Source organism: Henckelia pumila, unplaced genomic scaffold, assembly GCF_033568475.1.
Source record: "Henckelia pumila isolate YLH828 unplaced genomic scaffold, ASM3356847v2 CTG_477:::fragment_2:::debris, whole genome shotgun sequence".
Lineage (NCBI taxonomy): Eukaryota > Viridiplantae > Streptophyta > Magnoliopsida > Lamiales > Gesneriaceae > Henckelia > Henckelia pumila.
The window spans coordinates 1-58,424 of NW_027331841.1; the positions used below are offsets into that span (position 1 = coordinate 1).

At 35.3% G+C, this 58,424-nt stretch overlaps 6 protein-coding genes across 10 annotated transcripts; 2 read left to right on the forward strand and 4 right to left on the reverse strand.

Annotated features, from left to right (window-relative positions):
* Positions 1 to 618: 618 nt before the first annotated feature.
* Positions 619 to 4,635, reverse strand: LOC140872814 (probable methyltransferase PMT20). Of its 4 annotated transcripts, none has more exons than XM_073275707.1 (8): positions 4,514 to 4,635; positions 3,099 to 3,390; positions 2,856 to 3,004; positions 2,460 to 2,655; positions 2,156 to 2,366; positions 1,390 to 2,065; positions 1,206 to 1,283; positions 619 to 1,120 (listed from the first exon to the last, which is right to left on the reverse strand). In XM_073275707.1, exons 2-8 carry the CDS (start codon positions 3,366 to 3,368, stop codon positions 901 to 903), a joined length of 1,800 nt encoding a protein of 599 aa, XP_073131808.1. In that variant the 5' UTR covers positions 3,369 to 3,390; positions 4,514 to 4,635; the 3' UTR covers positions 619 to 900. The 4 variants fall into 4 exon arrangements, with proteins under 4 accessions (XP_073131808.1, XP_073131807.1, XP_073131805.1 ...); XM_073275706.1 differs by lacking the exon at positions 4,514 to 4,635 and adding an exon at positions 4,302 to 4,507; XM_073275704.1 differs by lacking the exon at positions 4,514 to 4,635 and adding an exon at positions 4,297 to 4,507.
* A 10,498-nt stretch (positions 4,636 to 15,133) lies between these two features.
* LOC140872818 (protein GAMETE EXPRESSED 1) lies at positions 15,134 to 18,506 on the forward strand. Of its 2 annotated transcripts, none has more exons than XM_073275712.1 (7): positions 15,134 to 15,264; positions 16,016 to 16,526; positions 16,612 to 17,199; positions 17,392 to 17,518; positions 17,608 to 17,794; positions 17,870 to 18,017; positions 18,101 to 18,506. In XM_073275712.1, the coding sequence occupies exons 2-7, from the start codon at positions 16,036 to 16,038 to the stop codon at positions 18,360 to 18,362; spliced, it is 1,803 nt and encodes a 600-aa protein (XP_073131813.1). In that variant the 5' UTR covers positions 15,134 to 15,264; positions 16,016 to 16,035; the 3' UTR covers positions 18,363 to 18,506. The 2 variants fall into 2 exon arrangements, with proteins under 2 accessions (XP_073131813.1, XP_073131814.1); XM_073275713.1 differs by lacking the exon at positions 15,134 to 15,264 and adding an exon at positions 15,849 to 15,910.
* Positions 18,410 to 20,489, reverse strand: LOC140872817 (pentatricopeptide repeat-containing protein At3g14330). Its single transcript, XM_073275711.1, has one exon. The coding sequence runs from the start codon at positions 20,475 to 20,477 to the stop codon at positions 18,561 to 18,563; it is 1,917 nt and encodes a 638-aa protein (XP_073131812.1). The 5' UTR covers positions 20,478 to 20,489; the 3' UTR covers positions 18,410 to 18,560.
* A 739-nt stretch (positions 20,490 to 21,228) lies between these two features.
* LOC140872824 (NDR1/HIN1-like protein 12) lies at positions 21,229 to 21,853 on the reverse strand. The gene has a single exon (XM_073275721.1). It carries the CDS (start codon positions 21,841 to 21,843, stop codon positions 21,238 to 21,240), a length of 606 nt encoding a protein of 201 aa, XP_073131822.1. The 5' UTR covers positions 21,844 to 21,853; the 3' UTR covers positions 21,229 to 21,237.
* A 2,260-nt stretch (positions 21,854 to 24,113) lies between these two features.
* LOC140872821 (uncharacterized) lies at positions 24,114 to 28,471 on the reverse strand. The gene is made up of 7 exons (XM_073275718.1): positions 27,076 to 28,471; positions 26,747 to 26,990; positions 26,268 to 26,338; positions 26,046 to 26,213; positions 25,018 to 25,612; positions 24,561 to 24,633; positions 24,114 to 24,440 (listed from the first exon to the last, which is right to left on the reverse strand). Exons 1-7 carry the CDS (start codon positions 28,469 to 28,471, stop codon positions 24,114 to 24,116), a joined length of 2,874 nt encoding a protein of 957 aa, XP_073131819.1.
* A 21,464-nt stretch (positions 28,472 to 49,935) lies between these two features.
* On the forward strand, positions 49,936 to 56,545 carry LOC140872820 (long-chain-alcohol oxidase FAO4A). Its single transcript, XM_073275717.1, has 3 exons — positions 49,936 to 50,199; positions 51,090 to 51,359; positions 54,642 to 56,545. The coding sequence occupies exons 1-3, from the start codon at positions 50,026 to 50,028 to the stop codon at positions 56,466 to 56,468; spliced, it is 2,271 nt and encodes a 756-aa protein (XP_073131818.1). The 5' UTR covers positions 49,936 to 50,025; the 3' UTR covers positions 56,469 to 56,545.
* The last annotated feature ends 1,879 nt before the right edge of the window (positions 56,546 to 58,424 follow it).

The following is a 58,424-nucleotide window of genomic DNA, read 5'->3' on the forward strand; positions in this document are numbered from 1 at the left end:
AGTGATAATCACGATTCTTTAAGTTAAAAAATCACAGTACTTTAAATTTTTTTAATTAATTTTTTTAATAAAATTTTATTTTAATTGTTATATTTTTGTGTTAAATGAATCGTATTATAATTTAATAAATAATTACAAAAATAATATATATATATATATATATATATATATAAAATAAAGTTTGAAAGCATAAATGAAAGATAAAGTAATAAATTATCATGACAAATAACTTAGCAGTTAATAATTTTAGTTATTATGTTTGTTAATTATGAACACTAATTTCGTATATTATTTTATGTAAATACTAATTATTACAATTATGTAATATGTTTTGATCTCTCATTTTCTGGCCATTTAATATTTTGAGTTAATGTTTTAGAATATATTTTTTCATCACTTTATATTTTCATCTATATATCATTTTGTATCTAACGTGCTAAATATTTTTTATAGTGTCTTATTTTTTACTTGTGATATATTCAAAGTTTCTAAGTTATATGCAAAGACTTCTGAATCAATATTTTTTTCATTGAATTAGATAGTGAAGTAAATAGACATTAGTCTATATAAATATATTTTATTATTAGTATTATTTTTTAAATTCAATTATATAATTACTGGATCATAAAATAAGTTATTTTGCCGATAAACATTCATGAATAATCACTATAAATATCAATGTAACATACAACTCGATATGACAAGCTTAGAGCCTTCTAGGGAATACATTGTCAAAAAGAAAAACCAGCAAAAAAAGTGACCATGTTATTTGAAGTTGACACTGTTGTAGAACAAATAAATTCCGATATATGGCTTCTTGTGGTGTAAAGAATATATAAATAGATATGGATCTCTGTGTAAACAAACTTATACCCAGATTTTGTATCCTATTTCTCTGTATTATCTTGAACTTTTCTTTGAATACCAGAGTTTCTTCTGGCAAATCAGAATCTTTTCTGATTCGACAGCGTATTCGGTGTCTTCTTTCCGACAGCCCCATCTCATCCCTTTAGCTAATGCAGCCACCGCATCCACAAGGTAGCTCGATTCGCGAATTAAGGCGTAACCGTTTGGCCGGAGGATACGGTCCATTTCGAGCAAAACATACTTCATTTCACACCTGTCAAATAAAATAGTTCCTGTAAATTGCTTTACAGTTGAAAAAGTAGAAATTTTATCAAGAAATGTGGTATTTGATTGTTTACCTGTGACTTTCGGCGGTGAAAAGGCCGTCTAGATGAAGAAGATCGTATGTTCGAGGATACGTTGAGAAAGCCTCACACCTAACAAAACAGACTAATATGAGACATTGTTGAAAAAAGAGGAGGGTACTGTTTGGGTTGTGCGTTGATACGATGATCTATTTTCGAGTGAGAGGCCGTAAGTTACCAGTCGTGATATGTCCCGATGAGGCCTCTATCGTAGACTACGCCGAGTGTATTAGGAGCGTAAGAGGAAACAACATTCATGACCCATGAAGGGTACTCAACTAAACCAGCAGCGAAACCTCCATACATAGTGTTCATGTCCATGATGTTTCTTATCTTGTCTGTTCCGATAGCTGGGAGCAACTTCCTGTAGTGTTTTACTCGTGTCTTCCATTTACTATCGTCGTGCTTGAAACCACCGTCACTTCCACCACGAATATCAGACACACGTTCTGGGGCAGTATGCAGCCGTTCCGGCCATTTTGGTAGCGATTTTAATGCTAGTTTTTTGTACTTGAGATTAGGAGTAACGACACAACCTCGGATTGGAGTGTACCATGCTGAATCGGGTTCAAGACTGTCATCGCATTTTGGAGGATACACATCGGGAGCATCAAGTTTACTGTAACAGCTGCTATCTGATAATTTCTGCCAGACAGCAATGTCGTCTTTCTTCTTGTACAATTTGAAACACATTGAAGTAAGCAATTCTTGCAACTTTTCATAATCGGATTTCTGCTCTTCAATGGTCGTGTTCCATCCCCTCCAACGATTCTCATAGTTCACCGGAGGGCCCGAGAGAACCCAGAAACCACCAGGCCGAAGAACACGGTTTATCTCTAATAGGTAAATTCCACCTGAAAATTCACAATAATCAAGTAAAAACCAAAACCATGCTCGGAGCAAGGATTGTAACTTCGAATATTTCTAGTATTCCAGGGAACTACCGAATTCGGTCCATGGTATAAGGCATCTTGAGCAATGTGCCATGTCAAAAGAACTTGATGGAAAAGGGAGTCGCTGTGTTGAGATGACACCAAGAATGGCAGGAATTCCGCGTTCTAGAGCAAATTGAACTTGAGCCTCGTGATTATCTCTAGGGGCAAGCGAGACCGTCAAGATCCCACGGTCGAGTAAATCTCCTCCCCAGCTAGCAACCTATACAAATTAAGCACACAAGAACTTAAATACTTGATGCTAAAGTATACAGATGAACACAACTAATGAGAGAAACACACAAATCGGACTCACCCCACATCCGGTATCGATGGCAGTTCGGATTGTTCCATCTTTCATTTCCGGGATCAAATCTTGCATCAAATCAACATACAGACTGACACCATTGGGAAACATTGTGCCACCACCGGGGAAAAGGAACTTCTCCCCTTCTTTCTTAAGCCAATGTTGATTAGACTTTTGTTTGTTAATCCAATCATATGGAACATTCCTGTGCAGAACAGATCATTATAAATGTAAACTTTTAGCATAACTCGCAAATGGAAGCCTTCCTCGCTATATTAAAAACAATATAATTCAAATATTTTAAACTACACGGCAACTAAAATGCCAAGTTATAATCCTCAGATTGCTCCCTAACATGATTACAATAAACCGAAACCAGAACTTTTAGCAGGATAATGAAATTACCTGTACCAACATTCGTCCCTGCTCTTTGGCCATCTGATTGGTAATTTATAACCATCAGGTGGGGGAATTATGCATTCTTTCTTTTCAAACACAGGAGGGCAATGTCGTTCAAGAAACGAAAGGCGGTGAAGGCTGTACTTTTTCCATCTCTGCAAGAAAAAAACGAGAGCTTAATCTCATCTGCACAACATTTAGAACAAGAAATCAACTGAATTCAAGACCTCAGAATCGAATATTAGAAACCTTTGGATCTGTGCAGGGCGTGTAATCTTGAAATTCGAGGCCGCATTCGGGAAAAGTTACAGCTTTAATTTGAAGAGATCCTCCGATCGATTCCTCGGATGTTTCCACAGATTTACTGATATCTTTAGATACATATCTATCTTTTTCATTACAAAAAATTCCACCAAGATAGAACGAAAATCCACACAAGGCGATGAACATTATGGATATGGGAACTGCTCTAGAATTTTTACTAGGGTGTGTACTTGGTTTTCCATCTTTATCCTTCATGGTTTCTTGATTTCTCGACAATCTGCAAGTATATGAGACTAGGTGAATATTACTTCAACTTAAGCTTCAAAAAGAAGTCCAAATTTCTGAATACAATCCCGATCCTTACGAATCATGAATCAAACAGACAAAACATGATAAATTAGAGGAAAAAAGGCAAACAACGACATCAATATGTAGCAAAAATAGTGTCTGAAAAAGATTATAATTATAAACATATAAATAGCTTAATCTAACACATATGTAGCAGCAAACGCAAACAAAAATGAAGAGAAAAGGGACACAAAACTTTTAATGCCACTATTTGTGTGTGTTTCACGAGAGGTTGGAGCCAAAAATCTGTATGAATTTCAGCCTACTTCTCGAGGGCCCTCTTCATCTTTAAGCTGACAAAAGATGAAAGAAAAAGAAACCACCTAATAAAGGATTCTCACCTAACTAGCGTAGCCATGCAAAAGAAACCAAAAACACTCGATGCAAAAAAAGTTTAATCATGCCTTATAGATGTAGAAAAGTTCGCTCAAGAAACAGAGGAACCCAATCAACCCCTCTGAATAATAACATAATCCCAAAGTTCTAACAACAAGAAGAAGAAAACCAAAACAAGATTCCATAATGGAATTCGCAATAAAGATCCAATCTTTTAACCAAAATATCCATACAAAGCTCAAGAGCCTCGTCCAAACTCCAAATCAGATCCAATTACCAAAACAAAATCCAAAACAAAAAAAAAAACAGATCACGGAAATGGAGGCTTCCCATTTTGGCAGATTTCGACAAAACAACACAAGAAACAGAGAAAAGTGTCAATTTTTAACAAGAAAAAGGCGCAATGCAAAGAGAGGAGTCAAGATCTGCCCCCACAAATAACAAAAATATCCGATATCATAATCTGATGATGAGAAACATCAAAAGATCGAAAAAGTACCTTACACAATAGAATGCGTATATGTATATGAAGCTACACACTTCTTCTGACACGAAATCGAGGACCAATCAAACTCAAAGTACTTTCCGAAAACAAGACTGTAAACCTTAAGAACCAATGCCAACCCAAGAACGAAGAGAAATCCCACTTACTACTTATTTATTGATGAACGAGGGACAAAAGAATGTGACAGAAAATTGAAAGAGTGGTACCCAACCTTGTGAAGAGGGTGAGGGAGAGATGTGAATGTGTACTTTACTCTGAAACACCGAGGTTCATCCTCTCATGCATATAGAGACAGACATGTGTAATGTGTAGCTGTCTTTTAACTGGTTTTTTATTTTATTTTATTATCATATAGTAATAGAATAAATAATATATGATATATATTCTTATCTTTTTTGGATTTGGACTTTGAAAGGGTGCCTTCCTGCTTGTTTCTTCATGGTGTGTAGTATTATTTTTTTGTGGGGTTAATTCAAATTAACAAGTTCTTATGGTTAAAGTAGGAAAATGAGAGAATAATCTATCTACTTTATTACTGATGAAGTTTATGGGACACGAAATGGGGTGGGTGGAATTATTGTTATTAGTATTATTATTTGATTTATGGAAATGGCTCTTCCCATTCTTACCAGAAATAACTGCTACTGAAAAATATGGTCCACTGCAAATATGACACGTAGTCATGCATTTACGAATGGGTCATGGGCCGGGTTGTGTTTTTACTCGTGGAATATTTGTTCCAAGAAATATTGACTTGTTCAAAGTTAACTAATAGTATTCGGTTTAAAACACGAATATTTGCAAATTAAATCAAGTTAATCAAATCAAATAAGGAGTGTCGGTCCATAACCCCATTGCAATCCATCATTTTTCGTAATATTACCAATAATATTATCAACTAAACGTGTCTGTTTGATATGGTGAGTAAATCGATAAGTGGATTTAGCTTATTTTTTTATTCAATTTGTTCAGTCCATCTGCAATGAGGCGGGAGGGCTACTTATCTAGCGGGACGGTTGTTAGGGTGCTAATCCATTTTGACTGCTCTCATAACATGTTTGTCCAAGAAAATATTGATAGAAAATCGGATACATTCGGACATTAATCACTTGAGGTATAGGTATACATGCATGATACATATATACACAAATAATATATAGATATAACGAGGAAAGTAGTTAAAAGGGTAGAATTAGCTAGGGGCAATGACATAGGTACGCAGCGTCTTACGCGTTTTCCATTATTCAATGGGTTGCATCAATCCTTTGACGGTGCCCGCATATCAAGATTTAATTATTGATGATTACTGCGACTATAATTACAATATAATGACAATAATAATAGTATATATTATATAAAGATAAAATATGAAAGTGACTTTTACGTGAATAAAATAAGTGCCGTCATTTGTAGATATATGAATATAATAATATTATGAAATGAAAAAAAAAAAAAAAAATTGGATGGGCATGGCAAATTGGCAAATTGGCAATTGGCATGAACGGATCGGAGTGGACTTAACAAACTTCACATGTATTTTGACAAACTCATTAATTGGCCTACACTATTCAACGCCCATTCTCATTTTTGTTTTCTTAGTTTTCCCTAATCTGTCGGTTGCCCCAGCTCCTATTTATTTTTTTTTATTTTTTTTTGGAAAAGTATAAACAAATTAAAGATTAATACACATTCCGAAACTTGATGATTGTGTTTGAATTCTGGGATGAATCTAGGAATTAGAGTTAAGGTAGACTTGAACTTAAAGTAATAAATTATATTATTATAAAAAACATAATAAATTTTATTCATAACACATTTTGAAACTCGTATGAAAATTTCATGAATTTTGAGTAATACAATAATAAATAAGACTCAAAATTTTCATTTTTTCCGACCACTACAATTTATTTTGATGCAACAACGAATAATTTCATTATTCAAGTAATATATTTTGCTCTCAAATCATGAAAAAATATCACTTTTTAATACATTCATATCACACAACTATTATAATAATTTTAAAAACTAATCTGAAATAAAAAGATATTTTGTTTGTATCTGTATTTGAGATTTGAGAGGCCAAAGTCATAAACTGAATTTTATAGAAATTTTTTTTAAAAAAAATAACAAGCATACAAGATTTAAATTTTACTACACTATTAATTATTTTGAAAGATTTAAAATTTACTACACTATTAATTATTTTGAAATTATATATATATATATATATATATTTGTAGTTTAAAGAAGTAAAATCATAATTCGAATCCAACTCATACATAATATTATTTACATGTGAATTTAAGATTTGATTTATTATTTCATTATAACAATTATATTATACTATTATTATAAATAATGGAATCCAAGGATTTTAATTTTATCATTAAATACGAATAATAGGCTTAATTGTTATTTAAATGTAGATCAAACGAAAATTCCCAATAATTTTTATTGAATTCAAGAGCCAGTCATGAATTGATGAGCCAGCTAGCAGGAATTAATAATTGGCGGGGTTTCTTTTTCTAAACATGCATGCATGATGCATATATATATTGTGGTCCATGCATATACCATTTACGTGATAAAAATTTTAAAAAGTGTCACATGTACTTGAGAATTTTGATTGTTTGCCGGCATAGATGACAACATTGCATTATTAATTAATGAAAAACATCATGTTATGTGTCGTGCACAAAATTAAGTAAGTCTTCATGAAGACGATGTCCAAATTAATGAAATAGACGAGTGTTTGGCAAATGGTCAATAGTTTGATTCCAACTACCAACACGTTTTTGTACTAGTCTATCGCACAAGATCTGTTCAATACGATTCATCTGACTGGCTTGATTTGCAGACGATTATGTTGGGTCGATAGTGTGCTCAGTGCATACAAAAATGTTTGAGACTACGAATTCGCAAGTAATCACAAAAATGCAAAGCATGCATGATCTCATCATTAACAATTTAAAATATATATTGATGTCATGGGATATATCCCGAGATATAGTCTGTTGATATCTCGGGATATATTTATTTTTTCGCATGAATTTAGACCGAGATTTGTGATAACAGAGACAGGTTATTGGTGTCTTGTAATTATTATTGGATATGAGCCTCGCAAATATTCACTATATACACTCGGGTTTGAACTTGTCAATATTATCAGATCATTGGCCACATCTCATCAGATCATGAGTATTGCCCTCTTAGTCATGGACTGACATAAGGGGATACAAGTCTTCCACGATCTAAATCACGGAAAAATTTTATATACTGTTTCTGCCTCATTACACAAACAATGTGGGAAGGGAGTTTCTACAATTTCTTCCCCATGATGTTTTCCATGTTTTCCTCTATTTTTTTCTCACATGTTTTTCTGTCTGACTTAGGTATCGAAGGGTCACGCCAGGAGAAATCCTGACGTCCCCTAACCGATTTATTTATGATTTTCAGGCAAACACAGGTGGAGAATTCACAAATACACTGAAAGGAAATTTTGGGATCACATCATATGTATATATATTATTCCATTTATTTTTTCTAGATTTGAAGAAGATCATGTTCGTATTTGAACATTTTATTTAAAAAGAATGCAGTAATTAGACATTGTACCGTTGTACGTGCCTAGGCATATGCAATGAGTGAACTATTTAATTATTATATTATTTCTTTTCATAAAATTTATATTATAGGTGTGTGTGACGAGCACTCCGCAAGTTTGATCTATAATTTTCAACCAAATATTTTCTTCAATCACTGGATATTAAAAAAAAAATCCCACCACCGACGCCAAATATTATATTAGAAAATATATAGTATTTAATTGGTTGATGGTGTTCAGTAATTAAATTTAATATATATTCAATCAATTGATTAACACTGGTGTTGACCAGATAATTAATCAGCCAAACTTGGATCACATGCCTAGGTGAGGGATGGATACTCCCGCCATTTGCTGCATTCTGAACGTACTTAATTTAATATTGATTCGGAGAAAGCGACAATTGATTCTTTGCTCTTCTTTACGCGTTTGTTATAACTCAATTTCCGCGCATGGATTTGTTTTTTATTTGGTAGAAAAATTAATTGATGTGAATAAATTTATCACATAGTACTTACCAACAACTAGAAATATTAGTAATATTTTTTTCGGAGTAGCTTTTCTAAAATTGAATTGGCTCTGGAAGATTTTTCTTGCTCGAAACATATGCAAAATAACAATTATTTTTATTAATGTAAGGTTTCGAATATCAACTATAAATTCAAGTCCATACAAAACTTATATACGTATAGAACAATTTCAATAGAGTTTGTCGGCCAAACTATATATTATTAATTAATATATTACATAATGTAAAAATATAGTCAAAATACATGAGCAAAATTCACAATATGCATGATGTGCACGTCTGGAAAATAATACAGGGGCCGCAACAATTGATTATTCTAAAAATTAAGTGCATGTGCCACCCGATGTGACAATTCCTCGTTCACATTATATTTTCCTTTTTACAATATAAATGCCGATGGTGGGCATAGTGTATTTTTCATGATCTCTATTTAATTAATTATTAGTCATTTTAATAGATCTTACATGTATAAAATTAGAATGAGACTAATCAATTATTTGCTATATAATATACGAGGTGAAATCATAACTTTAATTTAGGCATAGGTTGAATGGGGTACTACATTCATTTTTTTCATTGGTTATGATGATAAACTAATCAATTGGCAATTAGAAAAGAAATTTAATATGATATAATATCATTAATTAATAAACTGAAATATTCGAGTTTAAATTAATTAATAATACAGTTCAAAAAAATTAATTAATAATAGAAAAACTTATCAATTCATCCAATCTTTTAATTAAAATCACTAGAAAGCTAAGAAATAATCTTCCGGAAATTGAATATCGTTCAGTAGCAGCCTCTGAAACAAATGGGCCGTCCAATGGACCATGGGCAACGGGTTTTTATCTTTGGGATTTGGGTTGTTTGATCCATATTAGATCATTATTATAACGGGCCGGACTCGGGTTGTTTGATCCATGTCTTGTAGCCTCGAATATTTTCTGCACGTGGCTCAGAATCTAGATAACTTCTTTATGATAGCATTCGATCAGCTATAATTCTTGTTTTCCGAGTCCAAATATTATTGAATTTAATTGGCTACATTCTTTTTTAAGATCTTGACCTAGAGGGTGCGATGAATACTCGATCTAAGCTTGAAAAGTTCTTCCAATCCGGTTTCGGATAAGCGATCGCGGCTTCGACGATCAACTATGTCATACCCATGAAGTTGTTATAATTGCCCCTTTCTTCTTCTTCTTAGGTTTAGGGTAAAATAAGCACCGTTACAAAAGGTTGATAAGAGCACTAATTTGAATTTTTTTTTTCATGAAATGAGAATTCGTAGTCGCTACCTTTTTAATGAACAACCAACATTTTGTATAGCTAGCTCCCAATATCCTCGATAATTAGCATGAGACTTCTCTAACTTATAAAATATTTTTGGGACTTTCCTATGGTTCTTCCTTTCGTTTGTTTTTGCATGTAGATGAAGGTTCGCTTGGATAAATATTTTTAATATATTTTTATTGTTTTATAAGTTATAAAAATTTAAAGCATGCGTGTGAACAAGATTTTCGTAAAAAAAAAAATTTGAAGTTTTTTTTTAAAAAAAATGTTATTGAAGTATCGTTTCTAAAAAAACAATTGAGATATGTATTCTTTGATGTTTTTAGAATTGAAGCATTGATGAAACACAAAATATATTAAATTTTAATTGTAAAAACATTGTTATAGAAAAGTTGTCCAAATAGTACATATTTACTCTCTAAATAACTTTTAAAGCATTTATAATTTTTTTGAAACAAACACTTCTATAAAAATGTTTTATAAAATTTTCAAAGAATAAAAACAAATACAAAAGATATAAATTAAATTTGCAGCAAGGCCATTAATGTTGAAATTGACAATACTTAAACTTATACATTCTTGAACATTATTGCATGCCGCTTGGGAAACGCAGCATACTAACACATATAAATGGTGTAGGGTATCATGAGAATTATTTTCGATATTTCTTACATCAATGGTCCTATTATATTGTTTCATATCTATTTTAATAATACTATAAAAGACCATCAGGGAAAAAAAAGAAAGGATTTCTTTCATTAGATCATATTCACAATCAACATCAACACATGCATGAACTGTGTTCACAAAATGAATCTATATCATTACAAAATTAACTACATATCAGGAAATTAAATTGTATCATCCTACTGATCTCCTTTGCTTGCATTTGGTTTTCGTTCAAACTTGATGTCATCACTTCGCTCCTGCAGCAGACTCAAGCCGTTTACTTTGCTTGTTTGATTCCCTGTTTCTTTCCTGGATCGCCAACTAGCTAGAAGTTTATGCTTCAGATAACGAGAAATGAATGAAATATCTTAAATTTGCATATTTCACTTGTGTTTATACATGTGTGATGAAATGAATACAATTATATTCTCCAATTCTTTCTCGTTCTTTAGTTTTTCTATCTTATATAAATGTTATGTATATAGATATAATTAAACAGCAAGTTAATTATACATTTGCAACAGAATGAACATTGGCCCAACTGGGCACACAAACTGCCGACTGAAAATGACTCTGGATCGAACAGATGCGACTCTATTTTGTTTTCTTTCCAAAAGTGCCTCATACGAATCTATCCCATTTCGATTGAAGAACAAAAACCAACAAGTAGACGGCTTAAAATTCAGAATAAGAACAGTGGATTGAAGAATATCCCATGAGCCAAATCAAAGGGAGGAACCAAAATTGATGCACGAAGAGTAGCTGATACACAAACGCATACAGAACACATGAATTGCACACACACATTAAAACAGAAAAAATAAAAAAAAAAGAGTAACTTCCCAAGAAACTCAACATTCATAATCTCACTAGACGTGAACCTAAATGCTACCTTGATTGATCTAGAAAAATGAATCATCGTTGCATCTCACCAAAAACATGAGAAGAAGAAAAACAGAATCAAGCATGTCAATCAACAAGAACAAGAAACTATTCCTCAGATCTGAAAAAAATATGAGCAGCGATTGAGGAACAATTAGAATTAATAAATAGTTTTACACCTGATTTGAATCGACGGAGAATTAATCAGCGCCATAGAAAAACACTGCCCTGTTTCGTTTCGTATTCACCGCTGCCTCCGATTCAGTTGATGCAAGGCGGGAACCTAATTCCGCCGGCGTCAAAGTATACACCCCGATATATGCTGATACATATACGAATAGGGAGAGTATGCTCAGCCAGCCAATTCAATAGTTCCCGACCTGCACCAAGCGAATCGGAGACCGCCGCAAGAAATGAAATCCGAGCAGAAATGGATCTGAGGGAGCTGGGAACAGAAACCACAGTACTCTGATCGATGATGTGTGAACTGAAAACACATGGAGGATTTTCCCCCAAGAACGCACGGGATTTTATAGCTGAGACGGACGCACGGGATTTCGCCACGTGTCATTTTTTTGGAGGGCATAATGGATACTGATATTGAAAAACATTTGGCTCTGGATTTGTTCTAAATTACGACGAGAACCACTCACTACACGTGGAAGTACCAGTGGTAGCACGTGCGCCTCGTACGAGGCCCATACCTGTTAGTGTATGTACATTTATTTTTATTTTTATTTTTTTTATCAATAGGTACATTTATTTTTATGTAAGATACGAAAAATCTACTGATTCTTTTTCATTTATCTTTTTGTTTAATATAATAAAATAAAATTAATTATTCTTAATTAAATTTATATTGTTTGTGTGTCTACGTGTACTTGCTAAAATGAGAATATGTGATTTCACCGGTTATTTTTGTAGTTTACACTTTTGGGGTAAATGGGCGGCTCATTGGGAATGGAATCTGATTTGTTCTTCTAACCTTTTTGTCAATTTCATTCGGTATTTATGGGTCGATGAAATTCAGTTTTAATGGGGTAATTTTGTGGTTATTAATGAAAAAATATTATTTTTTATGTAAAATTATTGTTATTATTTATTGTAAACATGAATAGGATGGATCCGTTTTGTTGATAAAGATTCGCGATCGTCTTAAATATTAAGAAGGTGTTTAGGAGAGATTATAAGCTCTTAAAAACAACTTACAAGTTGTTTCAGAACTTATAAGTTTTTTAAATTTGTTTGGCAACTTTTTGTCAAATAGCTTATAAACTGTCAAAATTTGGCAGCGTATAAGTTGTTTTTAAAAAATTAAGGTGACCCCTATTTTTTTAAAAAGATCTTATTTTATATTTTATTTTTTTCCATATTATCCTTGTATATTTTATTAAATTCTCACCACACCTCTGCCCATTTTTTGTACATGATTTATCAAATTTTTTTCTAAATTAAAATTAAAAATAGTTTTATTTTTTAATTATATGTTTAATATTTATGATAAATTTAAAACTATTTTTGTATGTATATTACTATTTAAATTATTTTCATAGTATTTTATCTTTTTTGGTAATTTCGACAATAAAAATATCTTATAATACCAAACATATCAACATCTTTAAGTTGTTTAAAATAAGTTCATTCAAACACCTTAACAACTTATTTTATAAAACCTGACAGCTTATAAGCTCTTAAAACAACTTATAAGATCCTAAAACTTATAAACTATTTTTAATAAGTTTAGTCAAACACTTTATTTATTATAGATTGCTTCGTAGATTATTAGTAATGACATTATTATGATGTTATTAGAAATTTGCAATATGATAGAGAGCCAGCTAGTGTTATATTTCCAAGGCAACTGCCAATTGCTTGCCCGATCTTGGCCAAACATAGAACCAACATCGATCACTTGTTTAAAACACATTCCACACGCAATAACTACTTTTTTCCTTGTACTTTTTACATTTCGTTTCGTACTCAAATTAATATACATATATATATATATAATTTAGGTTTAACTTTTGAAGAACAATAACACTCACTTTGATACGAAAACATGATCCATTACTAGAAGCAACCGCAACGATCGTGGATTAGCATTATACGATTATTTTATTTTATGTTTAATAATAAAGTCTGAAATTTAGGAAATTGGCATAATTAGTTTGCCCATATCGTTGAATCCCAAGTCAAAATACACAACACCTTTTCAATAGATTAAATGGCCAAAGGTAGACAGACAGCTTTTGTCGCAAAACATGCATTAGAATTAGGATTAGGTGTAGTGAATCCCTAGGAAAATGTCATACGTGCATAATTGAGATTTGAGTGGCCAAATCATATACCCACTCACACACACTTAGGTTGCCTACTAATTTTTCTTAAAATTTCCAAAATATACACTTTTTTTTTTCAAATTTAGTGAATGTTTTTTGGATATATAAATAATTGTTTTATTTTAACTAGCTAGTTTTTTTATATGAAATATTTTTAAAAAATAACCCATTATTGACACCATCTTATCCAATCTTCCTCATAAGTGGTCCAATATAATTGGATGCCGACTTGTGTCGATTACACAAATAGTAGCAAAAGGTATGTACGTGTACGCGCGCGCGTGTGTGTTTTTTTTTTAAAAATAAAGTATGTTATAAAATGACGCTGGTTTGTGCCTTAAAAGTTTGATTATTTTTGTCAAATTAAATTTGAGTACACCGTATTAGATTCACATATACAACTTAAAAATTCTATTTCTCATCGAATTTCTTGTGTTTATGTCACATATCTACTGTTTGAACACAATAAATTATGTTTTTCGGTTGAGTTCAACCTATTTTTAGGATACTAGCTCAAGTGTATATCCAACAATCCATATTTATTCTTATAACGTGAGGTCCATAATTTTTGTATCAACCTCACACAAAATAATAAATAAACATAATAGATAAATCTTAAAATAATATCCTAATATTAGGATCTCAGTATCCCTCCTTTTCTAACTTGCTTATATTTACTCTTCATTTATTGGACATGAGTTGGTTGTTATTTTTCCCTTTCTTTTCGTCACAGCTAGCGTAATACTAGAGATGTTTTGTGCTTTCCGACTTATGATATAAATTTACCTCATTTGAGATGGAGACATAAACTGTAATATATAAATTTTCGACCAACACAATAGCCTGTAAACCAGCAAGTTAACTAATTAAACCGTATGTATATTACAATGATGATAATGTGCATTAAAAAGTTTTGAGGAGCATAATATAGTACATGACAAGACGCAGCTGTCGAGTGGACCTCGATGAGTATTTAACGATAGCACATGGCTCTTCACCCAATCTCTGGTCCTAAATTGATTTCTTCCAATTAATTTTTTTCAAATTTGTCCGAATTTATAAATGTTCTGTTATTTTAACGTGCATCAAAGTTCAAACATCGTCTCTCACAAGCAATCATCCAGCTACAACAGTAATAAATCACATGCAACATTCTTTGTATAATTCTTCGTAACATTTTAAAATTATGTACAACTTGTATCGAATTTAATAAGTTTTAAATTTTTTTAATTTCTCATAATCAACGCACACGTGAGAAATACAAGATTACTGCTGGAGCTAGAAGCCCATGGACTAAATTTTCAATCAGAGATCGTCCGTGGGCTGCAAGCAAATCTGGGCTTCAACCACGGAATACCAAATCGGAGGCGGCCCATTTTTATGTCGTCGTAACATAAATGGGCTAATTTTGGCGGTTAATGCATGAAACGTGACGGCCAATCAACCCAACAGTCGAAAAACTATATATACTTTCCCGTCTGTTTGTCTTCCAAGAGACGCCTCCAAATCTATCAGCAGATGTTTATTTATTTTTTTGTACAAATACAGACAAATCTTTGATGAAATTTAGGTCGATCCTCTGCAAGTTACAGACTTTGGAGCTTTTTACTTTAATTGTGACTAAATTCAAAAGGAAAAAAAAAGGTGTAAGCCCCTTCTTGGAGTTTAATTTGCAGTCCATACCATTTCTCTAGCAGCAACCATATTTGTTTCACTTCATATTTCTTATTTGGTCTTCTCTGTTTGAAGTTTAAGTTTGCTTTTATTTTTTCAAAGCGAAGACGACATAGTTTAGATTTTTTTGATTTTCTTGCCTTATGAAGTAACTTTTGATTCTATTAGGAAGTTCTTCGCGAAAAATAATTGCTGCCCACTTATTAAAGGAAATTGAAAGAATAGGCAATACAATGGGAAGAAAGGAATGGTATCACAAATAATAATTATATCATGAACATTTTGTAAGGAAAGTTTATTGTCAGAATGGAAATATGATTTGGGATTGTGATAGGAAAGTCTATTTTAACTGCTTCACGAATTCAATTTCGATGTTTAATCAGGTAGGTATTTAATGTTTTTCTAATGTGGCATCAGATTCGGTTTCAATTTTAACATAAACTTTTTTGGTTGCTTGTCGAAATCATATTAGTATCTGTTGTCAAATTGTGGGAAACCACGGGTCTTCTTTTTGAGATTCTGGGTTTTTAGTTTCTTTTTTTAATTTTTTTTTTATTATTGTTATTATTTTATCGGACATGAAGAAATTTATGCCATCGGGGAAGTCATATCATGAATGTTAGTATTAGAAATATATGTAATTTATTTTTGTTTTAAATGTTTGATAGTTGAATTGGTTGCGTTGATAAGAAGAAACTCATTCTATTTTTTTTTTTTTTGCAGGTTCGATATAATAATAACTTATGGATCGTCGACCTCATAAACCTAACTCGTATATCATATTTACCTTGGTGCTGCTTTCGCAAACATGCTTGTCATGGAGTTGGTTCTTTTCGTCCAGCGAAAAGAGCGATGATAGCAAGAGATTTTCTGGGAATAAGGGGATGGATAGAAATGGCTTTTATGAATTTTCGATAGAATCATTCAACGACCCGAATGGCGTAGCGTTGGTGGAGAATGCTAGGAACAAGATGCTAGCCTCGAATTCTTGCTGGCAGGTTGCTTACCAGAAGGTGTTTGAAGGGTGTTCAAAGACTTTTGCTGATGAAGAGTCGAGGACGAGATTAGCTTGGCATTTGAGCGATTGCTTTCAACGCCTCACCGGTCGTCCCCCTCTTCCTCGTTGTGACGAAAATTCGATAATGAAGAAATGTCTGAAAGATCTTGATGTGGATTCTCACAAGATTTTTCTTGAATACTTTCTTGAAACCAACTCAATCTGTCATCAGTTACAGTTGGGTATTCTTTTTTTTTTTTTTTTTTTGGATGTTCTTGTTTTATGTGATGGGATGATCTGAATTTGCGTTTAAATTTTGTAGGACCGAAGCGTTTAAGTATCAAACAGAACGACTGGTGAATGAGCTAAAGAGTTCTGCGGAATATGCAGAAGTAAAGTTGGACGAGATAGCGCGACGTGGGGTGGAATTATTGCAGAATTCGAGACATGTGCATGACTCACTGGGCTTGATTGATCAGCAAACTCAGCAAATTGCAGAAACGTCGAGGAATGTCGAGGATCGTGTTAACTCGGTTTTGAAGTATTCTGAAGTAGTTTATGAGCAGTCTAAGATAGTAGCAGCTTCTCAAGCAGAGTTAAGTAAAAGTCAAGACAAAATGAAGGAGAGTTTGGAAGAAGGAATGGTGGTAATTCAAGATTCTTATAACAATTTGGGTCTAGAAATTTCAAATTTGAAAAACGAGGCAATTGAAATCGAGAAGGAGATTGGAAGAGTTGGGGATGAAATGTTTTCAAAGATGACAACTTTGCAGAGTAAGGCTGACGATATTGGGAACATGGCAGGGACGTCTTTGGATAAACAGAAACAACTTCTTGATGGCCAGTCTGTGGCTCTTGAAGGTCTCCATTTTCTCACAAAGTTTCAGTCACAGGCCCTTGAAGAAAGCAGGTGAGTGCTCATTTTAAACCGCCATTTTTCAATACCTGTTCTTAGGATATTGCTACACAGAATGCAATAGCTGAACAGGGCAAGTCAAATCTCTACCATATAACTATACATATTTCACCATTGTCTCACTTTGCCACACGATCATAGATCTTATGATATATTATTTTAGATTAAATTGGTGTGAATTTACAGGGTGACTCTAGAAAAGTTAGCAGAATTTGGGCATAAACAGCAAGAGGAACTACTGGTAAAGCAAAACGAACTATATGAATCTCATGACCATCTAATTGAGAATTCAAAACTTATATTAGCAGCTCAGGTTAGCTATTCTTTCTTCAAATGCTCAACAAAGTAGTTAATCGTTGAATCTGGCTTAAAAAAATAACCATGATTGTTTCCTTATTGTAGAAAGCTTTCGAGTCCAAGCAGGCAAGCATGTTCGTTGCTATAGACAAGCTGTTTGCATTGCAGAGTGCAATGTTGTTTGAATCTCGAGTGATCATAGCCTTCCTGGTTTACTCAGTTGCAATCTTCATCATCTATATGTTAACTAGCGTCAAGCATGCTTACAATGTCAGACACAGGCTGTACTTGGGTAAATAAAGACATGAAAGCTTTAATGATTTAGAAATTCTTGTCACTAACTCTTGGTCCCAAACTTCATTTTCAGGGCTGTGTTTCACGTTCTCGGTAGAAGTAAGTATACTTTGGTACATGACAGCCAACGTCGAACATCAAGGAAAAATGATATATACAGTTAGGTCACTATTCGGGATTCTTGCATCAGTTCAGTATCTGTACGCCATTTTTACATACAGGTAAAAAAAGCTCTACTCTTCTATAGCATGGTAAAATTTTGCAGAGTTACGCAGAAACTTACAAAATTTATGCACACATGCAGAGATTATGAAGTGCTGAACCATAAAATGCTGTTGATGCTAATGGATAAGGTAAACAGCATGCAAGGGAAAAAGGAGATGCTATCATTTGATATGGATATTGACAGTGAGGTAAATTGGTCATCATGGGTTGATACAGATTTACCTGAAGATGTAGATATGTTAGAGGACCCCGATTATGCATACCCCGAGGAGATTGGAGATAGTTCTTCTTTGACTTGTTCAAGTACAAGGAGATATTATAACCTCAGGCAGCGTCGTTAAGGTTTGTAAACTTGAAAAGCTAAATGCTGTTAAGAGGTAGAATTGACCATTATATATTTGTGAAATTTTGATTGATTCCTACAAGGTTCTGTATAAGTAACTCTTGAATGTTGATTTATAATGCGGAGCTATATTTCTAGAATATTTTCCACAGCACTTGCAATATTACAAGATAATTTTTGAGAATTCAGACTTTTGTCACCAATAGTCATTGCAAGAGCATTTTCCTTCATTAAAATGATGGAAGCGATTTGTGTCTCTTAATATAATTCTCCTCCGACTTACTTCTGATGCATACTTCATCCAAGTATGGCAATCTGTACAAACACGAAGATTCTTCGTGATTCTGATAGGTAATCCAGAGCCACCGTGAATTAATGCATATATTGTGGCAAGTTTTTCACTGTGACCACACACCCACTCTACCTTCATTTCCTCGTTTATGTCATGAAGAACGACTCCTGTATCAGGCACATACCCTCTTCTCTCCATTTCTTTTGTCAATTCATAAAATACGATTCTATACTCATCTGTATTTCGAAACCCAAGACCTCCACCGGCCACAAAACTGTGTACTTTGTCTCTAATATGTACCCAACTGCAGCCGGCTTCTTTCTTGATATCACTCTTCTCCATTAGTTCCCTCACCATTTCAACTTTGTCCCACATCCTAGCATTTGCATATATGTTCGATAACATAACATAGTTTCCTGCATTGTTCCGTTCAATCTTAAACAGAACTTTTGCTATGACTTCGGCAAGCGGAACATTACCGTACAACCTACAAGAATTGAGCAATGATCCCCAGATGCTGCCGCTCGGGTTCATTGGCATTTTCTTAACCACATCTAATGCCTCTTCTATTTTCCCGGCTCTGCCTAGCATGTCCACCAAACAGGCATAGTGCTCCAAATTAGGAACTATTCCGAACTCGGAACTCATTCTATCAAAGAGGATTCGACCTTCTTCTACCATCCCGGAATGACTGCAACCAGATAACAATGAGATGAATGTCACCTGATCCACGCCATATCTAGCTTCTGCCATTTCTTTGAAAACTGAAATGGCTTCCTGAATCCAACCATTGATTGCATAACCGTTGATCAGAGTATTCCAGGACGTCAAATCTTTGGATGTCATTCTATCAAAAACCTTCCTACAATTCTCCATGGCTCCACATTTTGCGTACAAATCCAAAAGCGCATTCACCACAAGAACGTCCGGGCATTCTTCTGATTTCAAAATTTGAGCATGAACTTCTTTACCAATAGAAAGTGAGGTCAGCCGAGCACAAGCCGCTAGAATTGTAGTCAAACTAACCCAACTAAAGCCAACGCCTTCCTTCTGCATTCTTCGAAAAGTTTCAAAACCTTCAAACACCTGATGTTTCCTAACGAACCCGTCGATCAACGCATTCCAAGTTGCAACATTTCGGTCAGGCATTTCATCAAACAACCTTGAGACCTCCTCAAAAGTCCCGCATTCCAAATAAAACCTCAAAAGTGAGTTGTTGACCACTTGATCGGGCTCTCCAATGGCCTTTAGAACCTGAGCATGCACTGATTTACCCAAGCCTGAGTCTAACAAACCCGAACAAGCCTTCAACGCAACCGAAAATGCAAAGTTCCCTGGCTCGATTCCCATAGACAACATTTCACAATAAACAAGTAAAACATCATTAAAGTTCCCATTTTTCGAGAACCCAATAGCCATAGCCACGTAAACCGACTCGCCAACACAACCCATCTCCTCAATTCCCTGTCTAAACGCCCGAAACGCCTCATCCAACCGACCGCAAGCTGAGAAAAGAGTGATGAACTTAGAATTTAAGGTGGGATTCTTGAGAAGATCCTTGCGATCATTGGATTCCAGAAGATGAAGGTAGAGTCTCTGGCCATGGAGTAAAGATTTTCTGGAAATGCAGGCGTGTAAGAGAGAAGTGTAGGACTCGATCGTTGGTTGCCGGGCTTCCAGCAATAGATGAATTGCTTCATCGAGTTTTCCAGATTTGGAGAGATGCTTGAGAGTTGAATTCAGTGGTTGAATTTGGTTGTGAAGTTTAGGAGGTGAAGTGACTGTCAAATTTGTGGAGAGGCATAGACTGCAAACAACCATTGTGTTTTTTAGGCAAACAATGCCTCTCACGCAAAATCTAAAATCTCGTCATAATTAATGTAACTTTTTTAAGAGGAAAAAACAAATTGAAATCAAATTTATTATTATTATTTTTTGCATAATTTTATCTTGAACATTTGCAAATTTCATTAATAAAGAATAAAACGTCCAAAAATTTATATTCCAATAATTGCAAAATTCGTAAAATATGCTTTTAAAATTTGCTATTTTATAATGGGTTGGGTTTCGATTCATTTCCGAACCTTGATTATTTTGGTCCAATTCGAAAAGGGTCCATATCGCTCAAAATGGGCTTTTTTGGGTGAGTTTCGGCACTCCGGTCCAGGAAAAGGCCCATCATAGGTTGAGTATTGGTGGACCATGCATGGCCTATATATATTAGCACTAATTAAACTGGCCCTTTCTCACCTAACGTACATAAGCTTAATTAGGCAGCACTTCCTTCCTAGTACCTTAAACAATTTTCAACTTTTCCTTGACAAAATTTTGTTAATAAAAAATGTTTTCTAAAAGTTTTCACAAACACTAGAAGGCATTAAATTATAGCTAAACATGCCTCAATATATATATATATATATGAGGTTTGATCTCCTGGTACCCATCGTGATCAGTCGGTCACTCACGGTGTGTGTCCAAAAGATCAAATCTATAGTCAGATGTGTGTGATAAATGAGGAGATATTGAAAAATTCAAAATGATCAAAATTATATTATGAGACGTACATTAATAAGAATAATTTTCATTGAGACCTAGAGCTACAGCGTGGGAAAATGGGAGTCCCATTGACAGGCAACTGCAGCATGCAATTCAAATGCAACCAGAATTTGACGGAACCAATCAACCCCACTCTCCATCTCGTTTTCGTGCTCCCTTTCAGCTCAAAATTAGCAACAGTTCGCCTCAAAGACCAGTTCACAGCATCCGCTTCATCTGGATTCAAAGGGATCGGAGTCGACTGCGAAACATACCCGAACTCCGTCGTGCTATTCGGCCCCAAACCATACGTATCCGCCACCAAGTACGCTATACTCTGCCCCCGGAAACTCAACCCGAAACTCGTCCCGTAAAAGCTAACGCTGGCTTTCGCGTTATGGTTCTCGGACTTGATCATTATGGTCACCTGCACCGTCAGCACGTTGGCTTGGTCGAAGTAGAAGGTGTCGAGCCGCGCGCTGGTGACGCTTATTTGAGGGACCTTGGGCTTGATGACCAGGTAGCCGATGAATACGACTACTCCGGCGATGATCACGGCCACCGCGAGTATGGCGCAGATCACGGCGAGGCACCAGATCAAGGGGTTGGTGGTGTGTGGGGTGCTCCGGTGGAGGCGGCCCGGTTTCGGCATTGGTGAGGTGGGGGGGATGACATTAGGAAGGGAAAGTGCATGGGGGCGTTGGGGTGATTTTATGTGGGAATTTTAATTTGTGAGGGTTCTTAGGTGCAATGTGTGGGGAAGGGTTTGGTATATCTTCCTTTCCTATGTATAAAGCTATCTTCATTATTCTAATTAGTTTTCTACTTTATGCTCCATTAATCCCTTTAGTTTTACGACAAGATACACATTTTAATTAGTTTTATGTATATATACATTTTCATGAATACATATTTTTTTTGTCATGTCATTTGTATTTTTCTTTTTCATGGTTGGTATTTTTATCGGTCGATTTACTGTCTTAGTCCACTATCTTTGTAACATCACAATTTCACAATCGAAACGTTACTCAAACATACATACTTAAATGTGGTAAAAATAAAAATTTTGCAGAAGCATCATCTTTTTTATTAAAAGAAACATATAAAAATTGCACATAATAAAATAGTATCTAAAAATCTTTGCCAAACATGGCCAACAACTAAAGAAAATTAAACTTGTTTGCCTCTCATCAAATAAAAAAAATAAAACAAATGTTTTTAAAACATCTCCCAAGCTAAGACGTTCACACTCATGTATTGTCTGTTGGACCGACCCCGGCCTCTTCTTCATGCCCGGTCACATAATCATCAATATAAGCATCCACATCATCGTTACCTGCATCATTCAAGTATAGTGAGTCGAAAAACTCAGCAAGAACAGGCAGAAAAAGGATTTTCTACTTTAAAAAAAAATATTTTTATAATCACCACAAGACGCATAATTCATCAAAATATTTTCCATGTATCATATCATTCATCTTATCAAATCATATCATATCATTTTCATAAACCTCGTAACATGCTCATAAAATTTCTCGTGATGCTACATGCTTAAATTTCTTCAAAACATTTCATGAGAAATTAGCTTTCATGAGAAAATCACATAATCATGCAATACATAACTTGACCGATCCACGTGAGGCATTCCGTCCGTTTCGGACCTTGAAAACTTTAAAATTCTTCATGGACATTCTTAAAAATAATTAAAATACCAAAATCATGATTTTTAGGACTCAAAAACTCATAAAATGGGGTGGAAAAATCGAGCCTGAGGCGCGGCCGCGCCGTCACGGCGCTGCCACCGGCGCGGCCGCGCGCACAACAAGCGCGGGCGCGCCGCCCGCTCGCAAAAGTGCGGGCGCTTGGCGCGGGCACGCTGCTTCGCAGCGCGGGAGCGCCTCCTGGGCGCAGAAATGCGCGACTCAGGCGCGGGCGCGCCGTCGCGACTTCTTTTTCCGAAAACTGATCTTTTCTGCTCTTTTTCAAAATCACACTGCTTAGGGACGATTTTTCATCAAAAATACAATTCAACAACATCAAAATTTCAAAATAACTTGTACCAATACATCAAACATTCAAAGATTTTGAGTCAAAAACCTTCATAACTACTTTTACCCAAAAAACTGATATATTCCATTCAAATCTTTCAAAACTCAATAAACATGAACCAAACACACCAGGAATGCTTCACGTATCACAATCAAGCAACATACTCATAAAATTTTCAAAAAACATGCATAGATCATCAATCAAACACCTAGGGTTTTACTTTAAAAAAAATACATATATTCTTGAATGGGTTTAAAAACAGTAAAAACTTGCCTGAATCGTCTGATTGGGATTAACCTGGACGGCGAAACGATCGAGGCTTGAGAAGTGGAAGAACCCTAGCCTGAAGATCTCAGTGTTCGAGAGAGATTTTGAGAAAAAAAAAGTGAGCGTTCAAAATGAGTGTTCAGAAATAAATTTTGAACGCTTTTCTTTTGTGACTAATGGGCTTCAACACGGCCCATTAGTTACTCTTAAAATCCTTTAAAAACTTTTACTCTCCCACTTAAATAAAAATACACTGCATCCTTTTAAACTTAATTTAAAATATTCTCTTTAACTCGTTTCAAGGCTAGACTCGTTCCTGCGACCCAAGATTAATTTCAACATGAAAACTTTAAAATCATACATATGGTTACAATTTCAGGCATTTAAATTAATCACATAATTAAACATAACAATTAAACAATCTAAATAACATGCATTAAATCATATAATTTAATCAATTAACCGTGATTAAGCTAGTGGACTTTTTGGACCTTACAACTCTACCCTCTTTAAAAGAATTTCGTCCTCGAAATTCAACTTACCAAACAGTTCAGGATAGCGTGCTTGCATATCCTGCTCGGTTTTCGAGGTAGCTTCCTCAACCAACTAGTTGCGCCATAAGACTTTCACCATTGGAATCTCTCTGTTTCTCAACCTACGAACTTGTCTGTCAAAGATTTGAACAGGCATCTCCTCGTAGGACAAGTCCGGCGTCCAATCCACTGGCTCATGGCGGATAACATGAGAAGGATTTGCCACATACTTCCTTAACATGGAGATATGGAAGACATTGTGAACACCCTCCAAGTTGGGTGGTAGTGCCACTCTGTAAGCTCGAGCCCCAACCTTTTTTAGGATCTCAAAAGGTCCTATATATCTTGGACTCAATTTATCCTTTTTCCCGAATCTCATAATACCTTTCCATGGTGACACCTTTAAAAATACATGGTCACCTACTTCAAACTCCAAATCTCTACGTCGCTGGTCGGCGTAACTTTTCTATCGACTTTGAGCTGTCAACATTCTGTCTCTGATCTTGGCTATCACATCTACTGTTTGGGTCACTACTTCCGGTCCCAAAACAGCTCTCTCTCCAACTTCATCCCAGTGTAGGGGAGTTCTACACCTTCTCCCATACAACGCCTCATAAGGAGCCATGCCAATAGTTGCTTGATAACTATTGTTGTAAGTAAACTCCACTAAAGGCAATTTCGATTCCCAATTACCTCCAAAGTCGATCATACAAGCTCTCAACATGTCTTCGAGTATTTGGATCACTCGTTCTGATTGACCATCTGTCTGAGGGTGGAAAGCTGTACTGAAAGCTAGATTCGTTCCCAATCCTCTATGTAAACTTTCCCAAAAGTTTGAAGTGAATTTAGGGTCTCTGTCAAATACTATCCTCGCTGGTACTCCATGCAATCTGACAATTTCTCGAATGTACAACTCTGCATACTGATTCATCGAGAAGTTATTCCTGACTGAAATAAAGTGAGCTGACTTAGTTAACCTGTCAACTATCACCCAAATCGAGTTCATCCTTCGTGTTGAAACTGGCAATCCTACCACGAAATCCATGGTGACATCTTCCCACTTCCATGTGGGTATTGACAATGGTTTCAGGAGTCCTGCCGATCTCTGATGCTTGATCTTCACCTGCTGGCAAGTCAAACATTCATTCACAAATTTAACAACATCCCTCTTCATTCCCGGCCACCAATATAAGGATTGCAGATCCTTATACATTTTCGTACTTCCTGGATGAATGGAATACGAAATAGTATGGGCATCAGTCATCACTTCAAATCTCAGTGAGTCTACTGCTGGCACCCACATTCTACCTCGGTGATGAACAATTCCATCTTTGACAGTGTACAATGTACCACCCTTAGCTTCATCTCTGTTCCTCCACAACGTCAACTGTTCATCAGAAGCTTGGCCTGCACGAATTCTCTCAAGAAAACTAGGTACTACTGTTAAAGCTGCTAGAGTGCATACCTCCATTGGTTCGAATACCTCCAACCACATCCGTTCAATTTCAGCAATCAATTCCTGCTGGACTGTCAATTGGTTCAATGTCGCAGACTTGCGACTCAATGCATCTGCTACAGCATTAGCCTTACCCGGATGATAGCTAATGTCACAGTCGTAGTCCTTCACCAATTCCAGCCATCGACTCTGCCTCATATTCAACTCCTTCTGAGTGAGGAAATATTTTAGGCTTTTGTGATCAGTGAAAATCTGACACATTTCTTCGTACAAGTAGTGTCTCCAAAGCTTCAAAGCACAAAACCACTGCCGCCAATTCAAGATCATGAGTCGGGTAGTTCCTCTCATGAACCTTCAGCTGTCGAGATGCATATGCTATTACTTTATTATCCTGCATCAAAACAACTCCTAATCCACTCTTAGAAGCATCGGTATAAACCACAAAACGACCCGTGCCTTCGGGAATTGCTAGCACTGGCGCTGACATCAGTCTTTTTTTCAATTCGGCAAAGCTCTTCTCACATTGATCTGACCATACAAACTTCATACCTTTTCGAGTTAAGGAAGTCAGTGGTAGAGCTATCTTAAAGAAGTCTTGAATAAATCTCCTGTAGTAGCCTGCTAAACCCAAAAAACTTCGTATTTCTGTAGCATTCTTCGGAGCAACCCAATTCCGAACCGCTTCCACCTTAGACGGATCGACCTCAATCCCTTTAGCTGAAAATATATGACCCAAAAATGAAATCTGCTCTAGCCAAAATTCACACTTACTGAATTTAGCATACAGCTGCTTTTCTTTTAGAATCTGCAACACTGTAGTCAAGTGCTGACGATGTTCCTCCCTATTGCGAGAATAGATCAATATGTCATCTATGAAGACTATGACAAACTAACCCAAGAAAGGTTGAAACACCCTGTTCATCAAATTCATGAAAACAGCTGGTGCATTGGTCAACCCAAACGGCATTACCAAGAACTCGTAGTGGCCATAGCGAGTCCTGAATGTTGTCTTCTGCACATCTGAATCTTTTACCTTCAGCTGATGGTAACCTGATCGTAGATCTATTTTTGAGAACACCTCTGCCCCTTGCAATTGGTCGAACAAGTCGTCTATTCTGGGCAAGGGATATCTGTTCTTTACTGTAACTCGGTTCAGCTCTCTGTAGTCAATGCACAATCTCATTGACCCATCTTTCTTCTTGACGAACAACACCGGTGCACCCCAAGGCGATACACTCGGTCTGATGAACCCCTTATCTAGCAACTCTTGCAACTGATCCTTTAATTCTTTCATCTCGGTCGGTGCCAATCTGTACGGTGCCTTAGAAGCTGGCTTAGTTTCAGGCAACAATTCTATCCCAAATTCGACTTCCCTGACTGGAGGCAATACCGCAACATCATCGGGAAAGACTTCCGGAAAATCTTTCACTACCTTCACTTCCCCAAGTTTTGGTCGCTGTACCTCCAGATCACCAATTAGACTCGCAAGAAATCCTGTACACCCATTACTCAATAATTGCCAGGCTGTTCCTACAGAAATCATACCTGGTGCGCTCTTCTTAGACGTAGTGCGGAACACCAACGATTTCCCGTTCTGATCTTTCACAGAGACAATTTTTGCAGTCAATAATAGTCTCATGCCGAGTCAACCAGTCCATCCCAAAAATTGCATTGAAATCCACCATTTTCAAAACAATAAAATCTGCACACAAAACTAGACTCTGCATCTGAACCTTGCAATTTCTTACCACACTATTACTTTTCAGTTCTTCTCCTGAGGGTAACGACACACAAAATTCCGAAATAGATTCATCCGGCAAGACCCTCAATTTCATCATAAAACTAACAGACATAAAAGAGTGTGTAGCTCCTGTATCTATCAACACGAATGCAGGTAAATCAGCAATACGAATCATACCTGAGACAATTGCAGAATCTGGGTCAACCTGATCGTGAGTCATAGCAAACACTCTTCCCTTGACATGCTCCTTTGACTGCGGGCAGTCTTTGACAAAATGCTCTGTCCTCTTGCAGAGAAAACAAGTATTGGTCCCAAGCATGCATTGACCGGAGTGTGATTTCCCACACTTCTGACAGATAGGTGCATTCTCCGGCCTTGGAGCGTTGGCGTTCGGTTGATTCTGTCCCTGAGGTCGCGCCTGATTGGGGTTTTGGCGCTGCTGCTGTTGCGATCTCCTTTGGGCTGGAGCTTGATACGGCCTCTTCTGACTAGACCCTTGCTGCTCTCTCCCTTGGTAACTAATCCTCTTCGCTTGCGATTCTTTGATAATATCATTCCCATCTTTTTTTGACAACATAGCCTCATCCACTGCTGCTCGGTACGTTTGTGCCCCACTCAATCTGACATCTCGTCGAATAGTGGCATTCAGTCCCTCTGTGAAATGCTTCAACTCCTCTGCAGCATTGCCCGAAATCATGGGCACAAAGTACCTCCCTCTCTCAAACTTTTTCACATACTCGGCAATGGACATGCTCCCTTGGCGGAGCTCCAGAAATTCTCTAGCAAGTCTAGTCCTGGTGCTGATAGTGAAATATTTCTCATAGAATACATCTTTGAATCCATTCCAAGTCAACGTAGTCATATCCATAGCAGAACGGGCTCCCTGCCACCAAACCCGTGCATCATCACGGAACATAAAGATGGCACACCTCACACGGTCTGCATCAGTGAGCTGCATGTAGTCAAAAATAGTCTCCACTGACTGCACCCATTCCTCGGCTACAAAGGGATCAGCCCCTTCTTTGAACTCCTGTGGCCCTAGATCCTTAAACTGTTTAAAGATCGGATTAGTTAATAGCGGCTGATTATTGTTCCGTCCTCCCGCTTGTGCTTGGATTAACTGTTGAATCTCTTCCCCTTGGGCTCTACTCTGCTCTTGCAACAGAGTCGCCAACCTAGCCAAAAACTGGTTGTTCTGATTGTCCTCATTGTTCGGATTCCTACGGTTAGCCATGATCCTGATGTCCATACCGTCCACATGCTTAATTAAACATAACATCCTACTCAATAGACATACACTATAAATCAAAAACATTATCATGCATCTTAAACAATCCATAACATAAAACTTACAGACATGAAGACGAAGCATAGGGTCGTGGCGAGAATGCATGTGTGCGACAAACCAAGGGCGAACTGCTCTGATACCAAGCTGTAACATCCCAATTTCACAATCGAAACGTTACTCAAACATAAATACTTAAATCTGGTAAAAATAAAAATTTTGCGGAAGCATCATCTTCTTTATTAAAAGGAGCATATAAAAATTGCACATAATAAAATAGTATCTAAAAATATTTGCCAAACATGGCCAACAACTAAAGAAAATTAAATTTGTTAGCCTCTCATCAAATAAAAAAAAATAAAATAAATGTTTTTAAAACATCTCCCAAGCTAAAACGTTCACACTCATGCATTGCCCGTTGGACCGACCCTGGCCTCTTCTTCATGCCCGGTCACATAATCATCAATATAAGCATCCACATCATCGTTATCTGCACCATTCAAGTATACTGAGTCGAAAGACTCAGCAAGAACAGACAGAAAAAGGATTTTCTACTCTAAAAAAAAAACATTAACTTAAACTTTCATGCAATAAACATAACTTTGATGTAGCCATAACATAAAAATATTTGAGGTGATGAAGTATGAGTAGTGTGATAACCGTCATAACGAGCCATTCATGGTTTCCTGTTGATCAACAAGCATATGTGAAACGACCCTAACTCTATAATTAATAAATAAATAAATATGCGGAATTTTTTTTTTTATTACTTACTAAATAAAATATGTACATATATGCACAGAATAAAAAGATTTAAAATAAATAAATAAATAATTAAATACTTAAATAAAAATGCATTCTTTAAAATAAAATAAATATCTGAGTCAAACATTTAATTAAAAATACTACATAAATAAAATGATTAAAATTTGCATGCACTGACAATATTCCATAAAATATTCAAAATTCACAACCACTGAAAAATAATATAAAATGTAACATGCTGACATAAATAAAACATGCATGTGACTCAGACATCTATCACGGTCACGGGGTCACTGCATGTCCGCTCATACATCCTCGCCTTCGGTGGGTACAACCTCATCCTCAACGTACTCACCTGCACCATACCAGTGTAGTGAGCCTAGAGGCCCAACATGCTAACATAACAAGGGTTTAAAATAATTTAAAACAATTAAATACTAATACATACATATACATGAATGAGCATGCTTGAAAATTTCATAACATCACATAACTTAACTTAAATAACATAATACATAAACATTGTTGAGCAATTATTTTCTAACATCGCATGGTTGTATCCGTAGTGTAACCTTAAATCATACATTAAATACTGATCAGCGTGGAAACCAACGTACGTGGCGGTGACGAATCACCTCTTAAATTGGCAGTAAACTGCCCTTCAATAGGTCACATATGGGGACGAATCCCCCTTAAATTGTCACACTACTTCAACTTCCAACATAAAATATTTTATTATTACTCAACCTTAAACATTTAATTATGCATAAAATTATTTCATGAATGCATGTACTTAAATAAAATGTGTGTCCTTCATATATATTTAATTTAATTTCTTACTAACATATAAATATTAAAATAACTTAATGCATAAAAATAATTAAATATATAATCAGGACACATGAAATTTTCTCATGGATGGTCCTGGACTGCTGGCCCTAACACTCAAGCCCATTAACTTAAATCTGGCCCATTAACCTACTTAAACCCAATAAAAATTATTCTAAGCCCAATTAAATAATTAAAGCCCATTTAAAACATTCTAAGCCCAATAACAACTTAAACTGGCCCAATGGGCCCAAAAGCCCAAAGACCGACCCACTAACCTACTGACCCGACCCAGGACACCCCGACCCGACCCAGGCCCAGAACCCAGCCCAACCCGATCCCCCCCCTCTCTCAAACCCTCTCGGATGCGTGCAGCAGCCCGTCCGGCCACCCCTGGCCGGACCGCCGCCGGCAGGACCTTCACAGGGTCCTGCCGGTCCTAACCTATGCACCCACCAGACCCCTACCTGCCCTGCATGACCGCACAGTCACCCCTTCCGCTAAACCCTAATCTGTCAACTAAGGGGGCCGATCTGCACATGGTGGTTTCCTGGACTCGTTTGGCTCGAACCACTCGAGCCACTCGAGTCCAGGCCACGCACCACGCCTTCTGAACCCCTACCAGCAGTCGAACCATGCATGGAGGAATAAAAAAACGTGAGCATGTCTTACTAATCCAACCAAAACCGTACGCCTTCATCAAACTCAAACATTTTCTGAAAAAAACTAAAAGTTTTTCGATGCACAACACTACACACACTATCATAACTGACATGGCAAGAAAAATCGAAGGAAACATGCCTTGCACCGTAAAAACGAGGAGAAAACGGGCGTGAGACGATTCCGGGACGACGGGACGACGAACAACTCGAAGTTTCGAAGAAAACTCGGCTATGGAACCTCCTTGGCTGATGACTCGATGAAGAAGATGAATGGAAGGGAGGGAGGCGGCTAAGAGGGTGAGTGATCGGGTGGTTTGGGTAGATTAGGTTTTGGGGTTTTAAATTTTTTTTTTAATTAAAATAGGTTTTAGGATAATTAAATATTAATAATGGTTTTAATACTAAAATATATAACTTAAAATCTCCAACTAATACTTAAAAAAAATCTGATACTAAAATAAAAATCCCGAAATATTAAATTAAGGAAATTTAAAATACTAAAAAGTCAATATTTTGGCCTAATTTTGAATAAAATGGACTCCTAAAATTATATAAAATTAAATACTTAAAATTTTGAGATAATAAAACTCAAAATAATATTTTAGGGCTCTAAAAAGGCTCATAAAATAATTTGGGTAGAAAGTTGTCATCTCGTCCGTCCACGGTCCCGTCAACGCGATAAAATGATTAAAATACTAAAAATCAAAAAAATCACTAATTATGGGTTAAATGCTTAAAAATAAATTAAATCATGCACAAATAATTCACATAATTATTTAACCCATAAATCTAAAATTTACATAATTAAATATCCTAATTATGCATGCGGATTTATGTATTTAAAAATACCGGGTGTTACAATTCTCTCCCCCTTAAATTGAATTTCGTCCTCGAAATTTTAAAGTACTTACCCGAAAAACTCCGGGTAGCGAGTCCTCATGTCTGCCTCGGTCTCCCAAGTAGCTTCCTCCTCTGAGTGATTCAGCCACTGGACTCTGACCATCGGTATGACCCGCGTCCTAAGCCTCCGCTCCTCCCTAGCCAAGATCCGCACTGGCCTCTCCTCATACACTAGATCTGGTGGCAACAGTAAGGGCTCAAAATCCAACACATGCGACAGGTTGGAGACATATCTCCGAAGCATAGATACATGGAAAACATTGTGCACTGCCGCTAGCCCTGGAGGTAGAGCTAAACGGTAGGCCAACGTGCCAACTCTCTCCAAGATCTCGAATGGCCCTATATACCTCGGATTAAGCTTGCCTCTCCGGCCAAAACGCACTACTCCCTTCATAGGTGACACCTTCAGGAATACGTGATCACCTACAGAGAACTCCAAATCTCGTCGTCTGGCATCTGCATAACTCTTCTGCCGACTCTGAGCAGTCCTCATCTGATCTCGAATCTGAGTCACAATGTCAGCTGTCTGCTGCACAATCTCAGGACCCAGCAAAATCCGCTCACCAACCTCATCCCAATGCACAGGAGATCTACATCTCCTCCCATACAATGCTGCATAAGGAGCCATACCTATAGACGACTGAAAACTGTTGTTATAGGTAAACTCCACTAGGCAGTCTAGTCTCCCAAGAGCCCCGAAAATCAATGACACAAGCTCTCAGAAGATCCTCGAGAACCTGGATCACCCTCTCAGACTGACCATCTGTCTGGGGATGAAATGTTGTACTGAACAAAAGCCTCGTCCCCAAAGCTGTGTGCAGACTCTTCCAAAACGCAGATGTGAATCTCGGATCTCGGTCTGACACAATAGACACTGGTATGCCATGCAGTCTAACAATCTCTCTGATGTAAAGCTCTGCATACTGTGTCAAAGTATAAGTAGTCCTCACCGGCAAGAAATGAGCTGACTTGGGAAGTCTATCCACAATCACCCAAATCGCTGTGCAACCTCTGGCAATCCTCGGTAAGCCAACCACAAAGTCCATCGTAATATTCTCCCATTTCCATTCCGGAATAGAAAGAGGTCTAAGAAGTCCTGCTGGACGCTGATGCTCTGCCTTGACTTGCTGACAAGTCAAGCACTCTGACACCACTCTCCCGATGTCACTCTTCATCCCGGGCCACCAATACAATAGCTGCAAATCTTTGTACATCTTCGTACTTCCGGGGTGAATGGAGTACGGAGATGTGTGAGCCTCTGCTAAAATCTCAGCTCTCAACTGATCGACGTTCGGTACCCACATCCTACCACGGTACTGAACGATACCATCCTCCACTGTATACAAGAGATTACCTCTAGCCTCATCTCTCTGTCTCCATCGCTGCAACTCCTCATCAGTAGACTGTCCCTCCCTAATCCGATATCGCAGAACTGGCTGCACCGTCAACACTGACAAGCTCGGTGCACGACCACTCGGATAACACTCCAAGCCAAATCTCTGAATCTCGCTCTGTAGTGGTAACTGTACGGTCAAACATGATACCACTGACGACTTCCGACTCAAAGCATCGGCCACTACATTAGCTTTACCCGGATGGTAGCTAATGTCACAATCATAGTCCTTCACCAACTCCAACCATCTGCGCTGTCTCATGTTCAACTCCTTCTGTGTGAAGAAGTACTTGAGACTCTTGTGGTCTGTGAAAATCTTGCACTTCTCGCCATACAGATAGTGCCTCCAGATTTTCAAAGCGAAAACCACTGCTGCCAACTCCAAGTCATGCGTCGGATAATTCTGCTCATGAATCTTCAGCTGCCTCGACGCATACGCAATAACCTTACCACACTGCATAAGCACTGCGCCTAAACCTAGTTTAGACGCGTCGGTGTACACCACTAACTCCTCGTGTGGTACTGTCATCGCTAACACTGGTGCAGTAGTGAGTGCTTCCTTCAGCTGATCGAAGCTCCTCTGACAGTCTGAACTCCAGATAAACTTCGCATTCTTCTTGGTCAAGGAAGTCAAGGGTACTGCAATAGAGGAAAAACCCTTGATGAACTTCCTATAATATCCTGCCAAACCCAAGAAACTGCGAATCTCTGAAGCATTCTTCGGAATATCCCAATTCTGCACTGCCTCAACCTTAGACTGATCAACTGCAATCACATCCCTCGAAATAATGTGGCCAAGAAATGCCACCTGCTCAAGCCAAAACTCGCACTTACTGAACTTGGCATACAACCGATGCTCCCTCAAAGTCTGCAAGGCTGTCTGAAGATGCTGTCTATGCTCCTCGATGCTCCTAGAATAGATCAAAATATCATCAATAAAGACTATGATGAACTGATCTAGATACGGCTGAAAGACTCGGTTCATGAGATCCATGAAAACCGCTGGAACATTGGTCATCCCAAATGGCATCACTAAGAACTCGTAATGCCCATATCGTGTCCTGAAAGCAGTCTTGGACACATCTGCATTTCTGACACGCAACTGATGATAACCAGATCGCAGATCGATCTTAGAGAACACTGAAGCTCCCTGCAACTGGTCAAATAAATCCTCTATCCTCGGCAGTGGACACTTGTTCTTCACTGTGACCCTGTTGAGCTCTCGGTAATCGATGCGCAGTCTCATACTGCCATTCTTCTTCTTCACAAATAACACCGGAGCCCCCCACGGAGAAAAGCTAGGACGAACAAAGCCTTTCTTTAACAACTCCTGAATCTGCTCCTTCAACTCTTTCATCTCGGTAGGAGCAAGTCTGTAAGGTGCCTTAGAGATAGGCACGGTGTCTGGCACTAAGTCGATGCTGAACTCCACCTCTCTCACTGGTGGAATTCCGGCAACATCCTCCGGAAAGACATTCGGAAAGTCACGAACCACCTCTATCTCTGATAATGATCTGCTAGATGGATCTGAAGTCGTGACAATACTCGCTAGAAACCCCTGGCAACCCCGTCTCAACAACTTCCTCGCCTGAATATGAGATATCACCTGAGGAATATCACTGCTCTGAGATGCATGAAAAGTGAACAAGTCGCCTACTGTAGGTCTCACTGACACTGATCTCCGACGAAAATCAATCGAAGCTCCATTGACTGTCAACCAGTCCATTCCCAAAATCAAATCGAATCCACTCAAAGGCAAAACTACTACATCTGCTCGAATGGAGTGTCCCTGCAGCTCCAACTCCAGTCCTCGAATAACCTTCGAGGTAGAAATAATCTGCCCTGACGGCATAGTAACATCATACCCACTGTCACTACTCTCAGGTGTGATGCCTACCCGCCTGATAAACTCCAGGGAGATAAACGAATGCGTAGCCCCTGAATCTAGCAACGCAAACGTGGAGTTGTCTCCAACTAGAATTCTCCCTGCACGCAGAAAATTCCCAACAGTTTCATACCACTACTAAATTTTTCCCCAACGAGTCACTACAAATTCTTAATTCTAATCACAAGTAAAACATGCTTCCTATTCTAACATGCAGTTAAGTAACCCAAATAACAACAAATTCCAAATTAAAGACGAAATTTTTAACCAAAGGAAAATTATTAAAATGCTAGGGATAAGATATACCGGTGATCAAGGAGGTGTCTGGATCTACCTCCTCGGCCTGCATCACAAACACCCTACCAGCGGTGTTCTTCTTCCTCGGGCAGTTAGCTATCTGATGCCCTGGCTCCCTACAGTGGTAGCAAACTCCTGCCCCCAATAGACAAGGTCCCGAATGCATCTTCTGGCACTTCGGGCAAGTGGGATAAGCTATGGCATTAGGGGCCCCGCCCCTCTGCTGCTGTGGCCTCTGCTGTGGATTCGGGCCCTTAGCCAGCCCTGTAAACTGCTTCTTCGCAGGAGGCTGCGAAGATGGTCGCTGATACCCAGCCTGAAACTGCCTCTTCCCTTGCTGCTCTCTCTGAATCTCTCTCCGACCCTCCTCGGAACGCAAGGCTCTACTGACTACAGACTCATAAGTAAGAACGTCTGCCATGCGAACATCATGCTTGATATCCGCCCTCAAACCCTCCACAAACTGCCTCAACTTCTCTGGTGGACTATCTGAAATCAGAGGCACAAAGTGACAGCCCCTCTCGAACTGTCTCACATACTCAACCACTGTCTTGTCCCCCTGACGGAGACTCATAAACTCTCGGATCATGCGACTGCGCACATCCTCGGTGAAGTACTTGGCGTAAAAGATACGCCTAAACTCTGCCCATGTCAGTGTAGGAAGGTGAACTCCCCTGGCTGCACCCTCCCACCAGAGCGCTGCATCACCCCTCAGCATGTACGTCGCACAGTTCACCCTGTCGGTGTCTGTGATCCCCATATACGCAAAGATGGACTCCAGAGAGCGAATCCATCCCTCCGCCACCAAAGGATCGGTGGTCCCCACAAACTCCTTGGGTCCCTTCTTCTGAAACCTCTCAGCAACGTCCTCCTCATGGGACAACCTGGGACGAGTAGCCTGCTGCTCTAACAGTGCAGTAATCCCTGCCATCATATTCGCATTGGCCTGCTCCAATGCTGCAATAGGGTTCTGCGGAGGTGGAGGTGAGGTGGAGGTCCCCCACGTCTGTTAACTGGTCTCGGAGGCATTCTGCACCGCCACATATTTATTTACGTAAATCGCCATGCATAACTAAGTTGTTTCAAATTAATGCTAACTTAAATTCTAAAAATTTAATCATGCTATAAACACTTAAAACTTACAGACCGGTAGCGTGGATTTCTGAGCTCGCATAGCAGTAATGACCCCTCCGAGGACCGTGCTCTGATACCAACTGAAACGACCCTAACTCTATAAATAATAAATAAATAAATATGCGGAAATTTTTTTTTTTTATTACTTACTAAATAAAATATGTACATATATGCCCATACATATATGCACAGAATAAAAAGATTTAAAATAAATAAATAAATAATTAAATACTTAAATAAAAATGCATTCTTTAAAATAAAATAAATATCTGAGTCAAACATTTAATTAAAAATACTGCAAAATTTGCATGCACTGACAATATTCCATAAAATATTCAAAATTCACAACCACTGAAAAATAATATAAAATGTAACATGCTGACATAAATAAAACATGCATGTGACTCAGACATCTATCACGGTCACGGGGTCACTGCATGTCCGCTCATACATCTTCGCCTCCGGTGGGTACAACCTCATCCTCAACGTACTCACCTGCACCATACTAGTGTAGTGAGCCTAGAGGCCCAACATGCTAACATAACAAGGGTTTAAAATAATTTAAAATAATTAAATACTAATACATACATATACATGAATGAGCATGCTTGAAAATTTCATAACATCACATAACTTAACTTAAATAACATAATACATAAACATTGTTGAGCAATTATTTTCTAACATCGCATGGTTGTATCCGTAGTGTAACCTTAAATCATACATTAAATACTGATCAGCGTGGAAACCAACGTACGTGGCGGTGACGAATCACCTCTTAAATTGGCAGTAAACTGCCCTTCAATAGGTCACATATGGGGACGAATCCCCCTTAAATTGTCACACTACTTCAACTTCCAACATAAAATATTTTATTATTACTCAACCTTAAACATTTAATTATGCATAAAATTATTTCATGAATGCATGTACTTAAATAAAATGTGTGTCCTTCATATATATTTAATTTAATTTCTTACTAACATATAAATATTAAAATAATTTAATGCATAAAAATAATTAAATATATAATCAGGACACATGAAATTTTCTCATGGATGGTCCTGGACTGCTGGCCCAAACACTCAAGCCCATTAACTTAAATCTGGCCCATTAACCTACTTAAGCCCAATAAAAATTATTCTAAGCCCAATTAAATAATTAAAGCCCATTTAAAACATTCTAAGCCCAATAACAACTTAAACTGGCCCAATGGGCCCAAAAGCCCAAAGACTGGCCCAATAACTTTCATGGGCTCAAAAGCCCATAAAATTAATGGATTAACTTAATTAAAATTTTAAAAGCCCAAATAAAATTATTTGGGAGTCCAAATAATTTTATTTCAAATTAATTGGCCCAAAAACCAATTAATTCCTAAAATATTTTAAAATTAAAAAAACTCGAGCCCGGCCCACCAAACCCGGACCCAGACCAACTTAACCCGATCCACTAACCTACTGACCCGACCCAGGCCCAGAACCCTGCCCAACCCGATCCCCCCCTCTCTCAAACCCTCTCGGCTGCGTGTAGCAGCCCTTCAAGGGCTGCTGCCGCACCAGTTCGGCCACCCCTGGCCGGACCGCCGTCGACAAGACCTTCACAGGGTCCTGCCGGTCCTAACCTATGCACCCACCAGACCCCTACCTGCCCTGCATGACCGCACACTCACCCCTTCCGCTAAACCCTAATCTGTCAACTAAGGGGGCCGATCTGCACATGGTGGTTTCCTGGACTCGTTTGGCTCGAACCACTCGAGCCACTCGAGTCCAGGCCACGCACCACGCCTTCTGAACCCCTACCAGCAGTCGAACCATGCATGGAGGAATAAAAAAACGTGAGCATGTCTTACTAATCCAACCAAAACCGTACGCCTTCATCAAACTCAAACATTTTCTGAAAAAAACTAAAAGTTTTTCGATGCACAACACTACACACACTATCATAACTGACATGGCAAGAAAAATCGAAGGAAACATGCCTTGCACCGTAAAAACGAGGAGAAAACGAGCGTGAAACGATTCCGGGACGACAGGACGACGAACAACTCGAAGTTTCGAAGAAAACTCGGCTATGGAACCTCCTTGACTGATGACTCGATGAAGAAGATGAATGGAAGGGAGGGAGGCGGCTAAGAGGGTGAGTGATCGGGTGGTTTGGGTAGATTAGGTTTTGGGGTTTTAAATTTTTTTTTAATTAAAATAGGTTTTAGGATAATTAAATATTAATAATGGTTTTAATACTAAAATATATAACTTAAAAGCTCCAACTAATACTTAAAAAAAATCTGATACTAAAATAAAAATCCCGAAATATTAAATTAAGGAAATTTTAAAAATACTAAAAAGTCAATATTTTGGCCTAATTTTGAATAAAATGGACTCCTAAAATTATATAAAATTAAATACTTAAAATTTTGAGATAATAAAACTCAAAATAATATTTTAGGGCTCTAAAAAGGCTCATAAAATAATTTGGGTGGAAAGTTGTCATCTCGTCCGTCCACGGTTCCGTCAACGCGATAAAATGATTAAAATACTAAAAATCATAAAAATCACTAATTATGGGTTAAATGCTTAAAAATAAATTAAATCATGCACAAATAATTCACATAATTATTTAACCCATAAATCTAAAATTTACATAATTAAATATCCTAATTATGCATGCGGATTTACGTATTTAAAAATACCGGGTGTTACAATATGACATTACGCCCGTAAACTTTCATTCTTTGGATAGCCGCTTCGGCGCTCATCCCGAAGTGCATACCCCATATAACCATCCCGTGAGCCATGTTTGGATAGACGCTCCGGAGCTCATCCCGAAGTGCATACCCCATGTAATCACCACAAGACGCATAATTCATCAAAATATTTTTCATGTATCATATCATTCATCTTATCAAATCATATCATATCATTTTCATAAACCTCGTAACATGCTCATAAAATTTTTCGTGATGCTACATGCTTAAATTTCTTCAAAACATTTCATTAGAAATTAGCTTTCATGAGAAAATCACATAATCATGCAATACATAACTTGACCGATCCACGTGAGGCATTCCGTCCGTTTCGAACCTTGAAAACTTTAAACTTCTTCATGGACATTCTTAAAAATAATTAAAATACCAAAATCATGATTTTTAGGACTCAAAAACTCATAAAATGGGGTGGGAAAATCGAGCCTGAGGCGCGGCCGCGCGCACAACCAGCGCGGGCACGCCGCCCGCTCTCAAAAGTGTGGCGCGCCCGCGCCTCCTGTGCGCAGACATGCGCGACTCAGGCGCGGGCGCGCCGTCGCGACTTCTTTTTCAGAAAACTGATCTTTTCTGCTCTTTTTCTAAACCACACTGCTTAGGGACGATTTTCCATCAAAAATACCATTCAACAACATCAAAATTTCAAAATAACTTGTACCAATACATCAAACATTCAAAGATTTTGAGTCAAAAACCTTCATAACTACTTTTACCAAAAAATCTGATATATTGCATTCAAATATTTCAAAACTCAATAAACATGAATCGAACACATCAGGAATGCTTCATGTATCACAATCAAGCAACATACTCATAAAATTTTCAAAAATCATGCATAGATCATCAATCAAACACCTAGGGTTTTACCTTAAAAAAATACATATATTTTTGAATGAGTTTAAAAACAGTAAAAACTTGTCTGAATCGTCTGATTGGGATTAACCTGGACGGCGAAACGATCGAGCCTTGAGAAGTGGAAGAACCCTTGCCTGAAGATCGCAGTGTTCGAAAGAAATTTTGAGAAAAGAAAAGTGAGCATTCAAAATCAGTGTTCAAAAATAAATTCTGAACGTTTTTTTTTTGGTGACAAGCCAATATTAAATTTGGTGATTAATGTTTTGACTTTTTCACCGATCCAACTGTTCTGGATTTGTGGAAACTACTGGATCCTATTAAACCCATTGTTTCAAATTATATTGCGCTTTATTCTTTGGCAGGCCTATATTTAATTTGATGTGGATCTACCATAACTATCCGAGTGCAAATAAAAAAAAAATTGGTTATAATATTTCGATTCTTTTTTTTTTTTTTTGACGGTATAATATTTCGATTCTATAACAACAAATTCGTTCATTAGTTTGGCAAAATTCATTTGTCGATCAATTTCAAATCGCAACTAGCTATTTTCAGTTTTTAATGAATTCATTTGAAATTCATCTTTCAAATAGCTCATCAAATTCAAACCCCCCATCCAAATACATGCATCTGCAACATATCGATCGACCATTAAGAGTACACAGACAGATACCAATTTTGTAACAAACAAAGCATATTCCTGTTTTAAATTATTTTCTAGCCCCTTCTCTACTTTATGTTTATATATATATATATGTATCTAGTTTGGTTCAGTGAACAAAATTTCAGTTACGTACATAAGATAATAAGTTGTAGGAAAATCTGGGCTGGAACGTGGAATCAAGAAAGCAATGAAGTATATATTATGAAGGTAAAAAAAAAATTTACTACAAAATAAAGATTTTCAATATTGAGGACATCTATAAAACAAAAACAAAACCAGGTATATATGGTGAAGGTAAAAATTATGTACCATTAGGTTCGTAATGAATTTGGAGATTAATTAGTCGGAGAATAGACAAAATATTCCTAGATAGCATTTGTTCCATGTTCACGTGCTATTGTTATTGGACGATTCAATCATCGGAGACCTCGTAGTTACAACAACAAATAACAAATAGGCAGCATCAGTTCCCTAAAAAATACAGTGAAAAAGTACATTACTTATATGTTTTAGGTTAAATGGGTACGGCGGCTCGAGTATTTTAAATTCTGGGATTCGTTTGAAAAAGTACATTGAAAACGTTTTTAGTATTTATAAGTTCAAAATTTTAAATTAAAGTATGTGTTTGAGCAAGATTCTTCTAAAATATTTTTGAATTTTTTTTAAATAAAGTATGCTGCAAGTATTGATTTTAAAGAACAATTATGTTTTTTTTTTTAGATTTTATGAGATTTAAAACATATTATTTTTTTAAATCTAAAACTAATTTATAGAATAGTCATTTAGATGCATATTTTTCCTTAAAACAACTTTGAAACATTTAGGATTCCTTTGAACAAGTACTTATAAATTATATTTATATAAGTTTTTTTTAAGAATAAATATGCGTCTGGACAACTTTTTTTAAAAAAAAAATTACACTTAAAAAAATTATTTTTGTTATCTATCGTTACTTTCAATTTTAAAAACATTAAAAAAAACATATAACAATGGCCTCTAAAAAATATACTTAAAAAACACGTTTTAAAAAATATTTTTCAAAAACGCTTTACAAAAATTTTGTCCAAACACAAACTTTAAGTTTTTTTCATTTATAAAAACTAAAAACCTTTTTTAAATATTTGTCTAAGCAGACCCTTGTAATTTTTTTAAAAAATATTTTATTTTATAAAAAAAATTTATAAGTACTTGTCCAAATAAACAAGTTAAATAAAAAGTGGCAAAACAAGAAAAATTCCCTTTATTCTTGTTTTCCTTGTCTCCTTCAGATTTATAAGCATAAACCCAAACCCGCACGTAAATTGAAAGTGAAATGTTGTTGACAAAATTGAAAAATTATATAAAAATATATTTCTTAAACTAAAAGTATTTACATCTTCGTAATAGTAGTACAAATTAATATCATAAAACTTGTAATTGAAAATTTTACAAGTACGATAATCACTTATCTTGTTGTCTCCAAATATAAAAATAACCCGTACATCCACTTGTGATTGAAATACAACATTTTGACCACGGTCCACAAAACCTATTATACATTTATACTGGTGTTGTTTATATATCTTCACTCAAAGCGCTTGAAAAATTAAATAAATAAATAAATTTAAAAGCAACAACACCTGATTGGGTTACAATTCAATGATTTAATTTCTCCCTTTTTGTCACTCGATTTCTTTTTTAATTCGTCGACTTTAATATCGCCCCTGGTTTACAAAATTAATATTCTCTTGTAACACCTATATATATTCAAAGGATTACCCGATTATCCCTTAATAATAATAATAATAATAATAATAATAATAATAATAATTCTTTCAAAAAAAATAAAATAAAAAATAATAATAATAATAATAATGTTGAATTTTGACGGAAAATTTACTATGGATGGATGAACTCAAATTTTATATATTATCAAAGACTATTCGAGAATACTAAAAAGTGCATGAGGTAACTTTTTTTGCTTCCTTTATACACGTGGGCTATCTCTCTTTTTGCACTTTTAGAATGAAGAAATTGGTTCTCTTGATACATTATACTTAATTTAATGATGGATCTTTATTAAAAAAATCCAAAGTACCAAATTATTTCAGACGTTAATGGTGAAACTTTTAAGACTTAAGTCCTCCGTACGAGCTTGTGTGAATATATAGAACAATATGGGTTTGGGTAAAATGTTTGAGAATTCAAATTAATGAACAAAATTATATTTTCGTCTGTTAATTAACTTAAACGTTTTTTATTTTTTTATCACGTCATGATTTTATTTAAATTAAAAAATTTATAGGTGTGTAATGTGTTACTCACAAACACACATATATATATGTAACATGGAAACGAAGTTTTAGACTTTTTGCTCATCATTCTCGTACATAAAGTTTCAATTTAACATTTTTCTAAAACACTAGAAATTTTTATAGAATGTGTGAAGAGATACTACGATTGCTGATCGATCATGAGCTAATTAGTGGAATTAGGGCCGATTCTAACAATTTTTGGGTCTAAATCTAACTTTTAAAAGAGGCCCCTAAATCATAATGTGTGTTCATATTTTTTTAGACTAATAACAAATTTTTCAATTTAAGAAATGTGCAATAGTCAAAATATTTCTATTTTAATTGAGTTATAAGATCAAACATGACAAAATGATGACTATAAAACAACTCGTCTAACAGTTTAGAGCTAACAATATTGATCAAATTGTTCAGGAATTTTTTTTCTCAATTAATAGCATAACCAATTCATTCAATCTTTTCATATAACATGATTTATTGAGGAAATGTTTTGAAAAGCTGTAAATTTGAGAAATTTTGTTTTGCACTTAAAACTGTAAAAAGTATAGTCAACAAGATTTTATAAGCAATATGAGTATTTGAAAAATATTTATCAATTTTTTTTAAGTAATTTACTACATTCATTATCGATTTTGTTTCTCTTGGTAATGAGAATTTCAAGAATGTCAACTCCGAAAACAAACCGTGCTCATTAATATCAGAAAAAACTCTTATGAGTCAGAAAATATGTTTTTATATTGGTCCAATTACAGTAATATATAATAAATTTAGGGAATAAAAATGTTTTTTTGTTTATATTGGGTATGAGAAAAATAATTTATATTTAAAAAAATTTATCAAGAGACATAGGAATAATAAAATTAATAAATAAATTTATCAAAAAGCCCAGAAATAATAAAAAAAAATTTATATTGGGCAGTAGACAAAAAAAATAATTCCTGATATATGAATGAAAAAAACCAAAGAATAATTAATTTATATTGGATCAATTTATAATTTTATATAATAATATTTTTTTTCAAAATTATGGACCCCAAAAAAAATGGGTCTGAATCGAACGACTCTTCGACCAGGAACGGCCTTGAGTGGAATGAGCATTTTTTTCCTCACACGATCGACCAATGCTTATTGGAATCAGGCCGGCTTCCGCACTACTCATTCGCGCCCTATTGATCACGAGAAAGAACATATATCGATTCCCTTTTCATATATATAATGATCGATGAAAAACAAAACAAAATAAAATAAAACGATCAAGGAGATTAATTTCATATTGTTTGATTCATAAATAATATAATTTTTAAATTAAAAGGCTCCATACTATAAAAGAGAACAAATATCGATATACATGACATAAAAGAAGAGATTGCGGATCTATTATGAATATAATACATATAAAGCAATATGTACGTACGTTCAATTCGTTTGTGGTGTCAAATCGATATTATAAATGTTCTCGAGAATTCATAAATTGGAATGAGTGGTCGTGGAAGACCCATTTGAAATGGAAATGCTAACCTTACTACAATTGAAAATACTTGCCATGCTCAATATTTCTTTTACTACAATTATTCAATATTCATTCATCTTGCCAATAAACCCAACTTGTGGACCGTAATTGAAAGAGTATTCTCTCTAAATAAAGATCATGATTTAATTTTTGTTTTTTTCTTCCTAAAAAAAACGTGCATGAGTTACAAAATTTCAGAATCACTTTATAAAATTCTCATTTTGTCGGACTAAATTTCGACCCTTTGCAATGGTCATAAATAGGAGTGTTTACCATTGCCACAACCTCAAATCAACGTACGTTCTTCAAGCTTGAAGTGCATAATTTTCTTTACATATATAGTCGTGAGAAATATATATATAGTTAGCTAGCAAAATATATACTACAAAAACCATACTCCATAAATTTCATGGCCACACTCACAAGGAACAATTATCTGATGATGAGTACTCTTTATATCCTCGTGACACTGATGCTTCAGCTGCCGCACATGTCGCTGACAATCGGCGCCGCGGCGTCCTCACATCCGAAAACTCGAAGTTTCGCATCCCAAACCGTTCACAAGCCAAATCCTCCACTCTTGTCAAGTGTTCGATTCAACCGATTTAAGAGGGTACAGACGGACGCTTATAGGCCGACGTCTCCCGGAAATAGCCCTGGTATGGGTCATGACAATCCTCCCAACGGAGCCCATGCATAACAACTGATCGACGTTAATCTTTGGATATGATCATGCAAAAAAATAATCTTGATTTTGTCGTATCGCTTCGTGCTTGGTGAGTTTTTTTTATGAAAATTTGTCCTTCATGGAAAAATAAGATACCTCTGTTTTTGTGTGTGTGTGTATTAATTATTATAAGGTTTTGCCTCGGAGTCGAGTGAAAATCAGAATGATGTGGTGCGTAGGGTGGTGCCCTGCATGCATGCAACAAAGGGGTCGTTCGTTTGTTTGAATTTCGCTTTTTGTCAAAATTGGATTTGTTTCTGTTGAGGATTTAAATTTCAATTGATGTATTAATATATATATATATGTATTTTCCTACGTACTAGGATATTATATTATCCCTTGCACAATATATGTACTTAATATGTTATTTTCTGGTTTAAGTTATCAGTTTCCTTTAAAGTTTTACTCAGTTTATTTACTCAAATTACGTTTTATATTAATTTGTTTAACTGATTTCTTATGAAAAGTTAATTATAAATGAGAGCATTAGAAATTAAAATAATGAGGTGAGTTGCACCGCTTAATATTTAAGGAAAAATTTCAAGAGAGAAGATTAAGTGAGAAAGAGGACAAGGCGCTAGATTATCAATGATAAATTAAGGTATTGTTTGGGATAATTTTAAGGAAACATTTATGAGTTTTTGGTCAATAAAATTTCATAAAATTTCAAATTTTAATAAAAAAAATTTTTTCTAGAAACTCTCTGAAACACTACTTCAATTTATTTTAATATAGACGATCGATTATATAATAGGTGATAAAACACAATAGCTAGCATATATAGGAGGATTCATATAATCGATACACATAATGAGATAAAGACTTAAGTGCATGTGGTGTTGTTCTAGGATAAATCTTGTTGACGAGCCTAATGCTAGGTTGAAATCTACCGCTTAATGCATGGTTTCTCTTCATTAATTAAGAAATTAAATACTTGCAAAAAAAATTTACTATAAGTCATCTTATTTTAATAGGACAGAACATAATTTTAAGGAATCCAAAAAAGGCATGGGGATAACTTCAGGCCAACAAATAAAATAATTACCTTTAATTAATTATATGTTTTGCATGTTTGCATATTTTCCCTTGGTGGAATAGCAAAGGTAATATTAACCATATTTATTATTATACTAGTAGATATTGATGTGAGTAAAAACCATATGTTAATTTTTATTTACTGTAAGGGATATCATGACTCATAAAAATTATCAGAATCAGATGTTGTCACTAGACAACACCCTACACAACATGCAGCGAAAATATTAAAACGTGAATAGTAACAGCAAACCAACAGTAAACCAACAGTAAAAATACCCATGAGTAAATATGCACAAGTACTAAAGTAATAAAATGTTCCACATATAAATAGATTCAGATGTTATGACTAGGTTTTGACAACATCTTTAATAACACCTTGATTAACATGCATCAGAATTTTTGAAAGCATGAATAAAATAGATAAGCAACCAAACAAATCAGACTCAAATATTTAAGCAAGAGTATAAAATACTCTTGCAGCGCCTCAGTGCAAAACTTTCACTAAAAAAATAATCAAAGAGTTTTACAAATCCTATAACTAGTGAATTATTTCAAAAATCATATTTCTCAAAACATGTGAGAAAATAAATAAATAAAAACAACTCTCTTAAAAGTCTACTGAATGTAGAACAAGAAAACCCAAGAAAGAAGTTGATCCGAGATGCCCAAACACGAGAGCAACACAATCTTCGATCAACAATCTTCAAGTGCTCTCAAAACTACAAGGCATCTACGAACAATAAATTCAGCAAATTGACAAGAACTCTTCAGCGTGAAAGCACTCCAGAAAGTCGAGTTCTGTCATCTACGTTCAAGTTCTGTCATCTACGTTCAAGCTCTATTTTTTTCTGCACGCTCAAATCCTCATCTACGGATTGATCTATCTTTTCTGCGCTCTCTCTCGTTTTCTTCAAGCCACTGAATCTCTACGCTCTTCTTCTATTTATGCGTGTCAAACTTATCTCCAAAAAGAGTCTTGATCTTGTTTCCTTAATTCAAACTTGAATCTACAATGATAAGAAAACAAATATAAGTTAAATTAAGAGATAAATTAGATATATTATGATAAGTGCATAATATATCTTACAAAATAATCAAGTAAATATAGAAATATTTAAGCCCTTTAAAATATAGGAATATATCATTCTATAATCCAATATAAAACAATTCCTATTTAAAATATATCAACCAATAAGATATTTAAAAAGATATAAATTCAAGTCCAAGAAACCATATTTTAAATCTAGAAATATTATATTATCTCAATTTAAATCAAAACAATTCCTAATTTAAATTATATCAAACATATAGATAGAAAACACAATTTTAACTATCAATCCGCAAAACACAATATTATAATCTTTCGAAACATTGGAAAGATATCAAGGAATAATTGTCTTTTCATTTACATTTCATAATAATTTGTTATTATAGTAATAAATAGCTAAAATTTAAAATTGTGTGTTAACAAAACACAAAACCACGTTAGACAATTCATGTAGTTGGAATAATTGATTTCATAATTAATTTTGCTGAGATGTGTCTGTCACCATTAAAGCGTAGGGGCCAGGGGGTTGCATTAGGGTTACATTACTCATTTTGAGACTAGGGGTTTAATAATTTGAATCATATATTTAATTTAATTATATAAAAAATAACTATTTAATTATTGTTGGAAGATGAAATCATTTGAAGCTTCGTAATATAGGAAAAGAGAAGTTTAAAGCGCCGTTCGTAGAGTCACCTTATATACGGGATCGGAGAGAAATTATTTATCTTGTTCTGATTTAAATAATTTGTAAATGTCTTATTCCATATTTTTATATAATTGATTTATATTGATAAATTTCATCGTAGACCCTCAATAAGAGTGGGAAAAATATATTTAGTTGAGATTTGGTATGGTTGATAATATGTAATGTAAGATGTTGTTTTTGATTCATAAAGGGAGGTGGGTGGGTGATGTATACGTAAGGTAGGAATCATTTACATATCTAGATACATCAATCAACGAGCTAGATATCGACTTACCTATCTATAAACACAAATTAAACTTATTACGAGGCTATTTTACGAGTTACTGTTGTGAAACGGAGTTTTGAGTCCACTCGATTCGACTCGGTTTACATATATGTATATAAATAATAATTTTTTTGTCAATTAACTTTTTTATTTTTTTAGTTTTCTCCATTAGTTTTTTAAAGCCTGTTTTTGTAAACTAACTTTTAGTTTTCAGTTATTTTGGTCCAATTGACGTGTCATCGAAAAATGATGACGTGACATATATGAAAATGCTGACGTGAGATTTGAGTCAAAATAATCGAAAATTAAAATTTAGTGTATCAAAATCAAACATTGAAAAGTTAATTAACCAAAACAAGAATAAAAGGACTACAAAAATCATTTTCCTAAAAAAAATATCAATTTTTATGTCAATATTATTATCTTTCATTACATATATCTTTAAAACCGTTTTATATGAGACTTGTGAAATAAAAGATTATTAATTGAATTGATTGTAATTGCCTGGCCTGCAGTGCAACTACTTGCTATTGATTGATGTTGCATGTAATGAAATGAGAGTAAAACGCCTGGGCCTCAGATCTGGTTCAATGATACCACGTGAAACGCACATAACAAGTTGAAAGCTGCGACTGTGAGTAGGTTAATTTGCAAATCCTATTGAGTGAGAACATTATGTATTATTGTTAGGTCAAAAATTATATATCTAGACGAAATAGATAGCTAGCTAGTTATTTTAATATTTGTGAATAGTTTTGGGAGAAAAATGTGTAGTACCTCACATCCGATATCGTTGACATATTTATCTTTTACTTTGTTATCAAAATTTTAAATTAATTGACCGTGGTTTATAAGTATATGTCAAAATGGGTTAGAAGAGTAGGATAATCCGTCATTTGGTGGATTGAAAAGTGAAAACTCAAGTAACCTATATATGGTTTATATGGTGGAACAGACTAATTAACGTGATGGGCCAAACTAATTTTTTGTGCAATTCGGCGAATTTGAGTGAGTCGATCAACAATCTAATGTAACGCGCCATTCCCATGCATATTTTCGTATGTTGGAGAATTATTAACCAAAACTCAACTATTTTACACGGTGAGAATTATGTTGTTTTTTTGAAATTTTTCGATAAAAAACTTACTCTCATGATTTTAATTTGATATCTCAAGTTTTGAGTACACACACGAAGTCTATTTGTTTTAGATTAATTTTAAATATTGTAAGCTTGTGTGATACAAATGTATACAAAAAAATGTAATTTTTCATGATTGAGCTAGAACTAAAAGTCGTAATTCTTAAATAATAAAAATTTAATTTTTTTTTTATTTTTGATCAATTATTCAATGCTTGATATATAAAAATAAATTATGCGGATTGAGAAAAAAAATTTAATCGTACTTATTGTTATTTATCATATTACACTAAAGTCTAAATTCATAAAATTATCAAATGAGTTTAAAAAATATTGTATATAATTTTTTTTAATTTTTTGGTAATAATATATAATTTATTATATTAAATTCAAGTCTTCCTTAAATCTAATTAGTGGATTCGTCTCTGGTTATATACATAATTGTTTGTTTTCAACATTAATGATCATAATGGACCAATTTGTGAAAGGGTGTCGTTATAATTAAATTTTCTTACCTGTCACTGACCAATTCCTGTCACCAACTCTTAAATATTATAAAGTCCTTCTCTACTTCTCCTTCAAAAAAAAACCCACGTATACTTTCCGCCTTCTGGTGCACAAAGACACACGAAAATGGCGAACAGTGGTGCTCCCAAATGCCCCTATTCTCCCTCTCAGATGGAGGTTCTTTCTGCTTTGTGCGACACTTTGCTGCCCTCCATTGATGTTCCTCGCGGAGATAAACGCCATGAATCCGTCGTCGAATTCTTTCGAACTTCAGCTTCCATGGCTGGAACTCCCCTCCCTGTAAGCATTTTCTACTTTCCCTTCTCTTTTGTTTCTTCCAGCACTCTGTATTTTCTCGGGAAACAATTGCATGTGAGATTATTTAGATCGTCTCTCCGTTTTTTCTTGACAAAATTGAAATTTTGTTAAGAAATACGGAGAAATATTTTTTAGAATTTCTTTCAAACAATACTATCGTATGTCTGTAAGGAATTAATCAATATGGAAGAGCAGATATATAATTTCTTTCCTTTCTTTGGGGCTTTTTTTGTTTGAATTTTTCCTGCGAAGAAATTTTAGTTTTTTTTTAAAAAAAAAAATTTATAACTTTTTTAAGCAAATATAAAGTTTCTAATTCATCTTTATTGTTCAAGAATTTCGAAATTATCAAGGATTTTGATGAACTCTGACACACGTTATAACACTATCTTTTAAAAGACGTTTCTCGATCTCTCTCAGATACAATTGAGAAAACAAATCGATTCAAACAACTATATGATTATGATGATCCACATATATTTATATAAAATTAAGAGTGAACTTCGAATAATTGTGACTCTTCATAATCTTATTATTTATTATTTTAGGTGAGATGCGACTATTTTGTACGTACGGTTGAAATCAATTGACATTCATCAATAATATCATTCGACTCACTTGTCAAAATACGTGCCGGTTCTCTCAAGTATTATTTGTGTAATTAAAACATTGAATTTTTAGTTCTTCGTGAAGCAAAATAAAGCTTATATATATTATAATCTCGATCTTCCCCATCAATATTTGATCATATATATATGTTTCATATGATGTAGTAATTTTCGATTTTTTTTGTAGACATTTTGTAACCATATATCGTAAGCAAAATATTTCTTGTTCAGTCATGAAGTCAAAAGTTATCAAAATCTTTGCAGGTTGCGAATTTGCTCGGGGAAAAAGTAATACACCCAAAGATTTATTTGAGCGGAATTGGATTAACATTGCTTTCTACGAGAATAGGGACTTGTATACTATGCGGGAGGCATAGTTTATCCACAAAATTTCCCTATTTTCTGAAATTTGCAGAGATTTCTCCTGAGAAGAGAGAACAGATTTTGGTTTCATGGTCACGTAGCTTTTTTTTTCTCTTGAGAGTCCTATATACGGCAATCAAAATCTTCACTCTCCTCGTCTTTTTTACTCAGGTAAAATTATTTTAACTCTCTTTATTATTTTATATATGAAGAAATGTGGTTGTTTGTTTGTTTTTTTTTTTTAAAAAATATTTTTCGAATTAATATATAAAAATGATTAAAAAGAACAAAGGAAAAGCACCACTGTACCCTATTGAGCCCATTTTTATAGCTTCATTTTGGTGTGTTTTCAGTAATTTATCAAATTGTCCTCCATTTTCAAGTAAGTAGCTAAATTTGCTAGACTTTGTTTCTACATATTATAATTATCTTTTTTTTTTAAACTCATAATTATGTATTAGCAGTACCAACTTGGATTTATACAACGACGGTACTATAATTGATTAAATGTGTTTCAGGGAAAAAAAATAAGAAAAGAAAGAAAAAATTGATTGCATGTCGATAACGCCCAACAACTTTGTTTATCTTCAATATTGGAATGGGCTATCTCATCCCAAAAAAATAATTATTATTGCATGATTAAACATTTTCCCCCAAAAAAATCATTACATGATATTCTAAACTTTTAAAATTATTTTGTTTTATAAGATCAAACATTTTATATAGAAAACCAATTTGCTCAAAATAAAATTCAAAACATACGTACCTTTACATCCCATGTATAGAATCATTTTCCGACTCCCGTGAACATGTCTACAAAATATTTAAAAAGAGGGAAAATATAAAAAAAAAAATTCCACTTACTTGTTCAATTTTGGTTTTTTATACATTGGGCTTTTTAAAGTTTTGTTTTCGTACATTAAATTTTAATTTTCCACTATTTTGCTCTAATTATTTATGTGACATAGGAAAAAACCAAAAAAATATTGACATGATATCATAAAATGTTAGCATGATATTGAAAATTGAGGACTTGTCAGATGTTATATGATATCATCAATCGGCTATTTTGCTCTAATTATTGATGTGGCATAGGAAAGAACCGAAAAAAATATTGACATAATGTCGAAAAATGTAAGCAAGACATTGAAAATTGATGACTAGTTAGACGTTATATCATCAATTGGACAAAAATAAATGAAAATTATTAGTTCTTTTTTAAAACAAAACTTTGACGAGGAAATGAACCAAAAATCAAAATTAGACAAGTATTTAATTGACAAAAATATCATTTTCCCATAAAAGAAGAGAAAAACCAAACAATACTCAAGCCCTGCCCTAATCTTAGCATGAAGCATGGTACCTACGTTGCGTCATTTTTATTTAATTCCAACGGTTGGGTGGATGAGACTAAACTTCATTAATATGGACACATAAATTATTGGTCATTCATAAGAAAAATTATTGGTCATAGGCTGTAAGCACTTCACACCCATATTTTCAATATATATTTTCGAAACACAAAAGAAAAATGTAGGACCCAAAACCGACATAAAGTCAAGAAATCATTAATCATCTTATTGCATTGTATGAAATCAGAATTTAGACTACAAATTTGGATGGTAAGATAAGATTTGAGTAGTTGGTAGTTGGAACAGAAGTTTAAACCACGACTATAAAATTCAATTCAAGTAGTACTATATATTTTTCAAAAGTTGCTCTATGTGTTTTCCATGATTTAATTAGAAGGGAGTTTTATAAGAAGAAACAATTAATAGTTTTGAACACATGGTAATTTCCAAACAACACAAATGAAAAATACACAGCTAAAAATATATAACATAAAAATTAGGGTTACGTCTGATTTATATCGGAGTACTTGACCAGAGTTAGGAGGGGAGAAATCACTGTAAGTAAAATTTGGTAACTTATATTTGTCTCCTCAAGATTTTGGTAATCTATAATGTCAAATCTCAGTAATATGTTATATTTGTTTTTATGAGAAAATAAGTTTTTTGGTCTAGTAACTTTATACCCCATTTGGGTTTTGGTCCAGTAATTTTTCTGATGTGAATTTTGTTACACTAACTTTGCATTTTTAGTGTTTTTGGTCGAACTGCATACGTGTCAGCTTCTGATTGGTCCACGTCATAATTTTGGACCAATCAGAAATTGACGCGTATGCAGTTGGACCAAAAAACTATGAAAATGCAAAGTTAGTGTACCAAAACACACATTGAAAAAGTTAATGGACCAAAACCAAAACATGAACAACTTAATGGACTAAAAAACTTATTTTCCCTGTTTTTATTGTAATTTTGGTCTTTTTTATGCTTGACATTATGTTGACGATGATGTGTCTGGTGCGGATATGGTAAAACAACAATCAAAAAAGCAAAAGAGTCAAACATAAAGAAAAATAAAAAAGCCATCACTCATGGTTTTCCCAGTCGAGTTTGGAAAGTTCTATGAAATAATGAATTTGAGGGAAGGGGACCTAGAGAGAACCGGAAACTTTGCTATCTCATTTTTATTATAGGCTCAGTTTGATACAGATGATGGGATAAATAATATATAGATAATTAATGTAATGTAATAAAAAATAAATAAAAAAAGGATAGTGGATATTTGATTTAATTTGATTGATATATTATAGTTTATTTGATTTGATTGATTAAGTTTTATATAAAAATGATAAATTACCATATTATTCTTTTAATAATAATAAAAATATATAAATAATATTATTTATACATAGATTATTAATAACGGTACCAAACGGAGCCGAGTACTAACACTATCTATCCCTTGGAATGACTTTCCGGAGTAAACAATAACATTGGATAATTACATACACTACCTGTGTTTTCAAAATTTTAGCCCACATACCCTTGAAAATTTGAAAACATAAAAGACATATGTGCTAAAGAGGGCTAATTGCATCCACACCCCCTGTGAAAAGTCTAAAAGACATAAAACCCCCTGTGTAAAATTAATAGCATGTAAGACCCTATGTTTTAAAAAAATTAGCATAAAAACCCCTATGAGAGGGTATAAATGTGCCCGAGTTTGTATAACATAAGGGTGAAATGTGCTACATTTTAAAAAACTGAGGGATGCATTAGCCTATTAATATTTCGTAAGAGATTTTATGTTTTTTAGACTTTTCACAGGGGGTGTGGATGCAATTAGCTCGTGCTAAAGATTCAAAAACATTCGGGATTTCGCATGGCAGTGTATGAAATTATCCCAAAAACATTCTAGTACATTAATGATACCATTTCATATTTTGGAATTTGGATATTAATTCTGTGTGATAGATTACTAATCAACAAATTCGACCAAATTTTATGCAATTCATTGAGTAAAACATGAAACGATATGAATGTAATCGAAATGCCACCCCAAGTTTTTGGAGAATGTTATGATGAAAATTTGTATTGATCGCACCAGGTGAATGAGAAAAATGAGAACATTACTTGGAAAGCCATAGGCTACTGCGGCCCGGATCCGAACCTGAAAACGCAGAATCCAAAGGCCAAAACCATACAAGAAGAAGATGTAAGTGAAGAAAAAGAAAAACTGTTTGGACCACTTTACAAAGGAATCATCCATTTGAACCAATCAAGAACATCAAACCTGGACAAGTTACGAAACTTGGGGTTCCCTGTTTCTACGAATCACTCAAGAAACCGGAGAATGAAGTCTCTGAAACCATCGTTCGTCATCAAATGTGATGTTGCGGTGGTTGGTTCAGGTTCGGGTGGCGGAGTTGTGGCCGGTGTTCTTGCAAAAGCTGGCTACAAAGTGCTGGTTCTTGAAAGGGGCAGATATTTAGCCAGAAGTAATCTCTCACTGCTTGAAGGGGAAGCGCTGGACCAAATGTACTTGGGAAATGGAATCTCAGGGACAGAACATATGGACGTTATATTGCTAGCAGGATCAACGGTAGGCGGTGGATCGACAATAAACTGGTCGGCCTCGATCAAAACCCCACCACATGTTATAAAAGAATGGAGTGAGGATCATGGACTAGAGTTGTTTGACAGCAAAGATTTTGCCAAGGCATTGGATGTTGTGTGTCGAAAAATGGGAGTTCAATCTGAATTCAAGCAAGAAGGATTCAATGGCATGGTTTTGAGGAAAGGGTGTGAGAATTTAGGATACCCCATCGAAAATATCCCCAACAACGCGCCTCCGGATCATTACTGCGGCTGGTGCAGCCTCGGTTGTAAAGATGGGAAGAAGAGATGTACTTCAGAAACATGGCTAGTGGATTTGGTTGAGTCGGGGAATGGTGCAATTCTTCCTGAATGTGAAGCTGTACAAGTGATCACAGATAAAAGAAAAGGCAGAAAAAGGGCCATCGGTGTGGCTTTTACGTTCCTAAATCAAGGGGTGAAAGAAACAGCAATCTTGGAGTCAGATGTTACAGTGGTTTCGTGCGGGGCGATTCTTACACCCCCTTTGCTAAAACGAAGTGGACTAAAGAATCCGAACATCGGGAAGAATCTACATCTTCATCCTGTTGTGTTAGCGTGGGGGTACTTTCCTGAATCAGATTCACCTGATTCATGGCCTGAGGGAGAGAAAAAAAGCTACAATGGTAGCATTTTGACAAATATGTCGACAGTTGTGGCGAATTTCGAAGATTCGGGATATGGGACAGTGATCCAGACACCGGCATTGCACCCTGGGATGTTCTCTGTACTAATGCCATGGCTTTCAGGTACAGATATAAAACAGAGGATGCTTAAATTTTCAAGAACTGCTCACTTGTTTGCTCTGGCAAGAGATAAAAGTTCGGGCGCCGTGGTGTCTCCTACTCGTATAAGTTACAAATGGGAGAAATCTGATACTGAGAATCTGAGCAAAGGGGTAGAGAGAGCACTGAGGATATTAGCGGCATCCGGTGCAGAGGAAATCGGTACACATAACAATAAAGGGAGGGTCTTGAAAGTGAAGCAAGCTGATTCAAAGGAATTGGATGCATTTGTGAGGGAGGAAAGTTTAAGGCCATTGAAGAACTTGGAAACACCTATATGTTCAGCACATCAGATGGGAAGTTGCAGGATGGGGGTCGACCCGAAGGAGTCAGCGGTCCGTCCCAATGGGGAGACCTGGGAAGTGGAAGGACTATTTGTGGCGGATTCGAGTGTTTTTCCGACGGCTTTGGGGGTAAATCCGATGGTCACGGTCCAGGCAATTGCTTACTGCACTGCACAGTCAGTCCTTGAAGTCCTTGGCAAGGGAAGAGTTCAATTGGCAAGCAAGCCTTGATGATTTGTATTCTAGGAGCAAACAAATCTGGATTGAAAATGATTGTTGTTATAACTTATAACTGTTTTTTGTTTTTATTATAAATTATTCTGAATATAAAATTTGATAGGTCTGTCGTCAGCCAACAAACTTAAAATACCTACTCCTTAACAAAAACAAGTGTAGAGGTGAGCAGGGTCGAATCCACAGGGAATGGGTATTTGAATGTAACTAAAAGGGGGGTTTTGTGATTTGCAGTAATAAAATAAAAAATTAAGACTAATGCAATAATTAAATAAATAAGAAGGTGCAAATAATTAAATGAGAAATTCAAATATTTTACCAAACTTTGATTCAAGGAATTTCCGTATTCCAATTATATCATTGATTATCGGCTAACAAATAATTTATTCATGCAATTATAGCAATTAACCTTAAAATCATAGGGATAGCTACTAAGATTTTTGTGTTCTCCTATTTTAATTGACCAAACCCAGCATCCAGTCAAAACTTATCAATAACCAACTGGGCACGATAGCGTTCCATGTTGATTAAAAATAGCTTTTCGATTTGTGAGAACAGTTAATCTTAAAATCTAACAATCGAGATAGCTGCAATTGTTAAACCTAGTTTCGTTAATTTATTTAGATCAAACATGCTATGATAGCACAATACACCTAATCTATCGCTACTCAAGTACCAAGCATTCATGACAATTACGGATCACTGAACTCATGGTTAGCAATAGAAAATCATAAATCAAATTAATTTGTCAGATTAATCGACCCACAACTTTCATGAAATAAATCATAAATTAACAAATACTAAAAACAAGCAAAAACTTCAATTCAAACTCAAAACCTCACAGTGATAAATTGAAATACAAGAAATATCCTTTGAATCAAAAATAAAAACTTAGCCAAGCATAGTTGGCTTCATAATTCCCTAAAAATATTAAAGATTAAACCTAGAAATTATGAAAAGAAAAAGAAGAAGAAAATATTCACTGTCTTTTGCCGTGCAGAACGTGCAAAGCAGAAAACAGAAAATCTGTAGAAAATTCCTAATCTAACGTCTAAAAAGCCTAAGAGAAAAGGAAAAATAAAAATAAAATCTAGGAAAAAGATACGATTATATACAAGATAATCTTGATAATTGTTTAAATAAAAAAAACAAATTTCCAACAATATTTATCCAAAATAAAATCTTTTCTTCCAAAAATCTTCCATAAATTAAATACCATATTTATAATTCCTAAAATATGGTATTTTATTCTCAAATTCTGAAATTTTCAATTTCCACCAGACAGTAAAAGCGTAGTAACACAGCGCGCCCACGCCTTGCTCCAGATCCTCTTCTAGTTTGCTCAATTCCTCAAAATTTCTCTTGGCAACTCCAAATGTGATAGAATTCAACTCTTTTAGCCCAAATTTTGTCTAAGATCATCAAAATTCCTCCAACTACAAAACAAAACAAAAATGCACCAATTAACATATGCAAAAGATAAAAATCCGCGAAATATGACACTAAAAATATAAATATTATGAACCTATCAAAATCTCCCATACCTAATCCTTGCTCGCCCTCGAGCAAGTTATGCAAAAACAATATGAAACAGAAGAAACACATAAGCAAGGATGAATCATGACATCATAGCCTCAGATAAGTTTTCCCACAAAAAAACAAACTCGCAACGACTCTCGATTATCAATGATACACCTTCAGTCGAATGCGAACGTGCGTGTGTGACATGTTACCCCAGCTACATGAAACTTCAAAAGACAAAGCTTCAAGACTGTTCGTCGACCTAAAACAATTCAGTGCAAGTCTCACAATCAAGAACTCTCCTCTCAACAATCTATCAACACAACACAACTCCCTTGAGAAATAATTACGCACCGTCGGATTTTGCACCCGACATTTTAAAAGTCCCAATAATTACCCGCAGACTTAGCTATAACTAGATAGGATTCGAAT

What these genes read in the sequence shown, in the direction of transcription:
- LOC140872814 (XM_073275707.1), bottom strand. Translation starts at nt 3,368, where the DNA reads ATGAAGGATAAAGATGGAAAACCAAGTACACACCCTAGTAAAAATTCT. An exon ending in CGCCCTGCACAGATCCAAAG is followed by an intron (nt 3,005 to 3,098) that starts GTTTCTAATATT and finishes TTTTTCTTGCAG; the next exon opens with AGATGGAAAAAGTACAGCCT. An exon ending in CCATCGATACCGGATGTGGG is followed by an intron (nt 2,367 to 2,459) that starts GTGAGTCCGATT and finishes TAATTTGTATAG; the next exon opens with GTTGCTAGCTGGGGAGGAGA.
- LOC140872818 (XM_073275712.1), top strand. Translation starts at nt 16,036, where the DNA reads ATGGATCGTCGACCTCATAAACCTAACTCGTATATCATATTTACCTTG. An exon ending in TCAATCTGTCATCAGTTACA is followed by an intron (nt 16,527 to 16,611) that starts GTTGGGTATTCT and finishes TAAATTTTGTAG; the next exon opens with GACCGAAGCGTTTAAGTATC. An exon ending in CAGGCCCTTGAAGAAAGCAG is followed by an intron (nt 17,200 to 17,391) that starts GTGAGTGCTCAT and finishes GTGAATTTACAG; the next exon opens with GGTGACTCTAGAAAAGTTAG.
- LOC140872817 (XM_073275711.1), bottom strand. Translation starts at nt 20,477, where the DNA reads ATGGTTGTTTGCAGTCTATGCCTCTCCACAAATTTGACAGTCACTTCA.
- LOC140872824 (XM_073275721.1), bottom strand. Translation starts at nt 21,843, where the DNA reads ATGCCGAAACCGGGCCGCCTCCACCGGAGCACCCCACACACCACCAAC.
- LOC140872821 (XM_073275718.1), bottom strand. Translation starts at nt 28,471, where the DNA reads ATGGCTAACCGTAGGAATCCGAACAATGAGGACAATCAGAACAACCAG. An exon ending in GCAGCTGTATGCTAAATTCA is followed by an intron (nt 26,214 to 26,267) that starts GTAAGTGTGAAT and finishes ATATATTTTCAG; the next exon opens with CTAAAGGGATTGAGGTCGAT. An exon ending in CGGAAGTAGTGACCCAAACA is followed by an intron (nt 24,441 to 24,560) that starts GTAGATGTGATA and finishes GTATTTTTAAAG; the next exon opens with GTGTCACCATGGAAAGGTAT.
- LOC140872820 (XM_073275717.1), top strand. Translation starts at nt 50,026, where the DNA reads ATGGCGAACAGTGGTGCTCCCAAATGCCCCTATTCTCCCTCTCAGATG. An exon ending in TGGCTGGAACTCCCCTCCCT is followed by an intron (nt 50,200 to 51,089) that starts GTAAGCATTTTC and finishes AAATCTTTGCAG; the next exon opens with GTTGCGAATTTGCTCGGGGA. An exon ending in TCCTCGTCTTTTTTACTCAG is followed by an intron (nt 51,360 to 54,641) that starts GTAAAATTATTT and finishes TGATCGCACCAG; the next exon opens with GTGAATGAGAAAAATGAGAA.